At 38.0% G+C, this 72,089-nt stretch overlaps 1 protein-coding gene across 1 annotated transcript; it reads right to left on the bottom strand.

Moving 5' to 3' along the window:
* Positions 1-36,514: 36,514 nt before the first annotated feature.
* Positions 36,515-57,501, bottom strand: LOC103272020 (estrogen sulfotransferase). Its single transcript, XM_008069507.2, has 8 exons — positions 57,394-57,501; positions 54,339-54,500; positions 51,086-51,211; positions 49,951-50,048; positions 44,686-44,812; positions 42,954-43,048; positions 38,228-38,408; positions 36,515-36,673 (listed from the first exon to the last, which is right to left on the bottom strand). Exons 2-8 carry the CDS (start codon positions 54,484-54,486, stop codon positions 36,561-36,563), a joined length of 888 nt encoding a protein of 295 aa, XP_008067698.1. The 5' UTR covers positions 54,487-54,500; positions 57,394-57,501; the 3' UTR covers positions 36,515-36,560.
* Between the last annotated feature and the right edge of the window lie 14,588 nt (positions 57,502-72,089).

Raw genomic sequence — 72,089 nt, 5'->3', positions numbered from 1 at the left:
CTCATGAAAAGAGGGTTGAAGCCCAGGTACTAGAGTGGGACCCCAGTAACACAGAGCACCACCCCCATTGAAGCTACAAGGTATAATGAAGGTGGGGCCCACAGAATAGTCACTCATCATTTGGATGGAGCCCAGTGCTCACCTGACGGATGACAGTTTTCAAACCTGGCCCTGATCACAGGCCTAAGGAAATAGCCAAGACACAGAGGATGTGCAAGCCTCCTCCATAAATTTGAGACCACACATTGAGCTTATTATATACTGGACCCTCCAAAATATGCAAAGAGTAATAGTTTTGGTGAACACTGGAGTTGAATGCACCCAGAGGTATGGTAACGCAAGTAAATTTGAACGACCTCTAACTACTCTAGATAGGTATGGTAGTAAATCATTCAAGGTTTGGAGGGTGACGCTAGCCCTGCAGATTGCCCTTGAGACCCTAAGCTGTGTACTTATCTCCTGTCAAGAAGTACATGTTAGGAATTGATGGGCTGCAAGAGTTGTGTTTAGAAAATAGCACTGGAGAATTTTGCCTGCGTGTAAGGGTCATTAAAACTGTGCCAAACATCCACCCATGATCCTGCCAGCATCATGGTGGGTGGTTGCTACCAAACAGTATCACTTACCTGGAGGGCACAAAGAAATTGGAGAAACCATACAGGAATTGGCAAAGGTTAATCTGACCTGTACTCCTCATGATATCTATACATTTCTGATAATGACTGGTAAGAAAACCGGATGGTACCTGAAGAAGGATGGTAGACTACTGGAAAATAAAGTTATACCTCTTGTGCATGCTGCTCTACCTAATATTGTGGATATCTTTGGTCAATTAGAGACACAGTTGGGCACATACCATTTTGTATTGGATTTGGCTAATACTTTCTTTAATATTGATATTCGTGCAGATTGTCAAGACCGGTTCACATTTACCTAGGAAGGAAGACAACGGATGTTTGTGATGCTGCTGATGGGGTATTTGCACAGTCCTGTGGTATGTCATGGCATGATCACTCAAGATTTGGAAAGTTGGAGGCGACCTGCATCAGTGTCTTTATTTGATTATATAGATGCTATCATGCTAACCACTGATTCTCTTACAGACCTAGAGCAGGCTGCACCCCAGCTGATTGAACTTTTATAGGGAATGGGTGTGAATCGAGACAAACTGTAAGTACCTGGTTTATCTGCCGTGTTTTGGGGGGTTATCTGATCTGGTAAGACAAAATAATGCCATCAGCACTTATTGATAAGATCCAGGTTTTTCCCTTCCCAACATTGCCCAAGCAGCTGTAAGAATTTTGCAGCTTGTTGGGGTATTAGAGGACATTTATCCCATATTTAGTGCAAGAGAGTATAAATCTTATGTAAATTAACCAAAAACGAATCCAAGTGAGACTGGACAGAGGAGTGCCAATAGACATTTAGTGCTGCTGAAAGCACGGTGGTTGCTGTCCAGGGATTGAGCATTCTAAACCAATCCCTTTCCTGTGAATTGGATGTGAATGTCACCCAGTAAGGATATGATTGGGGGCTTCGGCAACAGCAGGGAAAAGTTCAACTTTCCACTGCTTTTTGGTCACAGACCTGGAAAGGTGACAAAACCCATTACAGCCCCAGTGAACAGCAGATCCACACAGTATATCAAGCTCTCTTGGCAATGGAGTTGATCACCAGACAAACCCCAGTAACTGTGCTCATCACCCCGCCCATAGCGGGATGGATACATGACACCGTTCACAGGCCCTGCAGCTCAAGTGCACAAGCAACGACCCTCACCAAATCATGAGCATATCTACAGCAGCGTAGCATCCTTTCCACAAGTCCTCTAGGCCAGGAACCGCAGCAGCTCCTAGGGCCAATAATGTGGTTTGACGATCTGATTGCATGAAACAATTCATGTATTCAACGAGAGAACCTGTGCTGGCCATGGTATTCCAGGCCAAGGAGACCTCCCAAAGTGTCAGTGTCGTCGCAGGACAAGAATGTTTCTTGTCTTTTGCCAAATAATTGGGATGTACCTTTGCTTGTTCCTCTCAAACATCTATCTTATCACCCTTAGGCTGAGATCTCTTGTCCAAAAAGTTTGGATCACTCAACTTTTTCTTTTGGGGAAAAGGTCATCTTAGGTGTTGTAATCACTGTAGCAGTTTTGCTGTTCGGATCCTGTACCTTTATGTGAGATATGGATGTCATGTTTGACTTGTGTTTTCACCTCAGGGAACTTGTGAAAGATCCATGTAACACAAATTGTAAGGGCAGAAAAGGTCAATGTAGGAGTAGAGTGTAAGGTATTATTCAGACATAGATTCTCTTCTTCCTATATCTGACTTTTTACTTCCCCTTTCTTCAGGGAGTGGCCTCTGCCAAGGATGGTATCTGAAAATATGCACATTTCCAGTCACGAATCATGGGATGCAGGTGATCAAGCTAAAGGATATGCATATTCCCAGAAATAAGTCATGGGGTACAGGTGGTCGAGTAATGCTGAAAGCAATGCAGGCATTACTCCTAATTAATGTGATTGTAAATACCATATAGCAATTTGAATAATTAATTTTCTTGTTTATAAAACTGCTTGCTTACTCTCCCAAAGTACAGATTTTTCACCAACTGGCCGCCATCAGTGCCTTCTGTGAGTTCTAGTAAACCGATGTCTTTTCCTACTAAACCTCTAGGCAACTTCTTTGGAATAGCTAAACATTATGCACAAACCCTCTCAGATTGGGAGTTACTGCTCTGCACAGACCTATATAGCCAATCTATATACTATTGCTGTCTTCTGTCATATATTTTTAAGGCATTTCTAATTCAGTTATACAAATTTAACTCATTAGTCCTTTTCTTCACTGAATCCCTTCTTGTACTGGATTTCTGTGTACTTCCTATTTTAATGATATTGCATTCACCCTGTCACTCAAGTCACACATCTGGAAATTATTTCAGAATCTGTCTTCTCCTTGACTCTCCCCCATCTAATCGACTCACAAATCTGGTTATTTTTATCTTCTAAGTATCCCTGGGAATAGCAGCTTCTTTTCATGAACTGACTTAGTGCTTAAGAATATAAGGTCTCTAGATTCAGAGTTCCTGTGTTAGGTCTTCCATTTACTACCAATGTGATTCTGCCAAAACATGAAACTAGATTTTATTGTTCTAATTTTAGAATGGAGGTATGATGTACCTATTGTACAGAGCTGCTAAAATGGAGAAATAAGATAATAAGTGCAGTGTGTATGTTGACAAAACATGACACATGGTAGTCATTATTAGTATTATCATTATTGTTATTGCCAAAAACAATCTTCTTCAATCTATATCCTTCATTATTTATCCCGTACTATGGCAATGATCTGAAAATTAGTCCTACCTACTTTAGCCAAGCTTAGTTTCTCCCCTTCATCTGCCAACCATCAACACCATGATCTAAATGATAAAGTTTCAAGATCTTTATCATGGGATTTACATTTAAACTTCTCTGACTCTTCTGTTTACTTTTAGCACTCTTAGACTTTATCCTCCAACAACAAGAGAATTTTTTTTTTTTTAAACATAGATTCATTCCTTTCCCATCAAGCTGTTGGTTTTGCATGTCTGTTTGTCTTTGAGCTGAAACCCAAACTTCTCTTGTCTATCTAGAAAACTATTGATTCCTCACAATCTTGTACGAAAATAACATCCTCTATTTCTCCATTTCTATAACTTGCTTTATAAATTCTACTGTGTTGTTATTATCTATTTATATCTGTTTCTCTGATGAGAATCTTAGATTTCTTATCCTAAGATTGGGACATATATTTGACTCAGTAATTCTAAGACCTGTACTTAAGGCAAGTAAATGTATATTGAAATAAAATGAAACTTCTCTATAATATCAGATGAAACAATCAGGAATTGAATGATCATATTTACCTTCACAATTATAGTCTTGACCGTCAAACTACTACTTTAGAATATACTGGGAAGTATTAATAGGTGCAGTGAATTCTTATAATATTGTGTTGCCCTTGCATATATTTTAAATATAAACCAGACTTTCTCATACCAGAAGCAGACCTTAGGCACCCTTGACACAGTTTTAGTTCTCTGCCTTCTCCCAGTTCCTCAGTGTGGTCCATCAGATCTGCCTTATCCAACCACCTCCTGGTGACCACCTCCCTAAGGGGCAGCTAAAGACAAATTACATGACTCACCCCACTGATGCCCGCGCTCCATATAAACTGCATAGATAGGCCACAGATAACACCTGTCAGTCACAGTGTGCATATGGAACTCACACACTAAATCCACCAATGAAAACTTCTTAGAGGAAACCTTCTTGAGTAAACCCCTGGACCCCAGTAAAGATGTCAGCCCTCAGGTCTCTCTCTTTCCTTCTTTTTCTTCTCACCTGCAGGTTAAATATGAATGTCCTAGACAGCTTCCCCCTTCGTATTGCCCCTGTGAAGCATACTTCTCTTTTCTCTCTGAATCTGTAAATAATAAGTTGTGTCAGTTATTTTATGTGTTTTGTGAAGTTGCCTCCTTTGTGTCTGACTAGTGCATCCAAACCTAACTTCTTTCCCAATCAGAGAATGGTTATCTTGGTAGAAATTAATTACACACATACCAGATAAGAGCTACAGGGTATCTGTCAGTATAAACAAGTTTCCCTGTGAAAGAGACACCTGGTCACAGGCCAGATGCTTAAATATTAGGTTGTACATCAGGATAAAGAAGTGTCCTGTGCCAGGCATGGTGTCTCATGCCTGTAATTCCAGCACTTTGGGAGGCAGACGAGAAAGGATTGCCTGAGTCCAAGGGTTCAAGACCAGACTGGGCAACTTGGTGAGATCTCATCTCTACAATAAATCAAAAAATTAGCTGGGCGTGGTGGTGCAAGCCTGCAGTCCACCCTAGGTGACAGAGTGAGATTCCAACTAAAAAAAAATAGATAAATAAAAATAAAAAAATTAGCCAGTGTGGTGGTATGCACCTGTAATTTTAGCTACTTGGAAGACTGAGGAGGAAGGATCACCTGAACCCAGCAGGTTAAGGCTGCGGTGGTCAGAAGTGTGCCACTGCACTCCAGCCTGGGTGACAGAGTGAGACTCCAACTCAAACATTTAAAATTAGAAAATTAAAAATAAAAAAATTAGCCGATGCGGTGGTATGCACCTGTGATTCCAACTACTTGGAAGGCTGAGGCGGAAGGATCACCTGAGCCCAGGAAGTCAAGGCTACAGTGGCCTTTAGCATGCCACTGCACTCCAACCTAGGTAACAGAGTGAGACTCCTACTCAAAAAGAAAAAAAGAAAAAAAGAAAAAAAAATTATTCTGTGACAAGCACATTGTAAACATCTACATGCAAATACCCTGGAGCCCGATCAGGACATGGCTAAAGTTTACAGCCACTCTCCTAGGAGAGACCTACAGACCAAGAAAAAAAAAAAGTAAACAGTAGTCCCACTCAACAAGAAGTTTATATTTTAAATGATTATGTAAAACACACACATACACACAGAACGCTGCTTTCGGAACATGTATTTATATTTTTAATCTTTGTTTAAAAATCTACTAGGTTTAATGTTATAATCTCATTTTACTAAGGAGGAGATTAACTAAAGAAAGTTTAAGTCACTTGCCCCAGACTACTGTGACAAGTGGCAGGACTGAATTTGAACCCAGGAAGTTTGACTTCAAGACCTGTTATAGAAATCACTATTCTATGTTTATAAATATAAACATTAAAAAGATGAATAATATTAGAAGTTGACATCGAAGAAGTGTCACATTATGACAGTGCTCAACAGAGGTATAGTACAGGTTTTTGACCATGAAGTTTGGTTAACCATACAGAAGAATATTCTGGATTGAAAAGATAGACACAATATTACATTTTGCTCAGTGCTTCACACACCAAAGTGCTTTATAAATATACAGCAATGGTATTTACCAGAGAGAATATGAAGTGACTTTTAGAAAAACTAAATTAGTAAAAATCTGTTTTAGTTAACAATTGTCTTCCTTCAATACTCACATATTTTACCTGGTCATATAAAATTTAAAGTTTTGCTTGTAATTATTTCTAAAGGAAGTAATTGTACATTTTGAACCTTGGTACATGTGTGAGGATTATATGATAAAATGTGTTTAAATTTGACTTGTATATACTTCTTTGTAAATTCTGAAATATTTATGTTTTTGTCAATATCTGGTTATTATTGAGCATACAATTAAGGGGAACAAGTCACATCAGTATGTTTTAATATTTCCTGGATCTAATCTTAATTTTGTGTATGAATTCAATATTTTAGATGAACATTATGACTTCTAAAAAACCCACAACCAAAGTATTCATGGAAGAAATGCATCAAATTTAACTTACCTTTAAACTCCTGAGAGCTTTAAATTAATATCCTCTCCAGATGAAGAATCAGAGCTAAAATGTATTTAAATTATGATGCCCTTGAGTGGTGTATAACTTAATATGTGAAAGAAATTGAGTTGTTGAAAGCTCAGGAAATGTTGGGAGATAAGAACTGTTTCCCTTAGGCCTCTTCTCTGTTTATGTCTTGGAAAATGTCCCTTGAAACATAACTTCCTCTGGAGGATAATTATAAGACCTTAGAAACAATTTAATGTGTTTCATGTTGGTAACAGTAAATGTTAGTCTATGTTAACCTGAGCAAAACTATTGACTCTCACACCTAAGTAAGTTAAAATAAGCAAATATTGAACCTAAAGATATTATGTGTCCTAACCATATAAAAGTGAATATTAAACTGATAAAAAAATCAATTCATTATTCTACTAGAAAGTGATATTTTTATATGAAACAGATTTTTGACATGGACAGAACAGATATCATTAACTTCTTTTTATATACGTCAAAAATAAAATCTTTTAATAACAGGGATGCTGTGGTTGTTATATCTTCTAGGCATGATGCTGGAAGCCTGAAGAGAGACATTTGGGTCCAATTCTTCCACACACTAGCAGTTTTGAGGGAGGGTAGTTTAGTATTATTAGAAATAGATATATTTCTTTTTTTTATGCAGGTCTATATTTGTAAAAAATATATACAACTAAAGATAATTTGATTTTTAAAATCAAAGTTCATTTAGTGATAGTGTACATTTTATGATAAAATTGTAGTAAAATACTGACATTTGATAGTTTAAACAAAGTATCATTCATGTAAAAATCATGTATAGCATATAAAATTTAATCAGAAAATTCATAGTTCACAAAATACATATATTTTTTGATAGTGCAAGGACATTGTCATAAACTTCCTTAAGATACAGAACAACATTCACAGTTAGGCTTGACATTTAGTACTATAAATTTTACACTGGATTCACTGATATTTTTGTTAATAAGGTGCACTTGAAATAACTGATTCAGAATACCAACACACTGATATTTTATTGTATAACCAAGATCTGCTGGTTTTACAATGTGTCTAGTAATCAATTATTTTACCAAATAATTTAAGTAACAGAGATCTAAATGGAATACATCATTGACATATACCCTTAACAGGATAAGTAAAATAAAAAACACTAGCAATTCTGATTTCCATTTCCGTGAATGCTTACAAGATAAATCAGCATTTTACAGTTAAAATTCATACAAAAAGTCAAGTCCTGAAGTAGTTTTTCCCCCCAAGAGAAAAGTTCATAGATACATTTCTTGTAGGCAGTGTTTAGTTAAAAAGAGGGATGCATCCAGACATCTTTTCTGCAGGCCAGACTACCCTGGGGGTTAGAATGTGGACTTGCCAGACAAGTCTGCCCCACCCCCTCAGCTCATCAAAGAAAACCCCATAAAGGTGTAGAAAAGGTGCAGCCCAATATTTCAGTTCATGATTTAGCATAATAATTCCTAAAAATCTATCTAGTTCCCTGTTGAAGGTAAAGAGTCAACCCCACCCCCTCAGCTCATCAAAGAAAAGCCCATTAAAGTGTGGAAATGATCATCAGACCACATTTTAGCTAATGAATTAACATAAGCACAAAGTCTATAAAGTCTCCTGTCAAAGGCAAAATGCATATTCACAGAAAAAGCCACCCCCTTGACAGTCAAAGGCGGAGAGATAGAGCAAATACCTGTAGCCCACCCTATTTTGCATGAAAATTATTGTGACAATAATTATTTGCTCTTTTTGTCAAGAGCAAAAGCACAATCTTTCTTTCAAGACACCTGCCCATGCCAGCTTTCTGGCACATCTCCCTTTCTTTTTCTCTCTTTCTTGTCCTAATTAATTCTGTTTTAAAATTATTCTGGCTGCTCTGAAATTCTTTTCAGTGGTGAGTCAAAGAACTCACAATCCCACCCAGCAATGACATGACCTTGAGCTATTTACCTCCTATTTATGAGACATATTTTGCTGTCTAGAAATGTACAAAACAGAAATGTACAAATGTACAAATTACTAAGAAATGTACAAAACAGCTACTCTAGTTTTTTTTATTTCTAACATTATACAATTCTAAGTAAAATTAATGTTCTTTGATTACTAAATCACATGCTTTAATAAGTCACAACAGCAAAAACAGAACACTTTTTTATTGCTGGAAAATTCCAATGGTAAAAAAGCTAGTAAAAAAGCTGTTTCACTTTTATAAAAACTCTAAGTTCACATTTATAAAAGCTAATTTATAAAAATTTTTAAGTAATACAAATACTATCTTGCATTGTTTATACAAACTTTGATCATTTATCATTATAATAAGTGGTCCAACTGCATGGTTTATGATTGTTGGTTTGTTTGCTGTATACCTAAGAAAAAGGCTGTATTATTTTTCCCACACACTGTCTTATAATTAATCTTAGTTCATATTAATATTAGCAAATTAGATAGGTATAAATTACCATGGAGTAATCTTAGGACATAGACTGGAAATGAAAGTGGATTTTTCCTCCCTCAGGCAGCCAAATCATTTATCCTTTGGCTACCCTTCACCTTTCTTCACTTTTCCTCTGTCAGCTATCTTTGAAGACAATTCTATTTGTGAAGCTCTGTGACCATCGCTCCTAGATCATTCCACCCTGACAAATACTTTTATTTGTGTGTTTCTAACCTCCAAGCCTCAACATAAAGTGCCACTTCCTAGCATAGGAACTTCAGGCTACCCAGTGGCCCTGGCTAATTTCAAGGGGGTGTTGAACAATTTAGCCACAAATATATAGAACTATGAGAGTAAAGTAGAATCTCTTGGTTTCCATTTTCTATTTTCTGTCATATCAAAGAAACATAATTTAAAGTTTTAGTAGGTTAAAAAAATGTAAAAATATATAACCTTTACATTGAGATTTGATGAATCCTCATAACTATACCTTACATGCCAACATCATAGAGTTTTAATAATTGTTGTTAATTCATTTATGCTTGATCACTCACTAACTATCCAGATTGAATAAGTTGGCAATGCCAGACTAGTCAGTCCCTGCTTTGGATCTATATTAATTTAGTCATAACAATAAAAATAAAATCTAGCATTTACATATCACTTTTCATTAAACTCAATGTGGTCTCATATAATTACTGTGATGTAATTAATCCCCTCAACAGCTCTGTTGTGAGTAGATCAATTAACTATCATGGTAACTGATTTCATTTAATCTACCACACGAACTTTTAAGGTAGTTACTATTGGTATTACCATTTCACAGATAAAGACACCAAGCCTTCAAGATATCAAATTATTTGGTTTGCAGGGACAGCAAATAAAGGAGCCAAGAATTATTCTAGGCCCTGTGCTGCAGACTTTTTAACAACTGTGCTATATTGCTTATGATAACTTTTGTTCATCTCCATTTTGTTTTACAGTTATTTAATTACATGGTTTGTCTTCTTCCTAGACTCTATTTTATTTGATTATAAGATCAACTTCTAATTATTTTTCCCCATCAGGATATTGAACATAGAGAAATGCTGTACATAGGAGATATTCAGAAGATGATATGCATATCTAAAGGCAAAAATGAAAAGAATGGTCCTGCAAAATTAGCATAAACACAGAGTAGAGAACAAGGTTTATTTGACTTTCTGAAAATAAAGTGACCCTGAGCAGCCATGCTGAGTATATCTATAATTCCTTGTGGAATTATGATGTGCTTTGAGGGAATAGAGTAGTGGCTTTGGGGCAATAGGTATCTAAAGTACAAATTGTGGTTCTGTAATTTATATAAACCATGGTCATAATCCTTGGTTTCCTCCTTGAAAAAATGTGAGATATGATATCCAATCAGCATTGTTGATATGAGGATTAAATGGGATAATGTGTAAAATGCCTAGGCCTCTGTTGTTCCATGGTTTATACAACAACTTACTCTAAAAATTGTTTTCAGGCCTAGACAGTGTCTCGAGTATTACAATAGAGTAACCAGGAAAAGCATGCTTTTAGAATACAATGTAATTTCCTAATAACAAACATATGACATGTTCAGATAGCTCAAGTAGAAGTCCTATGCATGACTGAAATTACTAAGAAACTTCGTGTCCTGTTCCTGCATAAACAATTGAATGCAAGATCAGTCTGAAATTCAGAGTAATTTATTATGCGATTTACAGAGTTCCAAGAGGTAAATCAAGAAGCTTTGCCAGCTTCAAAGTGACAGTGAGGAAAGTAAAAATAGATTAAAAGTTTAAATAGCACATGATTTTTCTTATCATTTTTCCACTAATCATGTATTACTATTATTATTATTGCTATTATTATTATTTCTATTATTTTTTAAGGACAGGATCACACTGTGTTGCCCAGGCTGGTCTCAAACTCGTAGACTCAAGCAATTCTCCTGCCTTGGCCTCCCAATGTGCTGGGATTACAGGCATGAGCCACCATGCCTGACCACTAATCATTCATTTAATATTAACCATAGGCAAAGTACTTTCCACTTCTTTACAATCAACCTACTTGTTGGAATGTATATAACTGTTGTCTCTATTGCCTGACTTCCCCTTGACTCCACTAATCCATGGAAACATGGATTCTTCTCCCACTATATCACTACTCCACTGTTATTGACAAATATTGCTACTTATAGTGGATTGCCTGAGCCCGCAGGTTCGAGACCCGCCTGGGCAACAAGACCTCATCTCTACAATAAATCAAAAAATCAGCCGGGCGTGGTAGCGCATGCCTGTAATTCGGCTACTCGGAAGGCTGAGGCGGAAGGATCGCCGGAGCCCAGCAGATGAGGCTGCGGTGGCCGGGAGTGGCCACTGCACTCCAGTCTGGGCGACCGAGTGAGACTCCAATTCAAAAAAAAAAAAAAACCATCAAAGAATCATCACATTATTGTTAAATTTAAAGGATAATTCTTTCATTGTAATTATATTTTAATTATATCCTATCCAACTTGATCATTTGCCCATTCCTTCCTTTGATACGTTCTCACCTTAGCTTCAGTTGTACTGTTTTTTTCAACCTTTTTGGGGGAAAGTTATCGGTGACCTCATTTTCCTCTGCCCATCCCCTAAATATTGCACTTATCTAGATCCCACTTCTCCCAAGCCCCAGGTTCTCTTTTCTGATAACATTGCCCCCTCTTCCCTGGGAAAGCTCCTATATCCAATAATATGGTTAAGAAGAAATTCGACAGGCACAGTGATTCACACCTGTAATCTCAGCACTTAGGGAAGCCGAGGCAAAAGGATTGCTTGATCCCAGGGATTCAAGACCAGCCTGGGCAATATAGTGAGACCTTGACTTTACCAAAAATTAAAAAAAACAAATTAGCTGGGCATGGTAGCACACGTCTATAGTCCCAGCTCCTTGGGAGGCTGAGGCAGAAGGATCGCCTGAGTCCACGCAGTCAACACAGTGGCGAGTCAAGATCATGCCACTGCATACCAGCCTAGGCAACAGAACTAGACCCTCACTCAAAGAAAAAAGAAGAAAAAGAAGAAGAAGAGGAAAGAGGAGAAGGAGGAGGAGGAAAAGAAGGAGAAGGAGAGGAGAAGAGGAAGGAGAAGAGGAGGAAGAAGGAGAAGAAGGAAGGGGAGGAGGATGAGGAAGAGGAAGAGGAGGAGAAGGAGGAGGAGGAGAGGATCAGTTTCCTGAGCTCTCGGTGTGTATAGTAAACTGCTCACTGGACATCTTCTTTGGCTATCTCATAGCATTTCAAATTTGACACATCCCCCCAAAAAATTCATCATTTTCCCCATACCCTGCCTCAAACAGGATATGTTGTGCTGTGTTTATCTATGACAACCAGGCTATAACATAAACTGTAACATTGTCTTTTCTGACTTCCTTCACATGCCTCATTTAGTTGCTATGACTTTTTTCTGATCTACCTGTATGATCATCTTTTTATATGTCCACTCTCAAACTCACTGTTCATCTCAAACTGCTATTTCCTTTCATTTGGGTAACAACAGCTTCTTAGCCACTTTATGTATCTCTAGTTTTGCCCCTTCTAATAAGTAGACCACTCTTAAGCCACAGTGATCTTGGTAAATCACCAGCTTGTGAGAATTCATGAGTTAATTCACCTAAAGTGCTTAGAACAGTGTCTAGCCCAATTGTAGTCACAGTAGCGTCTGGAGAAGGAAGCATAGAAGGAAAAAAAGGAGGAAAATATTCCTGTTACAAATAAAAACTAGTGGTAAGGTTAATAGTAGAATATCTGAACATTCATGTAAATTCCTCATTAAATATCTTTAAGTCACAGGAAAACAATCTTTGTTTTTATATCCTCCCATCTAGTTCATTCCTCATTACTTGGCAACATGATTTCTCTCCCTATACATATTCTAAAGAATCTGCTACTTACAAAATTATGAAGAATTGTTACTAAATCTAAAAGACAAAACATTTATATTTTTTATTAATGCTCTCAAGTTTCCTTATTGTCAGGCATATGCATGACACTAGCTTTACTTCTTCCTGTACCACATCACATATTCTGAACTACTTTGCCCTAAACTCCCTTATCTAGGTCTTCACATATATTTTTCCCCGTCTAGAACATCAGTCTGCATTTTTGCCCAGCTGATGGTCAATTGTCCTTCACCTTCCATGTCATTTCCTGTAAGAAGCCTTCCATGATTTGAGTATGAATCTTTTATGTTTTCAAAGGACACTGTTGCCATGCTAAAAGTAAACTTGTCTTAGAATTGCCTGTTTAATTTACGTGGCATTACATAATGTATTCCATAAAAGTGAACTGTTCTTATCTTGTAGCCTTTGTGTGCTCAACACATAAGGCTTTAATGCCACTGAGTCTTACTTAGGAAGAGCAGTTTGAAGTGCCATTACAGTATTAGGAACAGGAGAAGGTGGAGTTAATATTAAGTCAGAGAAAAGGAAGACACGTTTAATCTCTAGAAAAGATAGAAAGGTTATGGAATGTAAAGAAAATAAAAAGTAATAATTAAATAGGAATGGTGGCCAAGGTACAATATTTTAAAAAAAGAATCAAGAAGAAGATAATAATATTTAAGAACCCTTATAAATATTGTTAGATCAGTGGGCCAGGACCATGGGTAAGATGCAAAGAATTGCACAGAAATTAGGTTGGGAAATGTAGTTTATTTTTAAAGTAGAGTGAAGGCAGAGGGAGGAGTAAATCCATTTCTGAAGGGAGAGAAGGGGTGAGGCATCTGAAAATGTGGTGAGTGCTTGAGAATGAATGTGTCTTACTTTGGGGGTGGGTGGTGAGGTAGGCATTCTCAGGAGCTGATATCACAGTGATGGACAGTAGGTAGATGGGCGGGTCAGTCAGATAGATGGATAGATGAGAAGGGCAGGTAAGCACAGGAGCTGTTGCCATGGTGATGGGGTGGTTGTGTGTGTCACGTGGGTCATGAAGGGCTGATCACAATAGATTAGGTCAGCTTGGCTTTTTACGGCAGGAAGACAAATACTTCAGATAAAAGTATTTAGCTAGTACAATTAATGCTTTGGGGGTTATAAGACAATCATCATATGGCTACCTTCAGTAAACCAATTCTGTCCCCTGTTAATGATTAAGGGGCAAGTCAAAATAAAATGCTAATGAAGTGTGGCAAAGCTTAAAATGACTACTCTTTGGCTAAAGTTACTCCATTTTGGCATTTCACCCATTCAGGTATTATGATTTCCATGTCAAACACATGTAGCCTAATAATAATAGCTTTTAAATTCATATTATCATTAGAAATTTTCAGTTGCCAACTATGTATTTTGGGTAAATGAACTTTATTATTGTGTAGAATATGCTTCAGCTTAGCAAATTCTTCATAGAATTATTGCCATTGTATCATTGTCATTGTGGAAATTTTATAAGTAAAATAATTTTAAGTGTGTAAATAGGCAGTATGCTATCTTGCACGTACATTTTGCCCAATATTATTTAAGTAATACTAAAATTACTACCATGGTATCACAAATCCATGTGCTTTTTACTTTCAATTTAACACTGCCTCAAATCAAAGGAAAATACCTTCTCTTTCACTAGAAAACCATTGTCAGTTCTTCACCCCTTCCCATGCAAAAGAGATAATGAGTTTAAGTTTTTAATCTTTAAGCTCTTCCTTCTAATCAGTTTTGAGCAAGTCATTATTAACTCTATAAGTGTTTGGCAACTTTAGCTTTTAAGTGGAGATATTTGTACTTATCTCTTTCATCTCATAGAGACACTTTAAGATTAAATATACTCTGTTCTTTGATATCCTCAGGCAAATGCATGGTCAACAGGTAGGATGTCATTAAATAATGTTTTATTCTCAGTGTTTTCTAATGTAGCTATTTAATGGTGGAGAGCTAATTATACTCTTTTCCATTTGAGATCCTTGGGGCTTTATAATATTCAGTAAATAGTTCCCAATGGAAGAGATTGGTTAGATCATTATCTCAGTTCCTGAAAGAATAAACAACTCTGATTTGTAATAGATCTTCTTGCTTGCTTTTTGGTCTAAATGAAACACGTTATAATTAGGAAAACAAACATGTATCTGTATTTACAATTGTGTGTGTGTGTGTGTGTGTGTGTGTGTGAATTTATTTTGTCTTAGTTTATTTAGTAATGTTATATCCCTGTTATCATGCTTTTATCACATTGGAATGGTTTTATCTGAAATTTTAAGTAGGAGATTGAAATATAGACAATAATCTACAGGGTTGGTTATAAGAGAGTTGGCCAAAAGTTTACTAATTTTTAAGATTAAAAGAAGTCCAGGGTTAAGCAGGATGTGATGGCTTGTCTTGTGGTCCTGTTGAAATGGGAGGATTCCAGAAGTCCAGGAATTCAAGGCTGCAGTGAGCTATGATTGGACCACTACCCTCCAACCTGGAGACAAAACTAGACCTCATCTCTTAAAAAAAAACCAAAATGGATCAGGGTTAGATAGACGCAGAAATTTGTGAAGCCTGTTCTGTGTGTCTGGGGGCCATGTTTTTAAAAGGATCTTTCACATGTGATTTTAATAATCTGTGTAGATTGTGTAGATTTTCTTTGCCACAATGCCCATCTGTAAAATGGAATGATTTTATGTCCCATTTCACTGCGTAGTTGTGTAAGTGAAATGAGCAAAGCACTTAAAACACTCTTGACACATAGTAAAGTTCAATAAAATATTAACAATATTAATAATTATGATGATTATTCATCCTTACAGTAATTTTTGAGATAGATATTATGTATCCTTGTTTAATAGAAGGAGAAGCTAAGGCTTGAAGGAGTTATGAGCCTTTTCTAAAGCCGAATAGCCTATCAGTAGTGAAGTAAAAATCAAAACCAGTTTTACTGCACTCTGGAGATCATCTTGTTTTTTTCTTTTTTAGTTGAAAAATTAGGCCATTTAAAAAATTTTAATATGAAAGAATTTGCCTTTATAACAACTTTGGTTAAATCACAGAAATTTTAGCATATCCAGCTTTTATTGCTCACTAAATAATTTATATTTGATTATACAATGACCTTGCTGACCAAATAGACTGGCTTTTTACATTAGTTGTTAAAATATATTATTAAACATTTACACTTATACAATAAACAATGGCATCATCTGACACTTCATTTACCAGGTCATTTGTACTGGCATGACTTTTTGAAAATATTGCTTTGTTATTAACCTGAAGGCAAAGGAGAAACTGATGCATTAGAATACAATGAAGTAGTTATTGATCAAAGTGACAATAGGGAGGTGCGTGAGAAAATAATAACTTAAATCTTGTTTCAAAATCATTTAGAAAGAAATGAATTTCATTACATTTATGGTTTTACAAATGTTGAACCAGCCTTGCATCCCAGGTATGAAGCCTACTTGGTCATGATGGATGATTTTTGAGATGCATTATTGAATTCGGTTTGCTAGGATCTTGTTGAGAATTTTAGCATTTATGTTCATCAAAGATATTGGCCTGTAGTTCTCTTAACATCCAATGTAATACTATAAGAAAATGACTGACAGTGGTGGGAAACTATGGGGGGGGAGGGAGATGGGATTAACAGTAGTAAATATCTGTCTGGGGACGGGGAGACACCTCTTATCAATAAGGGTGTCTGAACACAGCATATTTGTATACCTTACCCTTAACTGTACCCCACAATATCATAATAAAAAATATTGATTATAAAAAAAGAAAGAAATGAATTTCCAGAAATTTGAAGAACATTTTACTGTAATTATTCTGATTTAATGATTACAAAATTGTGCATGTAATTTAGTGAAAAATATGTCAAAATACCTTAGAAAAGAACAATAAAGCAGTCAGCAATGCCAAAAGCATTTACCTAGTATCTTTGCAACACATTGTTTTGGGAATCTGGAGAAGTATGCAGAAATAGACGTGTTAAAATTGAATCCTTGCCTAGATCTGGTTTTTATATTCCCAAACATAGATTTAGAACTTAGAACTCAACCTGGCAGTTGTAAGTTCTAACTTACAAGAACAGTTCTTTAAAATAAACAAAAATACTGAGAAGATGGAAGAATAATAGCATTTAAAATTCCTTTTAGTGTTACAAATGTAAAAACTAGTAGAGCAGGCTACTTCAACAAAATTTTAAATAAAAAATAATAATCTTGCGTCTTCATCACACAAAATTTGGAGCTAAGAATTCCCATATATTTCCCTTTTATGGTGAAACATACATCCTTAAAGTTTTCATTTTTAATTCTCTAATTTTTCAATTATTGAATTTGGTATTACTCAAAATATGAACACTTTAAGGACAATGTTGAAAAATGACTTTCCAGCTTCCTATCTTGAGAAATGGAGGTCCAGATTTTGTTTCTCCAGCAATTCATTAATGGAAGGCCCACTCTGTGTGTTGTTTCAGTCAACTGAAATTAATTCAATTTGTGTAATTAGCAGGGCAAACTATTGAGTTGTATGAAGCTTTCGATTAAACTGTGCAAAGCCTGTTATTGTTTTAAGCACACCACCCTTAAAGAAAGGCTTTATGGTTGTTGGTGGTAGTGGCAGACAGAATGAAACAAGAAGCCCATGGAAATATACTAAGTTTAGCATCTGGAATTACAGCTATCAAATAACCGTATATAGTAAATGAAGACCCTTTTTTTTTTTTTCATTTTTTAAATTGTTTATTATAAAGATGTGGGGTACAATTCAGGATTAGGTACACAAATGTTGATTATGTAGGTACCCTTGTTGATGAGGTAGGCCCTTTATTTTTACTTTAATTGTTACTGATTTTAGTTGTGAAAGCCAAGCTAAACACATATTCTGTTTCACAGCTACGGTGCTCCTATTAGAAAACTACACTTAAAGGTGATTTATCTGTATGTTTAGAACTGCAAGCTGGGCTCGTTGGCTCAGCATGTAATCCCGTGCCTTGGGAGGCTGAGGTGAGTGGATTGCCTGAGCCTGCAGGTTCAAGACCCGCCTGGCAACTTGGTGAGACCTCATCTCTACAGTAAATCAAAAAATCAGCTGGGCGTGGTAGCACATGCCTGTAATTCCGGCTACTTGGAAGGCTGAGGTGGAAGAATCGCCGGAGCCCAGCAGATCGAGGTTGTGGTGGCCGGGAGCAGCCACTGCACTCCAGTCTGGGCAACAGAGTGAGACTCCAACTCAAAAAAAAAAAGAACTGCATGGGCAAGTTGGACAAGTGAGAGCATGCTACCTGTGAAGGAGAAAGAGAAAAGGAAGAGCAACCAAGAAAAGTTGGCCTAAATGCTGCTTAAATGGTGCCCTGGCATACAAAGGCAGGTCAGTTTATCTCTTACTTTACCTTTCTTAGCCACCTGGCAATGGTAATAATACCTGTTTCAAAATATTAGGTAGGCACAAATGTAATTGTAGTTTTTGCATTGTTGAAATTTGCCGATTAATATTGGAATAAATTCTTAAATAAATGTTGTTACATTATACATCATTCTAATGCCCATTCCTCACTTATTTTTGCTAATGACTTATTATTCACTGTTTATTTAATATTTATTTTACACTATGGACATGATGTTTGACAAAAAGCAAAGCTGAGCGATTTTCTTATTTGAGCTGAGAAAGGGTCATAAAGCAGCAGACACAACTCGCAACATCAACAAGGCATTTGGCCCAGGAACCGCTAACGAAATTACAGTGTAGTGGTGGTTCAAGAAGTTTTGTAAAGAAGACAAGAGTCTTGAAGATGAGGAGCTAGTGGCCAACCATCGGAAGTTAACAACGACCAATTGAAAGCAATCATCCTCATCCCTACAATAAATCAAAAAATCAGCCAGGTGTGGTAGTGTATACCTGTAATTCCGGCTACTCGGAAGTCTGAGGTGGAAGGATCACCGGAGCCCAGCAGCTCAAGGCTATGGTAGCCAGGAGCGGCCACTGCACTCCAGTCTGGGCGACAGTGAGACTCCAACTAAAAAAAAAAAAAAAAAAAAAAGAAAAGAAAGCAATCATCGAAGCTGATCCTCTTCCAACTACATGAGAAGCTGCCAAAGAACTCAATGTCCATTCTATGGTTGTTCAGCATTTGAATCAAATTGAAAAGGTGAAAAAACTTTATAAGGAGGTGCCTCATGAGCTGTTGGAAAATCAAAAAAATCATCGTTTTGAAGTGTCATCCTCTCTTATTCTATACAACAACAACGAACTGCTTCTAGATCGGATTGTGATATGAGACAAAAATGGATTTTATAGGACAACCAGCAACAACCAGCTCAGTGGCTGGACGTAGAAGCTCCAAAGCACTTCCTAAAACCAAACTTGCACCAAAAAGATGTTATGGTCCCTGTTTGGTGGTCTGCTGCCGGTGTCATCCACTCACTACAGCTTTCTGAATCCCAGATAAACCATGATATGTGAGAAGCATGCTCAGCAAATCTATGAGGGGCACTGAAAATGGCAACACCTGTGGCTGGCATTGGTTAATCAAAAGGGCCTAATTCTCCATGACGATACCTGAATGCATGGTGCACTTGCACAACCAATGCCTCAAAAGTTGAATGAGACTGGGCTCAGTGCCTCAGCCTGTAATCCCAGCACTTTGGGAGGCCGAGGCAAGTGGATTGCCTGAACCCACCGGTTCGAGACCAGCCTGGGGAAATTGGTGAGACCTCATCTCTATAATAAATTAAAAAATTAGCAGGACATGATAGTGCATACCTATAGTTCGGGCTACTTGGAAGGCTGAGGCGGAAAGATCGCCGGAGCCCAGCAGGTCAATACTGAGGTGGCCATGAGAGTGCCACTGTACTCCAACCTGGGTGACAAGAGTGAGACTCCAACTCAAAAAAAAAAAGTTGAATGAATTGGGCCACAAGTTTTTCTTCATCCTCTATATTCACCTGACCGCTCACCAACTGACTACCACTTCTTCTTCAAGCATCTCAACAACTTTTTGCAGGGAAAATACTTTCATAACCCGCAGGATGAAGAAAATGCTTTCCAAGAGTTTGTTGAATCCTGAAGCATGAATTTTTACACTACAGGACTAAAAAACGATTTCTCATTGACAGAAATGTATTGATTACAATGGTTCCTATTTTGATTAATAAAGATGTGTTTGAGCCTGGTTATAATGATTTAAACTTTACAGTCTGAAACCGCAATTACTTTTGCATCATCCTGATATAAATAACTGATTTGAGAGTCTTGTAATTATTCATACAATGAAAACATATGATGTGGATCCTTTGGGTTTCTAGGTCTTCAATCATGCTTTGACAAGAGGCAAGATTTTTAAATAAACAAGTCTATCAATCAGCACAATAATGGAACTTGAAGTAGAAGTTGAAATCTCTCATTTTACAAAATATGAAGATATTATTGTATCAACATCCCCTCTGAACATCCCAAACAAATATTTTCTTTGACTCTAGTAGAAAGACTTTAATATTTTTTCTCATAGCGTGCTTCAGGGAAAAAGCCAAGAGGCAGTCTGAATGTTATGCCGCTGTAGAGCTATTATAGAAAGGCAGAACAATTCGAGGCAGTTAGGTACTTTTATACATCAGTGTATAAAACAGTGAACAAAGATTTCTAGTTTATCTGTCCATATGCCTTGCAACCAGTAAGTAATGTTCAGTCTCTCACCATGACTTCACCTCTACCTCTTGCCGAAAGTTCAATCCGAGAGTAGTGGCCGAAAGTTCAATCCGAGAGACCACCAAGAGCCAATTCCGATGAAAGTTCAAGAGGGTCTTTATTTGCAAGCTCGAGCCCGGACCTCTGTTGACAACCGATGCAGCAGAGTACACCCAGAGGCCCTGACTTCCTTAAGCAGATATCTTTTTTGCTTTTACACAAAGGGAGGAGGAGTTTGGGAGGGACTTTCCAGTCTTGTTACCATTTAATTGGATAGTAACCTCTGGTTGTCAGCTCAGTCGTGGAGGATTGGCTAGCTTGACTCCGGCTGACCTTGGCCCACTAGCTGGGGAAGTTGCAGAGACATTTGGAAACGTTAGGTGATTTTCCCCTGGCACCTGATTGGTTGTTGCTAAGGGGAAAGTGGGTCAAGGGAAGGGGTTGAAGCTTGAACTAGAGCTTTGCAGTTTTTCCCATAACTGAAACTTTAAACAGCTACAGCTTATGTTTTAAAGCAGAAAACTAAAATGGTTGTGCTATTGTCCACAAGCCGATTACATATTTATTGGGTTATAGTATGCTCTTAACCTAAGTTTATGGTATACTCTATTACGGTTCTCTCATTCCCCCCTTCTCATGAGGGTAGAGTGAATCTAATCTTGGATTCCTTTAACATGCTGAGTTGTCCAGGGGCACCTGCTGGTATTGTTGTCTGAGGACCATAAGTTGCACAGTGTTTATTCTAGTTTTTATAAAAGTTATTAGCTTATTTAAAATACATGAACCGAAGGTTAGCAACAGCAAGAGTATGATCATGGGGCCTATTAAAGCAGACAATAGTGTGGTTAACCAAGGTGAGTAGTTAAACCAAAGTTCAAACCATCCCTGTCTCTGTTCCCGCTCTAATTTGTGCTTAGCCAAACCTTAGCCATGGATTCCTTTACTATCCCTGAATCTGACAGGGCCCCTTCTTATAACCTGGGTTTTTTTTTTTATACAGTGATTAAGTCATTGGTTTTGGCAGGGACCCAAGGTACAGTGCCTGTGGAGACACAGGCCCATGCTGGGCAATAATATTGGCCGGGGTCTGCACATGCCTCGTCCTGGTCATGGCCGGGGCATACATAAAACTGATACTGCTTGTTATAGCCTAGCTTTGAAATTACTTTGGTTACCGCGCCAGCCCAGTCAGAGTATTGGTACATTTCCTTTAGGTCACAGGTGAGGGTTGGGAACCAAGTGTTGAGGGGAACGAGGCTGGAAGTTTGAAAAATTATTTTGTTGATCCCTTACCTGAGGGTTAACAACTGCCATGTTAAGTTTAGAGGTTGGTGAGGATTAGGGACTGCCCAAAGGGATCCCATCTCCATCACGAAGAAGCAGAAGGAGAAGAAGAGTGACACAGTCTTAGCTTTAGAGGATTGTCCTTGTCCAGTTGGCTGCTCCATTCGGGTGTGTAGTCTTTGAATACAGCAGGGGTGTCAGCAAGTTTGACGTGGGTGTGGTGTATCCAAGATGCAATACCTTCCACCTTCAAGGCAGTGGGGGTGGACAGGATCACGACGTACGGTCCTTTCCACCGCAGCTGCAGAGTCTTGTGTTGATGTCACCAGACGAACACCCAGTCCCCCGGTTGGAAGTTGTGGGGAGTCAGCGGTGGTCCGGTCTCATAAAGGCTTTCAGTCTGGGCCACACCTGCTCGTGGACCCTTTGAAGAGTTTGGAGGGAAAAAAGGAGGTTTTGATCATCTAGGTCTATTAATAGTTCTGTTCTTAGGTTAGGTATGATCGGTGGAGGCACGCCAAACATGATTTCAAAAGGAGTAAACCCTAGCTTATAGGATGAGTTGCACACCCTATATAGTGCAAAGGGAAGGAGAGTCACCCAGTCCCCGCCAGTCTCCTGGACTAATTTAGTTAAGGTCTCTTTTAGGGTTCTATTCATTCTTTCTACCTGTCCTGAGCTCTGGGGCCTGTATGCACAATGTAATTTCCAATCCGCCCCCAGGGCCTGAGCCACTCCCTGTATTACCTTAGAGATGAAGCTGGGGCCGTTGTCCAATCCAATCTGGACCGGGAAGCCATACCTGGGCATCAGATCTTCCAAGAGTTTCATTCTTGGTGTGGAATGCCTCCGTCCACCCTGAAAAGGTGTCTATAAACACTAGTAAGTACTTGTATCCGTACTTTCCTGGTCTCACCTCAGTGAAGTCCACTTCCCAGTACGCTCCTGGCCGGTTTCCTCAAAGTCTGGTCCCTGGGTTTTGTTTGGGATTGGTTGTGTAGACAACCTGACAAGCCTGACATTGATTTACAATTTGTCCGATCATTTGTCGACCGTTGGGCATAACCATGTTTGCATGGCGTATTAATTCTTCCATTTTTCTGGTTCCCATGTGGGTACTTCTGTGCATTTTTATAAGCAGTTGCTGACCCAACTGTTCTGGAAGGATGACATTCCATTTGCTGGTGGTCATATCCCAGTGTTGGATCCACCACCAGCCATTTGAGAACATAACTCCAGGCTGCCCATTTATCCATTTTAAATCCTCATCTGTATAATTCGGGCTTTCAGGCAGATCCGGTGGCCCAGGGTCTGGCAGTGTGGACACTAGGACATGGTTCACAGAAAGGGCCGCCATTTTGGCCTCAGCATCTGCCAAACGGTTTCCCTGTGCCAGTGGCGTGTCCTCCTTCTGGTATCCTGGACAATGTATTATGGCCAGTACTTTGCGTAGCCAGAGTGACTGTAACAACTCAAGGATCTCAGTTTTATTTTTGATAGCCTTCCCTTCTGCTGTTAAGAGCCCCCTCTCCTTATAGATGGCTCCATGAATGTGCGCAGTTGCAAAAGCATACCTGCTGTCAGTATAAACATTTATTCTTTGCCCTTTTCCCATGACTAGGGCCTTAGTGAGGGCAATGAGCTCGGCTCGCTGCGCTGAGGTCCTGGCCGCAAGGGCGCTGCCCATAAGGTCTCAGTCTCTGTAGTCACCGCTGCCCCAGCATACCTGGTTCCACCCCGCACAAAGCTGCTGCCATCTGTGTACCAAGTTTCTCTGGCGTCGGTTAGGGGCCAGTCCTGGAGGTCTTCCCGTATTCCGTGGACCTGTGCCAGGATGTCCTGGCAGTCGTGCAGGGGGCCTTCCCCGTCCGGGTCAGGTAGCAGGGTGGCTGGATTCAGAGTAGCCGGAGCCTGAAACAAGATTCTGACTGGGTTTAAAAGGAGACTTTGATAATGAGTTAGCCGGGCATTACTTATCCATCTGTTGGGTGGTTGTTTTAGAACTCCCTCCACAGCACGAGGGTCGGTGACATGTAGTTCCGTTCCCATGGCGATTTTGTCAGCATCCTTGACCATAGTGGTAACTGCCGCAATGATCTGTAGGCATGGGGGCCACCAGGCAGCCACGGAGTCTAACTTCTTTGACAGGTATGCCACTGACCTCTTCCATGGCCCTATTTGCTGCAACAGCACTCCTTTGGCTATTATATTCCCTTAGACTCATCAACAAACAAGAAAAAGGGTTTAGTCAGATCTGGCAGTCCCAAAGCTGACACTAGGACTTGTTTAAGAGTTTTGAAAGATCTGTTCATGTCCTCCATCCATGTGAGGTCGGACTTATTTTTGGTGGCCTCATCTAATGACCTGGTGAGCTCAGCAAACCCAGGAATACATAGGCGGCAGAAGCCAGCTGATCCTAAGAACTCATGTACCTGTCGTACATTCTATGGTTGTGGAATTCTCAGTACCGTCTCCTTCCGGGCGTCCGATAGCCATCTCTGCCTGTCTTTCAGTTTGTAGCCCAGGTAACCTACTTCAGTTTTGCAGATCTGAGCCTTTTTGGCCGAGGCTCGATAGCCCAGAGCACCTAGTGTTTGTAGCAAATCTCTGGTGCCTTGCAAGCACGTGTCCTGATTTTCTGCAGCTAGCAGAATATCATCCATGTACTGCAATAGGGTTAGGGTGGGGTGTGTGTTATGGAACTCACCCAGGTCTTCATGTAAGGCTTCATGGAAGATGGTGGGAGAGTTTTTAAATCCTTGGGGAAGCCGGGTCCAGGTGAGTTGCCCACTGATTCCTCTTTCCGGGTTCAGTCACTCAAAGGTGAAGATGTCCTGACTCCGTGGGGCCAACGGTAAGCTGAAAAAGGCATCTTTTAAATCTAATACCATATACCAAACCTTGCCTGGGGCCAGGGCGGTGAGGAGGGTATAGGGGTTAGGGACTGTGGGGTGTATGTCCATCAGCCGGCAGTTTACTTCCTGTAAGTCCTGAACAGGCCGGTAGTCACTTGAATTAGGCTTTCACACTGGCAGCAAGGGTGTGTTCCAGGCAGACTGACAAGGCCGCAATATCCCCTCATCCAGCAGCTACTGTATGTGGGGGATTATCCCATTTCATGCTGCCACAGGGATTGGATACTGCTGGACCCAGGCTGGGTCCGCTCCGGGCTTTAGTTCCACAGACACTGCTGGCCTGTGTTTAGCCAACCCTATTCCTCCAGTTTCTGCCCAGGCTAGGGGAATTTCCTGAAGCCAGTCCTGAGTGTCTAATTCCATCTCCAGGTCAGGGGCCTGACACAGCCTGTATTCATCTTCTAATTTTACAGTTAGAATCTGCAGGGGGCGCCCAACTGAATCTGTTACTGTCACCCCGTCTGGCCGAAAGCTGAGATTTGCTTCCACTTTGGTCAATAGATCTCTCCCAAACAAAGGGTACGGGCAATCAGGAAGAACTAAGGACTCATGGGCGACCGTACCAGTGCTTAAATTCACTGTTCTCTTAGTAGTCCAGTGTGCCGGTCTTATCTCATTAGCTCCTTGAACCCATGAGATTTTGTCTGAGAGAGAGCCTTGTGGTTTTAATAATACGGATCGCTCCGCTCCTGAATCCACATGAAAAGTCACGGCTTTCCCCCCTACCTCCAAGGTTACCCGGGGCTCAGGGGGGGACTCTGAGCCCTGACCTTCCTATTCAGTTATAAGTACAGTAACTTTGTCCAGGATGGAGAGGGTGCTTAGGGCAGTTCTTTATGTAGTGCCCTTCCTCCTTACAGTAGAAGCACTGATTTTTCCCTAACTTGGGGCGGTCCGACTGAGGATTCCCCGGTTTGTTGCCTGACTCAGAAGCCAATTTTTTTAGCCGCTTCTGTTTTTCCTTGGGGTCGTGGGTAGTGGCGGCTAAGAGAATTTTTGCTAATCCCTTGGTCTGCTGCTCGCTACGACTGTCCTGACGTTCTTCCGGACTCTTTCTATTGTTAAAGGCTTTCTCAGTCACTCCCAGCAGATCCTGTAAACTTTTCTCTCCTAATCTCTCTACTTTCTGCAGCTTCCTTTTGATATCTGGTGCTGCCTGATTAACAAATGCTGTGATTACAGCCGCTTTGGTTTCTGGTGCCTCTGGATTCATTGGGGTGTATTGACAGAAGGCTTCCATAATATGCTCCAAAAATGCAGCTGGGCTCTCATTCCCATCCTGCCTTATGTTATATACCTTAGCCAAATTAGTGGGCTTATGAGCAGCTGCCTGGAGATCTGCCATCAGAGCCTGGCGGTAGACCCAGAGTTTCTCCTTACCCTCTGCTGTGTTAAAATCCCATCCAGGTCGGGAAAGGGGAAAGGCTGCATTTAAGATCAGGGTTGGTGGTGGGCTGTCCATCAACTCCCGGAACCAGCTTCCGGGCCTCCATCTGGATTCTTTCTTTCTCTTCAGTGGTGAATAATACCTGTAGAAGCATCTGGCAATCATCCCAGGTAGGCTGGTGGATAAAGAGAATGCTTTCCAGCAAATTAATCAGCCCTCTAGGATTCTCAGAGAAAGTAGCAGTTTGCTTTTTCCAATTGTATAAATCACTAGTGGAAAACAGCCAATAATGCATGGGTTGGTCCCCGGCCTCATCTGGGGGCCCAGCCACTCTCAGTGGCAAGATCACCATGGAATCAGCCCGGGGCCACTCCAGGACCAGCCACCCTGGTGACTCTCCCTCAAGTCCCCACAGCTGGTCCATCTATTTCTCCTTTCTGCCTCCCCTCCCCGGCCGCTCCTGGCTCTGCCTCTGCAGCAGCGGCAGTGGCGGTAGCTGTGGCCGCAGGGCACAATCACCAGCTTGCTCAGGAAGCCCCGGCAGCCCAGGCAGCTGAGGATGCTGCCGGCACCCGCGCCCGCAGCCGCAGCGGGGGCTGCACTCCAGCCCAGCCCATGGCGGAGCCAGTAGTTGAACACCAGGCAGTCCACCAAGGTGCTGGGACCCCGCGGCGCAGCGCCGCTGCATACACCTCCAGCGCTGCCTTCAGGTGGCCACCCAGTGCCAGCAGCTTGCCGCGGTGGAGCAGCAGCTCCCAGTGCTCTGACTCTGTGGCTGTGCACTTCAGCTGGTCGCTGCCGCTGCCCACTTCCCAGAACCGGCCTCGGCTCCATGGCGTGGGCACCGTCTCCTGGCTCCCTCCAGGGGAGGTCCTCGCCACAGCTGGAGATGACATGGCCCGTGGAGGGCTGCTCTGCCGCCACCACCTGCCTGCCACCACAGTCCTGGAGCCTCCGGGGCACACGGCTCCACATGTGGCCCACGAGCAGGGTGGTGTGGCGCTGGTGGGGCTGAAGGTTTAGAGGGAGCTGACTGGTATGGGGGGGAAATTATCTCTTCCAAGTTAAAATCAGGGAGAACAGGATAAAAGGGGTTCTTTGGGGACTTATGGAAGGGATTCTGCTTCTCCCGAGACTGTGACGACACACTCTCTGGCAGCTCCAAAGGTTCCGCCCCCTTCTCCTGCATTGTGAGCACTCTCAATGCCTTTAACAGGGTAGGAAGATAGGGTTTCACCCAAGAGGGAGGGGATTCCACTATATCTTGCCAGAACAGTATATAAGGTAGTTGGTCTGGGTGTCCCTGGGAGCCTCTTTGGAGGATGACACTCTTGACCTGCAAGAGAACACTTGTTAGAAAGGTCCCTTCTCGTGGTCAGCCTACATTGAAGGCGGGCCACTCAGTGGCGCACAAATCCCAGAATTTCTTTTTGTGAATTTCAACACTCAAATTGTGCGCCCTTTCCTTTAATTCTGAAAAGTGATCAGTCATGAGAGTTAATGACGTTGTCTGTGCCTGTCCCATCTCATTCATCAGTACTGTCATTACAACAAACACAACCAAGACGAAAGGGAAAACGACAACAGACAGACAGTAGCGGCTGTGAAAACAAATCTGAAAGTACAATAGGGGAGGGACAGACCGTTGACGAGTCTGACCTTCCCCACGGATGAAGACCTCGTCTTCTGGATGGGGCCATGGGATGTCTCCCACAAGCCCCGGCCGGCGGCTTTCCAGTACATCTGCCTAGCCTGATGCCGACCTCAGAACAAAGTGTGGAGCTCCACCTGCGATATAGGACACAGATGCGCTAACCCGGGAGCGACTTACTGAATGCCGGCCTGAGAACCCTCCAGACTGGGGTCTCGGGGGGTCTCTGGGATCTCGGACGAGCCCCCAAATGTAGTGGCTGAAAGTTCAATCTGAGAGACCACCAAGAGCCAATTCCGATGAAAGTTCAAGAGGGTCTTTATTTGCAAGCTCGAGCCTGGACCTCTGTCGACAACCGACGCAGCGGAGTACACCCAGAGGCCCTGACTTCCTTAAGCAGACATCTTTTATGCTTTTACACAAAGGGAGGAGGAGTTTGGGAGGGACTTTCCAGTCTTGTTACCATTTAATTGGATAGTAACCTCTGGTTGTCAGCTCAATCGTGGAGGATTGGCTAGCTTGACTCGGGCTGACCTTGGCCCACTAGCTGGGGAAGTTGCAGAGACATTTGGAAACGTTAGGTGATTTTCCCCTGGCACCTGATTGGTTGTTGCTAAGGGGAAAGTGGGTCAAGGGAAGGGGTTGAAGCTTAAACTGGAGCTTTGCAGTTTTTCCCATAACTGAAACTTCAAACAGCTACAGCTTATGTTTTAAAGCTGAAAATTAAAATGGCTGTGCTATTGTCCACAAGCCAATTACATATTTATTGGGTTATAGCATGCTCTTAACCTAAGTTTATGGTATACCCTATTATGGTTCTCTCAGCAGGAGATTGAAGATGTATGTTCTGAAATAATTGCAAATAGGGATTCCGGATTTAGAGTCACTAGATATCACTGAAGGAAAAGTTTCATAATGAAAACAAGGGAATTAAGTGATAAGAGCCTTCCAGTTAATTTGACTGAGGGATGTAGCCCACTTGATTTGACCTCATGAGAAAGAGCCAGGAAAATATCAACTTGACTTCATTCTCCTCTCTCCTTCAGATCTCCTGCCAAATAAAAACTGGAGGACTCAGAATTCTGGTGATGAGATCTATACATATCAAGGCAGAGAAGACAATGAAAGAAAGTGAAGAGTGTGTCCTGAGGGGTAAACTAAAGATATTCATACAGTACATTGAACAATTTTTTTAGATAGTCCACTTTCTCAGTCCCTAATTGTTATTATTATTATTTTAAAAGAATTGCCTATTTGATTTGTGAAACACAAGATTTTGAAAACTTTTCTATAGGAATATATATTTATAAAATACTTATCTTGTACATAAATTTTACAAATTTTGCAGAACCTATGTGTGTGTATAATTTATATATGTGTGTACATATAAACATATGTTTAAAAAATTACTATACACCCAGTATATGAAGACATAAAACAAGATTGAAATAGATGGAAAAACATCCAATAGTTTAAAATTGGATTGTACATGGAACAAAACTATGGATTTTTGAGAGAAGAGTATTATAGTGGATTTTATCAACACTACCCTGGCTCTGACAAGACTGAATTTTCTCAGGGCTTGTTTCCTAGTTTTTTCTAACTATACAAGCTTGGGCAGTATGTCTGTACTATGGATGAGCTTTAAAACTTTTTTAATGTTTTTTGTCATGGGCAAAAGTATCACATGATTCTGACACTTTTAACCAAACATTGGGAATGTCAGAAGCCTTCGTGTGAGTGTCATGTGATGAATTCAGCATCTCCATAGAAGAAAATGAATGACAGACTGGGCTTTAGGTGTGACAGGAGGTTAAGAGTGAAACTAGGAAGTACTTGAACTCTTGATCCTCCAGTTCTTTCTGCAGGGTATCAAATAGATGCCCACAGTTCTGATTATTAAGAAGCTCTAAAAAGGTAAGAGAAGACAAGACTAACTGATTATATTAACGTTGATAAATAATCACTGCCCTGTATTTTATCTATATTTTCTTTGACTCTAGTAGAAAGACTTTGGTTAAGATTTTTTCTCATAGTCTGCTTCAGGAAAAAAACCAAGGAACAATCTGAATGTTATGCTGCTGTAGTTATAGAAAGGCAAAACAATTCAAGGCAATTAAATACTTTTGTAGATCAGTCTGTAAAACAGAGAATAAAGATTTCTAGTTTGCCTGCCCACATGCCCTGCAGTCAGCAAATAATGCTCATGCTTTCCCCATGCCTTCACCTCTGCCTCTTGTGGGAGATTGAAGATGTATGTTCTGGAAAAATTGCAATTAGGGATTTAGGCTTTAGAGTCACTAGATATCGCTGAAGAAAAAGAAGTGTCATGTTTTTACCTCACTGACTTCGGAGTTGGTCATATTTTTAGCCAAGAAATGAGAGCAGAAGTAAGACTGTGCTAATAAAGCTTTAAGAGACAGTGCATTTTAAAATACCTTATTCTTTCCTCTGCATTGAGAATGAGCATGCCCCACAAAGGGGCTCCTCTTTCAGTCTGAATACCAGAAGGAAAAAGACATGTATCAGAGTCACAGCCTGTCTAAATCTGGAACCATGTGGCAACTTAAAAAGAACATGAATAAATAACCCTTAGGTGTTGTAGATAATGAGAAATTTGAGATTGTTTTGTTTCTTCTGGAAAGCTGAGTAATACAATCACTTGTCACAGATCTTTTCTAAAATAATTGTTACGTTGGAGACTAGTTTAAATTTAATGTTTTAGCAATTAATAGTTATTCTAAAATATTTATAATACATTTTTCCTCTTATAGAAAGTTTTGACCTTAGCATTCAGAGATTTGGAAAAAAGTACTGAATAATTCAGTTAAAATTAATATTTAATTGTTTCAAGAATTAATATAAGTTAGAATAACATATTCTTTGATAAATAACTAAGGAATTTCTATAGGTCATGCAAATAACAGAAGTGTACATATGCGTCTGAGTAGCCATTGATTCATCCATTCATTAATGTGTTGAGTATTTATGAGTACCTACTGTGTACAAGTTTCCTTTCTATGTACTTGGCTTCTATTAATCAATAAACACAAATTATCTGCCTTTGTGAGGCTCAATTTTATCTGGGTTGGAGAGAGATCGAAAATAAATATGTTATCTTTGGTCACCTGGTCAAACTAGAGTCTGATACTCTGACATCCAGGCTGGACTGCAGCAGCACGCTCACGGCCACTGCAGCCTTGATATGCTGGGCTCAGGTCATCCTTCCGCCCTAGCTTTTGAAGGAGGTGGAACAAGGCATGCATCACCATGCCTGGCTAATTTTTGATTTGTTGTAGAGACAAGGTCTTGCCATGCTGCTCAGGCTGGTCTCGAACCCCAGAGTTCAGGTTCAGGCAATCCCTTCACCTCTGCCTCCCAAAATGCTGGGATTATAGGAGTGAGCCACCATGCCCAGCCCTACTTTTATATCTTAAGGTCATCATTTCACTCATTGTAATTGATTAGTATTTTTCAGAGAGATACACTTAGTTTCTGCATATATCCTGTTTCATGTCGGATTAGTTACATATAGTGTAACAAATACCATAACATGTAGCCACTTAAAGCAGCAGATATTAATTATTTCACACAGTTTCTGAGAGTTAGGAGTCTGGGAATGACTTAGCATGATAGTTCTGGCTCAGGGTCTTTCATGAGGTTGTAGTCCAATGATTGGTTGGGACCTCAGACATATGAAGGTTTGATTAGGACTGGAGGATTTGCTTTCCAGATGTCTCACTAACGTGGCTATTGGAAGGAGGCCTCAGCTCTATGATAGCTCTATGATAGTTTCCAGATAACCTTATCTCCTTGCCTCAAGGGTTTTTTCCACAGGGCCACTGAGTATCTGCATGACAAGGCAGCATTATTCCTTATTTTTCAAAAATTATTTTAGAATCTTGGGGTATATGTGAGGATTTGCTACAAAAATACATCGCATGAAGGTGAGGTCTGGGTTTCTGACAAGAAGCCACTGGTGGGTGTAAGGCAGGTGTGGAGAAAAATAGAAATTGCTGAGTAATCAGGGAAAGAAAGGGAAATTTATTAAAGGGAAACGTAGGGAGACTGGTCCTAGAGAAGAACCAGCCTCTTGTTCTTTTGGCGGGTCTCTCTTATACCCTATAGCTGGAGTTTAGTTCCTGAGAAAGCAGGTGCTGGTGGTCAAGTAGCCCAAGATGCAACCTTGAGGAAGCAGACTGGTGCTGGTGGTCGCAAAGCCTTGAGATGTGACCTTGAGAAAGCATGTGCCAGTAACAAAAAAAAAAATGTCACTTAAATGGTGTGAGGTTAGCACAATGAATCATTTCAACAATGGCCCCCCACCCCCAAGCCCTATCAGTGGGAAAGACGTACAATGGCAGTTCGGAGTCCCTCATTCCCCCTCCCTCTGTCCCTCCTTTAGCAGTGCCCAGTGCCTGTAGTGCCCATCCTTGTGCCCAGGATTTATTGCCCGTTAATGAATGAGAACGTGGAGTCTTCAATTTTTTGTTTCTGTTGATAGTTCACTTTGTTTCTTTCTTTACAATATGTGCCTTTCATTTCTTCTTTCCTTATTGCAGTGACTACAACATCTGGGACTGAGTTAAATAAAAGTAATGAGGTTAGACACTCTTGCCTTGATCCTAATATTCACGGTAAAGAATTTAGTCTTTAACAATTAAGTATAATGTTAGCTATAGGTCTTTGTAGATCCTCTTTATTGAGTTGACATAGTTCCCCTTTATTCTCAATTTGTTGAGAGTTTTTATCATTAATGAGTGTTGGATTTTATTAAATCCTTTTTCTAAATCAATTAATGCTACCATATGATTATTCTCCTTTATCCTGGTTATAAGGTAGATTACACGGATCAATTCTGAAATTTTGAAACAGCCTTATGTAGGTAAAATAAATTCCAATTGTTCATAGTCTATACTTATTTGTTTTATAATGTTTGCTTTAGTTTGCTAATATTTCTCTTGAGAATTTTTGTGTCTAGGTTCATGACAAGTATTGATTTGTGGTTTTTATTATTTGTACTATCTTTGCCTGATTTTGGTTTTATTTATTCCGTCTGTTGTTTTCCTGTATTCAGTTTATTTCTCTTTTTATTTTTATTGTTTACTTCTTTCTACTTATTTTGTTCTTGTAAATGTATAAGAAAATTTAAAAACATTGGGCCAAAATCCAGACAAAGTGATAATCTAGAGAGCTGAAACTTACTATCCCCTTGAAGATATTTTTTGATGTCCCAAGTTACCTGAGAAATGAAGCATAGTGTTTGAGAAAGTTGTGAGTTCAGGGGGATAAAAATAGAATTTCAGGTCCCAGCAAAGGGTAGGGTGGGAGTGAGAGGTGGTCTTTTGTAACTCCTGAGACATTAGACCTCAAAAATAAGTGCATGTTTATCTTTTTTTTTTTTTTCTTCCTTTCCCTTTTTCTCTTTGAAAGTGGTAACATGATAGGGAGCTAAGGAGTTTCGGTAGTCTAGCTGGCACAAGCATGATGGAAGGAAGTGAATATGGTAATGAGTCCAGAAGTCAAATAGGTGGCAGATCAGAAAGGTGGCCAACATGACCAGGAAAGTAATTTCATACAAAGGTGGAATTAAGCAAAAAAGTAAATGTATTAAGGACAATGGAAACCAAATATACAAACTATAAAACCCCTGAAGTCTTGTATTGAGTAATTTTGTAGGTGTTGCTATAAATCGTTACAGTATATGTAAATGTATAGAGAAACTCAAAAAGTATGTATTTGTGTATATATGCACATATATACAGAGACAGAGAGAATGAGAGATAGAAACAGAGAAACAAATAAAAAGGCAGAGTGAGACAGTGTTAGAAAGAGATGAAGAAAGAGGTAGTTGTCTATTGTCTATTTGTCTATTAACAAAATAGAAGCCATGACACACAAAATACTCAGGTCTTGATTTCTAAATGTTATACATCACTAAAATGAACTCTAGTTTTTTTCTTTTCTTTCTTTCCTTCTTTCCTTCTTTCTTTCTTTCTTTCCTTCCTTCCTTCCTTCCTTCCTTCCTTCTTCCTTTTCTTTCTTTCTTTCTTTCTTTCTTTCTTTCTTTCTTTCTTTCTTTTTTTTTTTAACTGCAGGTTTCAGGGTTAAGACAACAAATACATGACAAACCTGAAAACAAGGAAGCTCTCAAAATCTGATAGGGAAATGTCAAAAAGACAAAAAGTCAGTTTGCAGAGACTCCTGCTGGCCAAGTCTGGAATAATTTGAGTATAAAAAAACTTATGTTCATCAATGGTCATAGGTTTGGGGGAGGAAGAAAAATTTACTTCTGAAGTAAAGTGTCATTTTTACCGCATATCAAGAGTACCTGCTATCCACATATCTTATCACTGATGTTAACCTGGACCACCTGTCTGAAGCAGGGTTTTTCAGGTTTCCCCACTCTAAAGTTACTCTTCCTTCCACATCACATTCTTTGCCTTTTCCATACTCTTTACGAGTCACTATATGAATCTCACACTTAAGGATTAGGATGAGGAACTATATATAAGTAGCTGGAATTCTTCCGTATGGAATGTTTATTTTCCCCATTTAAGTATTTAATCATTTATTTATATCAACATAGATTTATGCATACTTATTTTATGCTGTGGGTTATAGTCCAGTACTACTTTATTTGTTGTTCAAATTGCATTTACAGATATTTTAATCACATAAAAGAGCTCCTTGGTATGGCTCCAATTATGAGCAACTACCACCCTCATAAATTCTTCCCAAGGACTTCCTCATCTTAAAATAATGTGTCTATTTTCTGTTGCCAAAAAGAATATCACAAACTGGGGCTTACAAAAACAAACAAACAGAAACTCACAGAAGTTTATTTGGATGACAGTTTGGAAACTGGGAAGTCCAAGTACATGGGGCTGGTATCTTGCAAGGGCCTTCTTGCAGTATCATTACCAAGCAGAAGGCATTATATAGTGAGAACAAGAGCCAAAGAGAATTTATTTTTATAATAAAGCCACTTTGACAATAATGAACTCACTCCTGTGATCGCAGCATCAATCCATTTATGAGGGCAGAGCTCTCAGTCATCCATTAATCCATTCATGAAGGCAGAGGAATTGTTTCCAATGCATACATTTTTGAGGGACACAATCAAACCATAGCAAGTGGCATAATCATCCAGTCAGATAATCAACATTTAGAAAGTGTTTCTATGTATCTAAGATTGAAGGAATTATTCTAGAGATGTAATTATTGGGAAATATTCAACACCGAAGTACCAAAAATCTGTAACTACATTGGCCACCCCTGTACCCATCACTACATGATGCTGTTCAAGGTCCTCCTTGTCCCTAATCCACACAGACTCTAAGGCCAGCCCAGTAAAGATGTCAAAAAATAAATAAATAAATAAATAAGGGAGTTGAAGTTCCTATTTGACAATGAAATTAGATCCCAGACCCTTTCTTTTCCCAACTAAGTTACAGCAATATCTGGACAAGCTATGGGAAGATATAATTGATCAAAATTTCAATCAGGCTACCTTGAAATATGTTGCTCCACTAGGGAATGCTGTCAGAAATATACATAAGGTTTTCATGCATCGACTATGATGTGGGCAGTATCAACTATGAATTTTACAAAGTACACAACAAAAAAACTTGTTATTATACACTATAATGTCAAATTTTAAAAATCATGACAAAATAGAAATATAAAAATAATAATTGTTCTCAGCAATTGATTCTGATCCACTCCCTCACTGTCCTCAACAAAATCTTAATATTTTTCAAGACTCTAATTTTTGCATAATGCATAAATATGGTACACTTAAAAAAATGATTTTTATTCTGAAAAGCCATAAGTATTGAACAAGTTGCTGAGAACCCTTGAACTTTTCTCCACAAAGTAAAAAAGTAAATAATATAGATTTCTATTTAATTTTGCCCTTTTGGCCTAGAAATTAAGAAAGTAAGTTTTCTGCTAAAGACTCATAGTAAGTTTGTCAGGATCTTGTGATTTCTCTGTGTTACTGAGGAAGTAGTAGTACACACAAAATATAATTTTAAAAATAGAAGACATGAATAATATTAAAAGTATAGTACAGAAAATGAATAGAATTTTTAAAACTGAAGACATAAACAACATTTAAAAATTAGTTATTCTTTTCCATCTGCTTTTGTACTACTTTATTGCAAATATCACAATCTTCAAAGTTTTACTTTACAGCACTTACATTCTTTGCATTGTAAATAGAGCAGAAGAAACTCTAAAGGATAAACATTTAAAATTAGTTGAAAGCATTCAAGCATATATAACACTCACTGGAATTATTAATAGACTTCTGGAAATTAGTTCTTTATGTTTAAAAATTTACACTAAGGTGTCAATTTCCAGATTAAGTTTTTCGTGGAAAGGAAAATAAAATCATAGCTATAGTTATACCCCTAACATTTATATTTTTTAAATTTTTTTCTTCTAGGTTCTCCCAATTTCATGTAATACACATGTATGCCTATATATATATTAAAAGTCCTACTAAATTTAAAAAATCAAAAAAGTTTGAAATGCTTATTTATTTTTAATGAATCTCTAACAAAATGAACTGCGTTCCTACAGGATTCCCATAGATTATAGCTTTGTATAGTATTTGTAAAAAAAAAAAAGATATGAAGAAGAGGAAGCAAAAGAAAAGGAAAACACAATTTAAAAGACTACAGCAGAGGAAAATATCCTTATGTATCCTTAATATGAACAACTAAATAAACATGGGAACCTGACTCATGGTCCTTCACATGGCTCCTCTACGAATCTAAAATAAAAAAAAGTGAAGAATGCTGACAAGAAATCTTTAATCTTTTGTGTTAAGAAAAGAAAGTCCTTCTTAGATCTCCGTTCGAAACTTCAGTGTAGATTCCTTCATTTGTTGCTCATAGTGTGTATCAAATCTTTCATTTAGGGCTACTGTAAAGTGATTCTTCCAGTCCCCTGTAATCCCTGAAACAAAAGAGAAAGAAGAATAAATTTTAAGTCTCCAAGAAAGAATCATGAGGTTTTCTTCAACACTCAAACAAATACAGTTCTCGTGATTCTGTTTTAGGAATAATGCGTATGTCATAAATAATATACTTATTTGAGTTTACAAAGATGGGTTCATCCTAACTGGTTAAAAAATAGCAAATTCAATTCTCTGATTTTTTTCTCTCTTATGCTACTTAATTTTATTTTTCTTCTCACAAATCTCCCAGGATGAGACCCATATTTTATCCACTTCCAAGATGTTAAATGACAACTTAACAACGGCCTACATGACATTGACACCTGGATGTTTTCCAAGTATTCCAAACTCATTAGTTCAAAAATAAACTCATTTTATTACCTATCATATTGTTATCTGTATGTACATCTAAATAACCTGTTTAGTGGAAACACCAGGTATCCAAGGCATAAATTTGGACTTTATTCCCTTAACCACAACACCTAAGTCATTATTTATATTCAGGATTTCTTTATATTCATTACCTTCTCTCCACTTCTCTTGCTACTGCCAGTTAGATAGTGTTTTCCATCTGGGTAATTATAATAGCAGGCTCTTCTTTTTCACACTTCCAACATGGCCCTAGCAGAAGGACATCACCCTTCATTTTAACCCAGTCTGTTTACTTGCTCTGATCCCAAGGAGTTCTAAACTTTCCACTGAAATAACCTAAGAAACAGAAGATAGAAAGTGTGTACCCTAAAAATCAGTGGAGTCTGAGGGTATAGCAGTAAATTATCCTCTGTAAGCATGACAATTACTTTAAGGCCTCTGCTTTACTTTGAATGTGTATGTAGACATTTTGGAAAAGGAAATATAATGTAAAGAGAAGATAATTAAAATATAATTTGAGAGTTGAGAGTTGAGTCTCTTTTTAGTGGTTCTGTTTTTGTCCAGTGGCAGGAATGTTATTCTTGTTATTTAAAAAAATTCCCTGACTCTCTGACTGATAACAAGATTCAAAGAGCAAGACTTTTTCTATTCTCTTTCTACTTCCTCATATATTGGTAAGACAGATGTCCCAATACTCAATATTTTACATGATCTAAGACATGTAAACTGACTATATCTCATCAGGTCATTCCTCTTTCCAAATAAAATTTTGCCCCCTTTTATGTTGATATTTTGCTAAACAGAGCTGTATTTGAATTCCTAACTGCCACTTACTCTTGAAAAGTTTTTGCCACTTTTTCAAAAAAAAAAATTGACTAATTATTCTAAGCTTATTTCCTCATCTCAAAATGAGAATAATAGAGCCTTTCTCCTGAGTTGCTGATTAGAACTTAAGGAAACTATACAAAAACAGCAAGTAATCATAATTTAGTGGTAGTCGTGGTGTTTTATGCCTCTGCAAAATGGACAACCAAATAAAGAAGGTGCTCAAAATGTGAGAGAATACTGAGGAAAACATGAATGGGTTCATATGCATGAATAGACCTCGCTAGATTTTTGCCAATAACCATGTCAGCTTGTGACATCTCATGATGTAGCGGCAAATCACATGATGTTCTCACCTTTTCTCATGAAGGGTGACACTTTATGGTTCATGATATCCTCTGGTAATGTTGTATAATTGGTACATGGATTGTTCTTCATCTCCTGGAATGAAGTATGTTGTATAATCTTGTCCACAAGCTCCTTTGATGGCTTCCTATCCAGGAATTGTATCAGTTTCACTACCTCTTTTCTGATATCCTAGGGGGAAAGCATGCTTTGAGGACTTAAGTACTAAAATTGAATACATTGCTATTTGGATAAATAATGAGAAAGAATAACACTCTTTTTCCCACTAATATCTTAATTAAACTTCCAGTGAGTAAAAACACTTTTGGGGGAAGTTTGTTTCATTTTTAATAATTTTTAAAAATAATTCTCCTTATCCATAAAATGCAAAGATCATGAGAACAACTAAATTAGATGTTTGTAAATGCTTATTGTAGACCTGGATGCATAGTCACACTGACTAGATGTTATGTATGGATATGAATATTCATACTTAAAGACTACATACAGTACCCTTAGAAAGACCAAGTTTGGATGATGAATGTATGCAGTCAACTTTCTTCTTTCTCTTCATTTATTGGTGTAATTAGTGAGAAACAAAGGAATCAAAAAGATTAAGAAAAAGTGTAAAAGTCAAATACTCAACATGAAACATCAGATGTATATATACACACACAATAGCTACAAACAGCCCTGTCTCTAGACCTCTCCTATAGTACACCCATTATTCAGCCATATCACTCAATGCAACTATTTGCAGTACTAACTGCAATGCCTATTCTAGTGCACATTTCTCTTTATGCAGAATGCTATTCCCAAATTCTCTGTCCAACAAATCATAGCTTGTCTTTCAAACTTTGTTTACCATTTTCTTTATGATGATATCCTTAACTACTCCAATTTTAGTTAGACAAACCTATTTTTGCTCCCAAAATTTTCATATAAATCTACTGTACTATATGTATGTTGTTATAATATTTTATTACTTATCTATCTTACTGAAACAATTGTGTCTATATATAGACACAATTGTTTTATATATATATAATGTTAATATGCCTAGTTTTCTTTGTACTCAATACATGGTAGAAACAATAAAAAATTTGTTTGTTCTTAGGCTTTTATTGATTCAAATATAGAGGAAATCTAAACATGGCCATTATTGGCCAAAATAAGAGTAAGTAGACATAGACACTTTGGAGTGAGACAGAGAGTTGGATTAACTATTAAATTTTGTTTGTGTGCATTTCAAATTCACTGTCTTCAGCATTCTAGTTACAGAATACAATATTAGATTAGCTAATATAATAAACTACAGATTCTGGCAGATTTTCTTATTCAAATTTGTTCTAGTATTAACTTATATAAAAGAACTAATTTAATTTTTTAAAGAATTAAATATGATTTTATTTTAAATATAAAATCCATCAAAGTAACTCTAAAAGCACTGCAAAACTATAAAGGATTTTAAAGATTATTCAAATATGTGAACACTACATGAAAATCAATTGCTCTTCTTGGTGTTAGTAAAGGATGAGAAAATAGAATAAATTTATCACCTTTCAATAAAGAGACCCAGTAATTTTTTCCATCTTTTAAAAAATTCTGAGATATGTGAGATATTCTTCTTTAAAGAATAAAGTTATATACAGCACGTATTTCCTATTAACAACTTGTAAAATAGAACATTTACAAGTTTGCTTAGTTTTTTTTGTTTTTTTTACTCTTCACTCCTATTACACACACACACACGCACGCGTGCGTGCACACACACACACACACACACACACACACACACACACACACATAACCAAAAATAAAAAGTCCAGTTCCTATCCCCAAATTACCTAATGAATCCTCTGCATTACTTTATAGCTTTCAAACTTAGGCATATATCCCTAGACAGCATATAGTTTGGTTTTACCCAATTAATGTGTGTATTTTAAGTTTATTTCCTTTCATTAGAGGACAATAAAATACATTATGTGTCGATTCTGGCTATACAGGCGGAACCCCAAAAAAAACCCCAAATTACCTTTTGGAGGGCGGGTCCCTTGTAGTACACTTGTAATTTGTTCTAGATCAAACAGTCAATCAATGTTTTTAACTGGAAGCTTTGAGAAGGTTGTGTCACTATTTGCAGAAGAAACGTCCTGAGTTGTGGCAAACAGATGACTGTTTCTTTCACACTGACAACACGCCTGCCCACACTGGGCTGAAAGTTCAGAAGTTTTTGACCCGAAAAGACATGACTCCCCGTGCCCCATTCTCTGTATTTACTGGATCTCTTCCCAAGCAACATTTTTTTGTTTGTTTCCCTGGACAAAAAAAGTCCTCAAAGGGAAACATTTTTGTGGAAGAGGTGAAACAAAAAATGACAGAACTACTCAAAGGCATCAAAATCGATGAGTTCATAAAGTGTTTTGAGCAGTGGAAAGAGTGTCTCAATAGGTGTATTACATCAAATGGTGAGTACCTTAAAAGTGACTGAAGTTTAAACATGTAAGAATAAATACATAATTTTTTATAAATAAATTCTGAGTTTTGGGGGGATCCCCCCATAGTATACTTGAGTTGTTTTCCATTTTTATAACTATGAAGAATGCTATTATGATGACTGTTATACATATAACCTAATGTACACAAGTCAGAGTTTTTCTCAGGAATATATCTAAGAGCCGAATTTCTGGGTCTTACATTATGGGCAAGCTTGCCTTTGCTAGATAATGACAAATTGTTTTCACAGTGTTTGTTTTTTTCACACTCCTATCATCAGTGTTACTTTTCACTGATTCATATCCAGACTAATATTTGTTATTGTTAGACTTTTAAACTGATGTCATTCTTGTGGTTGTGAAATGGGTATCCCACAGTGATTTTTATTTGGAATTACCCTGATTAGCAATGAAGTTAAAGAAAAATTAGATTATAAGAACATTTGAAGGCCATCATATTTTTTTTTTCTCTGAGTTGGAGTCTCACTCTGTTGCCCAGGCTGAAGTGCAGTAGCACACTCATGACCACTACAGCCTCAACCTACTGGGCTCAGGCAAGTACACAACACCATGCTTGGCTAATTATTATTATTATTATTATTTTATTGTACAGATGATGTCCAAGTTGCCCAGGTTAGCCTTGAACCCCTGGGCTCAGGTAATCCAGTTGCCTCCACTTCCCAAAGTTCTCGGATTACAGGCATGAGCCACTGAGCTAGGCTCACCATATTTTTCATATTGCTGTTTCAACATTCTCTTTACTCTCTCCTTCCGGAAGTTTGAATTGAAATATGTGAGAACTTATCATTCTATCCTATATACCCATTTAAAAAAATGCCAACACTTAGTAAGAACCATTACTCTTTTTCAAGTATTCTGTTTATCTCACTGTGATACACTCTGGATTTTTTTCAGCTTCATCTTCACTGATTTACTTTTGTTGTTGTTCTGAATTAGAATATATGTATTTTTAAATTTTTAGAATCATGGGATACATGTGAGGATTTGCTACAGAAGTCTATTGCATGAAGGCAAGGTTTGGGCTTCTGACAAACCCTATTATCCTCACAGAGGCGGGAATGGTACCTACTTGGTGGATTGGAGTCCCTTATCCCCCCTCCCTGCCTCTTTCCTTTAGCAGTGCCCAATATCTCCTTAATACTGATTATGATAATATAATCCCATCATTCTTCCTGTGTGATCATGTTTAGTGCCCACTTATGAGTGAGAAATAGTGGAATTCAGATTTTTGTTTCTCAGATAGTTCACTTAGAATGATGATCTCCAGCTGCATCCATGTTGCTTCAAGGGACATAATTTTGTTTTCCTTTGACTGCGTAGTATTTCATTGGGTTTATGTACCACATTTTCTTTATCCAGGCAACTTTCAATGGTCATCCGGATGTTTTTGCTGTTCTGGATAGTGCTGCAACACTTCACTAGTTTACTATTTATAACATGTAATTTGTTATTTAACACATCTGTTAATTTTCCATACTTAATTTAAAAAATATTTTTAGAAATTCTATTTGGCTATGTTTTTCAAATCTGCTCTGTCATTTAGCATCTTATTTCTTTGCAATAAAAAATATATTTTTTAAACATATTAGGCGTAGTTCTTTTATAATCCCTATCTAATACTTGCAACATATGCAAATTTTAATTTTAATTTTAAAAAAACCAGTTGATTTTCTTTGCTGTTGGTGATTTCTTGTGTGTTTATGTGTATGTGTCTCTCTCTGTGTGTGTTGCAATTTTATGAATTCAAGTTCTTTCAAATTTTATCTTTGAAAGTTTTTGAAGCTTAGGTTTAAAACATATTCACTTTCAGAATATTTTTATTTGCTAGCTTCAAATTTATATTAAAGTGTCTATGCTGCTATAACCTTTTTCTTTTAAAATATTTGGAGATGGCAGCCTAGGCAACATGGCAAGACCTAGTCTCTGCAAAAAAATAAAAAAGCTAGCGTAGTGTGCTGGCTCATACCTGTAGTCCCAACTACTCAGAAGGCTGAGGCAGGAGGACGGCTTGAGTCCAGGTGTTTGAGGCTTGTGGTGAGCTGTGATCATGTCACTGCATTCCAGTCTGGGACACAGAGTGAGATCTCGATTTTAAAAAGAATTTTTTTTTTTTGGAGATGGCTGCCATCATTTATTTAAAGGAAGATTGTTGTATCCAGAGTGTCTTCAAATGCTAACATCTTAGAAATTACCAATTTGCTATGTATTTTAAGTTTCTCACCTCTTTCATGTCTTCATAGAAAAGAAACAGCACCTGCGGATTATTTGTCTTTTCCCACCAAGATTTGACATGTTTATACCAGGAACCGTAAGGAACTAAAGTTCAAGAGAAAAACAGTGGAGCCATATAAGATCATCTCTATACAACTTGAAAACAAATGATCAAACAATAGCAACAAATAAATATGAATACGTTATCATGAAATGAGAACCAATAGATCACCTGCACATCTTAAACAAAGTTCTCCAGAGCAAGAGAAGCAAACTATGTTGAATAATCCATGTGCAGAAAAATATTGTGAACTTTTAACATATGACATGGTTTATGTTAGAAAAAAATGGAAAAATTTCTCTCACCAATTTGGTTGAGAGCATTTTTGAAACGTGTGTGTGCGTACATGTGTGTGTAAAATTAAGTTGTTAGAAAAGGGAGTTAAGTTAATGATACCATCAATGGTTTTATAGTCAGAAGAGTTCAGTTTGGGTTTCAAATTCATCATTTACAAACTAGCATTGGCAACTGAAGCTAGTAACTATATGAGTACTTATTACACTTACTAGTTTAGATGGCTAGGACTGTTCTCTTAGGGACTCTAAGTGTCATTCTTACTCCAGAAAACATTTTTTTTTAAATGGAGGATGATGTGATATAATCAAATGCTGTCTCTTCCTTTTTCATTCTCTCTCTCTTCCCTCATCTATATTAAAATATTTCATCCAATTTAGAATTGACAAAAGAATGTAATAAGGTGTGAATCAAAGTCTGTTTTGCATTGTCATCATATACATCCATAGATCTTAGAATGTATTAGGCAATTTTTATTTACAGAAAAAGTTCTACAGTGATATTTATAATGATCTTATGTATTATTTGGTAGACATGCAACATTGTTTTTCTCTGCCCTATAATGTGGGTCTTGTCAGTCTTGAGGCATATGTTTTACTCATGATGCTTCAGCATAATTTTTCCCTAAAATGTAGCAACAAACACAAAGCACATATGCCCACTACTATTGATTCAATATTATCATCTATGGATATAAAATGGCATTATTATTTTTCCTTACAATAATTACTACAGGATCAGAATGGCCTTCTGTAGTGAATACTAGATTATACTGAACCTTTTTTTTTTCAAATCTAATTGCTTTAGTCTGTTTTATGAAAAGGCAAGACTTTACAAAATATCTGCTCAAGTAACTCTTTACAAATTTCTGAGAAATCTGGTTAAGATATTTTAATTGAACATCAGGTAAAATGAGCAAAGGTTTTGCAGATATTCAGACTTCTTAGTGAATTATGGCTTCATCTAGAACCTTGAATTATTATTGGAAACAAATGGATGTTCTCTCTTTTCTATTCTTTTCCCCTTTCCTGCTTATTCAATAGAGTTGTAATAACATGTTGTAAAACACTGTTCTAAAAAAAAGAGATAAGACTGAAAATTAGACACTGAGTCTCAATCTTAGAGAGGAAAATTGCTATCGTGAACCTCCAAATATACTTCTATTTATTTTCAGATGTTGTACAGAGTATTGAGATTCAGCGATTTGCCATCCACATCTGGAAACCTTATGCTCGCCTGAACCTCAAGGGCTTATAGAAGTTCTGTGTTTTGACTGTAATCAGGGAAGATGAACGTTCTAGAACAAATAAAAGTTTTTGCTCAGAGATTACATTTGTCTTGTATCACTTACCTTGAAAAAAATTCAGAGAAATAAAGCTGTTCCTACCTTGTCCATGCATAAATCTCTCCACAAACTCTGGAAAGGACCCAGGATCTGGATGACCAGCTACCATCAGAAAGAAATAATAGAAAGAAACAGCCACATCCTTCGCATTCCGGCAAAGATAGATCATCTAAGGGGATGAAAGTGTATACTAAACCACTTAGTATATGTTCAAGATTTAAAAGAAAATATCTATGTTTTCAACTATAAACATAACAGATATTCATTTTATAAAATGCACAAAAATATAAAATTATAAAGAAAACTCCATAATCTGGTGACAACAGCTTTTGTAGTCCTTTCAATGTTCAAGTGTATAGATACACTTTTTTTTGTTTGAGTCAAAGTTTCACTCTGCCTCCCAGGTTGAAGTTTAGTGGTACGCTCATGACCACCACAACCTTGACCTGCTGGGCTCAGACGATCCTTCTGCCTCAGTCTTCTAAGTTGCTGGAACCAAAGGTGTGTGTCACCACTCCCAGTTACTTTTTTTTATTTTATTGTAGAGAAGAGGTTTTGCCAAGTTGCCTATGCTGATCTTGAACCCCTGGGTTCAGGCAATTCTCTCACCTCCAACTCCCACATTTCTGCAATTACAGGTGTGAGCCACCATGCCCAGCCTGTTCTTACTTTATATTCTTGTCATTTTTCACATACAATGCCTCATTTGAGTGTCACAAATTTGCTAATATATATTGAGTTTGATGATTTATTTTTATTCCCAATGTATAAGTGAAGAGACTAAGTTGATGTTTAGTGAGTCTACATCATTGACAGTAAATCAATGAGAGTAAACAATCTGATAAATTACTCAGTCAACTATTCAGTCCTCAGGTCTTTATACTATATCACCATTCTGCATAATAAAAAGAAATTAGTTTTGCTGTTCCCTCACTATTAGTATTGGAGGAAAAACAAACATTATGAAGTTCTATTTAAATGACACATTGATCACAGAGAAAATATAATTTCTACCAACACCTTGTTGAGTTTCCATTTACAAACAGCAGAAACACCAATGAATTAGTAATCAGAAAGCTTTGATTTTAGTTGCTAGATGTGGCATTAAACAATTCTATCATTTTGTTCAAAGTAACTAAATTTCCTCTTCACTAAATGAGTTGGATCAAATATCTATAGTTGATCTATATCAACTCTAGCTCTGATACTCAAGACTGCAGGAAAAGATCTGCAAAAGTAAACTTCGGTATACTTCCGGTCTTCTCCTTAGGCCCTCGGGCACCTAAGTTGTGCCTTCAAAGAAGGCAGGTCTTCATTCTCTGCTGTTCAGTGAATGTGATGAGACCCACTAATTTGTCTTAATGAACTCTCTCCACTTTTTGGCATTTAAAATAAATCTTCTATTTTATTCTTAAAGGTATGGCTTTAAGTTTTAAGGTCCTACTGTAAAAATCTCCAATGAATACAGAATATGAGTGATTTTTTTAATATACAAGCTATCATGAGGTTTATTGAACTTTTTCAATCTAATTTCCAACTCTATTTCTTTTCCTCTATTAGTTGAATGAAATCTCTTGCCACTATATCTATGAATTTATTTCAGAGATTTATTTATGTTATTCTCTCTTGCTTGAATGCTCTGTGCATATCAGAATGCTATCCATACTTTATTTCTTGACTCCAAGTTCTCCATGAGGTTTTTTATTCTTGCAGATGGGAAAAATAAGTGATCTCTTTTCCACTAAATTCCCATTCATTTATATTCTTTTTCTTTTGACAGGTCTTATTCAATACCAAAACTTTTCACTGTACACACTGTTCTTCTTTCTGCCTTCAAGAAAAATCTAGCTTTTTCCTGAAGATATGACGTTCCCTGAAGCTCTCTCCAATCAAACTTGCTAGCTGCGCACAGTTCACTTGGGATCATAATCCAACTTTAAAATCTTACACTTGAAAGACCCTATTCCTATGACACCTAGCTAATCCATACTTCTTCTAACTAATGCCATTTCTAAGTTTGTGGTCATCCCCTTGCTTGCTTTATTTATTTATGTATTTATGTGTGTATGCATTATGTATGTATGTATGTATTTATGTTTGTTTTAGAGTTGGAATCTCATCGTTGCCCAGGCTGGAGTTCAGTGGCATGTTCATGGTCATTGCAGCCTTGACCTGCTGGGTTCAGGCGATCATCCCACTTCAGCCTTCCAATTAGCTGGAACCACATATGTAGGTCACCACAACTGGCTAATGTTTTTTTTTTTTTGTACAGATGAGGTCCCACCAAATTGTCCAGGCTGGTCTTGAATTTGTGGACTTGAATTTTGCCTCCGCCTCCCAAAGTGTGGAAATCCAGGTCATCCATTCTCCTTGCTTTAACTGAAGATTTGAATACATGCCTCATGGTATTGTTCTCTATACAAACATTTTAAAAAATCATTCTGTGTAAATTTAGCATCTAAGATTGAGCCTCAAACTTAGAGAGGAAAATTACCACCTCCAATGTATGCATGATTCATCTACTTCATGCATTCATACCATTAATTTTCTATTTTACTTAAGCAAATAACTTTTATAAACAAATCCTTAATTTTGCATTCACCATAAAGGTTTCACTTTGGAGAACTTATTCTGGGCCATAATATTTCTTCCAAGAAAGTTCTACTTTTCCCTTCCTCTTCATCAGTTATTCAATGTATTTCCTACAATCATACTAAAGCCTCAAATCCAAAGTCCTCGATTATTTATCTTATCTATTAGCCTGCTTCTTCTTGCCACTTTTTTCTCTTTATCCCATGCAGTCCAGCACTCCAAACACATTTGTACAAATATCCTCAGTCTATTTTCTTGCTTTCCCATTAACCATTCTGTAACTACTTTGAACATGAATTCATCCAAATCTCTTCTACTCTTTGATGACCTCTGAAATACAAGCAATTTTGTCAAGACTTAGACTATTATAAATGTATGGTACCTATTTCCATTCAAGAAATAAAGAGTTAGCTGCAAGCCCACAAGCCGTTCTCTAAAGAAAAGAAGAAAATTGACTTGGTCAAATATCTTGGGAAAAAAATCGTAATGACACATCTCCTGGACAAGTACCTAACTGGTATTTACTAATGAAAGAGCTCCTATGTACAAAATGACTTCAGCAGTGTATACATCATCTCTGTAGGATTACTCATGATAAAAACAAACAGATAGACATTGGAATATTTGAAATTTTGGTTATGCATCTCTAAAAAATGTCAAACATGCCATGGAACATCACAGTGCAAAATGGAAATGGTAGATTATTAGTGATGACTGGATATAGTACTTCAAGATCTTGGCGAACAGCACTGGTGGTAGAAAGGTCTTGAAGAACAACTTTGGTGCTCTCAGACTTCATGTTTTGCCTGTACTTCAGGGTGATATGTAACATTCTTTCTACAGAGCAATATTGATCGTGTATATCATTAGATTAATGTGTCTATAAGGCCTCATTACCATTGAAGTGGAATCCAAACTTTGTAACTTAGCATCTGATGTTTCCTATAATCAGTCCCTGACTTATCTTCCTTTACTTATCTAGCCAATATGTATACTTAATCTTCCAGCCAAGCAGAATTGATTTCAGATGTTCCCTCAGATTATCTCTGAGTTTGCATAGAATAACTCTTACACCTCTTTCAAATATAAGCTGAGATGTCACCTGCTCCTGAATGCCTTCCTGCCCCCATGTCTAGGTTTGAATTCTTTCTCTTAACCTATTGAGAGATGAGATAGTCAGAAGCTAGTTAGGCAGACAGAGATCAAGGAGACTTAACTCCTGCGGGAACGCCCCCTGCACCACCCCCACTATATAATTGTTGACTGAAAATGTGGTTAATGTGGTTTAGAACATCCTCTCAATACAGGATGTACTGCTCAAAGGGCTTTTTTGCTGCTTAAACACAGGTGCAGTAGCTTAATTAAATGTCCTAACTTGATCTTGGCTTATTATAATATCATTAACATAGGATTAGCATTGAGGTTTACCTCCCTCTTCCCTCCAGTGGCCTTTCTGTGGTACTTATGGGTAATATTCAAGATGGAGTAACTTTGGTCAAAGACCCACAGGCACAATAAGAATTGAGCCTCAGGAAGTAAAGGGCAGATGAGATGTAAATAAGAGCAATACTCTCAGGAAAGATAAGATAAAAACCACAAAAATACTCCTGGGACCAGGTTAGCCATTTTGGGCAACCTCTCTTTTTCTAGAGAGCTTTGTTGCTTAATAAACTCCTTCTTTCACTCATTGTTTTTGTGTCTGCGTTCCTTAATCTTCTTGGTCGTGGGACAAGAACCGAGTTTGCTGGCTTAAGCTAACAGTGAAGTTCAAAACTCCTGCAACACTATGATGACCTGTGGTACCTCCTCCATTGTCTATTCACTTGTCCTTTTACTCCAGTGGACTATGTGTCCTTGAAGACAAGGGTCACACGTGTCATCTTATGTCCCTAGAATATGATAGGCACTCAATCAATAATTATGTTATTATACTTGTCTGAATTATCCTTTTCTGATTCATTTACATGCCTCAAAATGCCAAGCACAGTATTTTGTAAAAGGACATTCAATGCAATCAGTAATAACAACAGATATAAAGTACAATTTCTTGTTTAAAATGTCCTAGAACTATGTCAAGCACTTTACAAGAATTATCATGTAATCCTTATTACAACTCTTTGAGGAATATATTAGTATTATTTTTCTTTCACAGATGTGAAACGGAAGCTTACAGAGTTTAACTGATTTTTTCAGGACTACGTCTGGCAGAATTAAAATCTAAACTCTCTAACTTTATCTCTATAATCCACATTTATTAAAGGTCTATAGATTAAGTGAATGAGTAAATAAACAAGTGGTTATATTATAAAGTTAGGATGATAACTGATGAGATAATTATAAAATTTCTTGGGACGAGCAGGGGACGGTGGCTCACACCAGTAATCCCAGCACTTTGGGAGGCTGAGGCGAGAGGACTGCCTGAGCCCAGGAGTTTGAGACCAGCCTGAACAACATGGTGAGACCTTGTCTCTACAGTAATTCAAAAAATTAGCCAGGCATGGTGGCGTGCACCTGTAGTTTCAGCTATTTGGAAGGCTGAGGTGGAAGGATCACCTGCACCCAGCAGGTCGCGAGGCTGCGGTAGCTGTGATATCCCACTGCACTCCAGTCTGAGTGAAATTCTGACAAACATGAAAATGAAATAAAATAAATAATAAAATAAAGTAAAATTTATTGGAGTTGGATGAGGTTCTGAGAACACTTGACTCTGATTACCTTACAGTTCTTTTCCCAAAATGAGGCTGGAAGAAGTTCAGGTGGCAGATGAGTCTTTAGTATTCTAGGAGATTCCATTTCTTTTAATAATTTTATTCCTGATTTTTAAAAAAATAAAGATTAGGCCACTTCAAAAATTACAAATATTTATATTAATTTAAATGTTTATAAAACAGAAGTAACTAAGATTTTATATTGTGTTTATTAAAGTAATATAATGAAAGAACTATATAGGAAATTACAAAAATAAATAAATAAAATTTCACCACTTATTAACATTTTGATAAGCAACCTTCTGTATACATATATGCCTAAACTCACAGCAATCCTGATACCACACGCACAGATGAAATTTTAGATATGTTCTAATGTCTATTTTCCCAAACATACTCAAATTTCAGTCTCAAGAAACAAAAAGATTTGTAATGATTTCAAAATGTTATGTCACATTTAACTTTTTATTGTTTAACATTTAGGTTATTTCTAATTTTCCACAATATGAAAAGAATCTTGGATAAATATATTTTTGCATATGTTATTGAAAAATTTATGAATATTTTCCAAGTACTTAAAATATGATTACATTCAGCCTATAGAAAAATAAATGTTCTCATATTACTAGATTTTGCTGAAGGTTTATAAGGACTACCCTTATTCACTCTATTCCAGATACATGCTATGCTACAAACCTTGTCAAGATTTAAATTTAGGCTGGTCTCGGTGTCTCAGCCTGTAATCCTAGCACTTTGGGAGGCTGAGGCAAGTGGATTGCCTGAGCCCGCAGGTTCGAGACCTTCCCGGGCAACTTGGCAAAACCCCGTCTCTCCAATAAATCAAAAATTAGCTGGGCGTGGTAGCACGCGCCTGTAGTTCCGGAAGGCTGAAGCGGAAGGATCTCCAGAGCCCAGCAGGTCGAGGCTGCAGTGGCCGGGAGCGTGCCACTGCACTCCAGTCTGGGTGACAGTGAGATTCCTACTCAAAAAAAAAAAAGTTTAAATTTAAATGTGTACACTCTCCTATGTGGAAGACTCCTAATACTAATTGCCACTATTGCTTGCAATCTCTTGCTTTTATCATCTACATGTATATCTTAAAATATATGCATTATAGCTTTTAAAATCAATCTGAACGTTACCATTCATAAAGTCTCCTTTTCTGCATTCCAGGAAAGGTATTCGGTTAAAAATTGCATCTTCTTTGCACTTTTCCACATCACCCTCTTTATAGATCATGTATACAATTTCACTAACCCAGGTTGTACCTGTTAAAATTAAAGAAACATGAGTCTCCCACTGACCATGGACTACTGATGACAAGAGTGCTGGATTTATGGATGGATAAAGAAGTAAATTACCAATGCAATATTATTTAAAGGGTGTCTTAATAGCCACAAGATTCAAGAAATATAGTCTTTAATATTTCCTCTTTAAAAAGCCAAAGAAGCCAGGCTCGGTGGCTCAGCCTGTAATCCCATGCCTTGGGAGGCTGAGGTGAGTGGATTGCCTGAGCCCGCGGGTTCGAGACCCACCTGGGCAACTTGGTGAGACCTCATCTCTACAATAAATCAAAAATCAGCCGGGCATGGTAGCGTGTGTCTGTAGTTCCAGCCACTTGGAAGGCTGAAGCAGAAGGATGGCCAGAGCCCAGCAGGTCAAGGCTGCGGTGGCCAGGAGCGGCCACTGCACTCCAGTCTGGGTGACAGAGTGAGATTCCAACTCAAAAAAAAAAAAAAAAAAAAAAAAGCCTCAGTAAATAATAAATACTAGAGTAAGGAATGCCTGAGAAATGAGTTCAAATTTCCCCATTATGAATGGTGACATTGTGCAAGCTGATAGCAGCTTTGGGTTTTAGTTTTTAGATCTCAAAAGTAAGGAGGATTGAATAATAGGTTATGCATGCAAGAATGCGTTCAACCACAAATTTTATTGATAATATATTATGTCTCAGGATATGGTCTTCTCATTGAGAGAATACAGAAAAGAATAAATTAGGTTTCTGTCCTAGTATAGCCAAAGGTCCTTTGAAGAGTCAGTAACAATATTCAATAGTAACACTTTTTTTCCTTTATTTCTTTTACTTTTTTTTTTTTTTTGAGTTGGAGTCTCACTCTGTCACCCAAGCTGGAGGGCAGTGGCATGCTCTCAGCCACTGCAGCCTTGACCTGCTGGGCTCAGGAGATCCTTCTGTCTCAACCTTCCAAGTAGCTGGAACTACAGGCACGTGCCACCATGTTCGGCTAATTTTTTGATTTATTGTAGAGATGAGGTCTCACCAAGTTGCCCAGGTGGGTCTCGAAATTGTGGGCTTAGGCAATTCACTCACCTCAGCCTCCCAAGGCGCGGGATTACAGGTTGAGCCACCAAGCCCAGCTCACTTTTTGTTTTCTTAAGATGCTATTATACAGGTTGGCATAGGGGTTTAAATGACTGCAAAGGAGGAACATATAACTCAGTGTGCTGCTATTGTTATTGCTATTTCTATTGCTATTGCTACTGCTGCTGCTGCCATGATTTTTGACAAAAGACACTTTCAAGTGAATGTGACCATTGAGCTTAGCCTTAGTAAATCGATAGCATAATTTCACCAGGTGTGGGCGATAAGGAAGGGTCCAACCCGTCAGAAAATCAGTCTCCTTCTTTTTAAAAATATAATATCGGATGCTTAATAATAGGGTAGTGGGCTGGGCTCAGTGGCTCAGCCTATAATCCCAGCACTTTGGGAGGCCAAGGCAAGTGGATTGCCTGAGTGCCGCGGGTTCGAGACCAGCCCAGGCAAATTGGTGAGACCTTATTTCTACAATAAATCAAAAAATTAGATGGTGTGGAAGTGCCCACCTGTAGTTCTGGCTACTTGGAAGGCTGAGGAGGAAGGATCATTGGAGACCAGCAGGTCGATGCTGGGGTGGCTGTGAACATGCCACTATACTCCAACCTGGTCGAGGAAGTGAGAATCCAACTCAAAAAGAAAAAAAAGGAAAAAAGAATGGTGTAAAGGTTAGAAAAATAGCTGGAAATAGACTTTAAAGCTTAAATTGAAGAATCTACCTGGAAAGACATGTGGGGCTGAGGCTATAGAAGCGAGCAGATCACAAGCATACAATGCTGTGTAGTTCATACCAAAGAATCTACATTGTTTGATAAAAGTTATGGAAAGGCATTGACGTATATTCAGCAGGAGAACAAATTTATCTGGATTGTGTTTTAGAATAATTTTTTTGGTGGCAGAATAAACACAGCAAAGAAGTGAGGGATCAATAAGAAGGGAGACAAGAGACTCTGTAAAAGGCTAACTGTGAGACTTGTCTGCCAGATTAAGCAGGCAAGACAGTTTAATTGATTGCAAGTTAGAAATGAAGATGCCAGAGAAATTGAAGTTAGAATAGCTCTAAGGTTTCCTTTTCAGATGGCTGGTACTGTGCTGCCATTGATCCCAACAGAGAAAGAGATTTAGAGTGAAAGCAGGCAAGACATATTTAGAGTTTGACATGCTTATTTTTAAGTGGTAAATAAAACAACCAGGTAGAAAAATCTGGATTTAGATTGTTCTAAAGGTATGTTCTTGTAAAATTTCAGAACTCTGCTAAAAGCTGGTGTTCTGTGGATTGACTTAAAGAACTGGTGAACTGAAAGGGAATTTTACACTATCTGTAAAAAGTGCTCATACTCTGTACATGCAGTGACATAAAGTAAACACAGTTGGTAATTACATTTTCATTATGAGATGAATATAAATGTATTCATCTATATTATATAAGTTTATAACTGTGGTCAACAATATTCATTTGTCAATGTGTTGTTCAAGTTATAGGTACAGATTGTGATCATGAAATAGAGCTATACTTTCTCCCCCAACAAGTTCTAAAAAGGCCCAATCCCACTTAGCTTCTGAGATAAAATGAGATTGGGTGCATTCAGGGTGGTATAGCTGTAGATATTTGTTTTGTCCATATCAAAACTGCTGTATCTGCTGGGTATGGTAGCTCATGCCTTAATCCCAGCACTTTGAGAGGCCAAGGTGGGAGGATTGCTTGAGTGCAGGAATTTGAAGTCTGCCTAGGCAACATAACAAGACCTTGCATCCACAAAAATTTTTAAAAAAGATTAGCTGGATGTGTGGTGATGCACACTGTAATCAAAGCTAGTTGGGAGGCTGAGGCAAGAGGATTGCCTCAGCCCAGGAGGTCAAGGCTATAGTGAGCTGTGATTGTGCCACTGCACTCTAGCCTGGGCAACAGAGCAAGATCTGATTCAAAAAAAGAAAAGAAAAGTAGAGAAAAAAAACATATCTGCCCTTATTTAATATAGAGAATGAATATATAAGAGTCATTTAGGGTGGGTTTATCATTTAAGGTGCAAAATGAACAACGTCAACATAACAAGGAGATTTACCAGATTTAGGATAGGTGGCAATGACAATATCATCTGGTCTTGCCTGGAATGCTTCCACATCATACCAATATTTGACAAAATCTTTATACATTAGAATACCGTGGATTTCTTCAAACATCGCATAATAGTCAGGGTCAGAGGAATTCATCACAGAATGGTACACTGAAAAAAAAAGTTCTGTTTTACACTTTGTATGTACTTTACAATGTCTGAACAATAACAACAACGATGTATACTGAAATCCTCTAGGAATTTAACACTTCTCAGTTGTTACACATATGAGGGGAAAACAAGCTAAAGTTGTATATGACACAACCTTGGTGCTTGAAGAGTTTCTAATCCTTTTAGGAAGATGTCCAACATATATAAGGAAAAGAAAATACAAGGGATTATAAAGTAAAATGCTTAAAACTAAGTAAAACTAGCCGGGCTCAGTGGCTCAGCCTGTAATCCCGCGCCTTTGGGAGACTGAGGTGAGTGGATTGCCTGAGCCCACCCGCGGGTTCGAGACCTGCCTGGGCAGGAGAGACCTCATCTCTACAATAAATCAAAAAACTAGCCGGGCATGGTAGCGCGCACCTGTAATGCTGGCTACTCGGAAGGCTGAGGCGGAAGGATCGCCGGAGCCCAGCAGGTCGAGGCTGCGGTTGCCAGGAGCGGCCACTGCACTCCAGTCTGGGCGACAGAGTGAGACTCCAACTCAAAAAAATAAAAAAATAAAGTAAGTAAAACTGTGGCACATTCAACACATTCAATAATAAATGAAAACAGCAGGGTTTTCAATTTCTGCCAAAATTGGTGGCACATATAAAAAGAGTAAGAGGTCCTAGGCTGGGTGTTATTGCTCACATCTACAATTCCAGTATTTTGGGCAACATAGCAGGAGAGCTCATCTCTTTAAAAAAAAAAAAAAAAAAAAGAGGGAGAAAGAAAGAAAAAGAGGTCCAGAAGTACAATGTTTTGACAAAAGATTCAGTTTTTACACATTAACTAACAATAATCACATTTGATTATTATTGCCAAAGTCAGAGCTTTTATTTGTTTCTGAATATGTATCATTTAATGAAAAGAGTCTAAATGCTAGGTGAACATATTCAAAGGAAGACTAATTTAATGACACTGTGATGGCTGTATCCAGAACATGGAATCTTGATGGTACAGAGGATTCCTTTGTGACTTTTAAGATTATCTTTACTTTTTCCTTTCATTTGATCAATAAGGTAGTAAGTACTCTCACTGAATGTCTTGACTGAAAATTATAAGGGTAAGCAATATGGTTATCATTTGCTAATTCACTTCCTTATTTCATGACAATCCATATCATGTTCAGTCATAGAATTTCTAATTCAGCAAAGTTTCCTTCATGTGTTTTCAATTTCTTTTTGTACCTTTATTTCAAATTCCAAATTTACTCTAATTTGAATTTATCACATAGCATCTCAACAAATTTTATATTTCCTTGACATTAACCTTTCTCCCTCTTATTCACCTTTGCTCATAAAGCTGCTTGGTTTAGCCTTTCTACCTCTTATTCACCTTTGCTCATAAAGCTGCTTGGTAAATTGTTTTATATGCATACATTGCCTCAGCCCTAAGAGCAATTTCACCTCCTTCAAATCCTTCCTTTCAGACATATCAGATGCAGTCTCACCAATACTGTGAGATTTCAATTTCTGAAATAGAAAGCATTCTTGTCAAGAAATCTCTTGTTCCCTAAACTTTCCCCTTGCTCTCAGAAAATAAAATTCTCATTAGAAGAAATGTATATAAAAGTCATCACTACTTAGTCTGTTTATTCACTCTTTTACTCATTAATTACTCTCTTGGTGTTCAGCCAAGTTTGTGAAAATTGGCTTGTAGTCAACTGGGAGTGGCAGACTTATCATGCAGTAGTTGGCTGACTTCTAGCTTCCCCTTCAGGGTAATTTTGGTCTCTGTGTTAAAGTTGGTGGTGTGTAATACAATCTCTTTCCTTGTTTCAGTTCTTTTGGTAAATTGTTTCATATCACAGAGTACAGATTCACTTTCTAGCTGTTCTCTCCTTTTCTCAAAAAATATATTTCAGTTCGAAATTATGTATTTCATATCCTGAGTATGTGAGTCAGTTGTTCAAAAACACCAACACAAAAATTGTTTAAAAACGTGACTCACAAATTCAAAAGGAGTCTTTCTCCTTTTTTCCCCCTCTTTATTTTTTTTCTTCTCTCTCTCTTCCTCCCTTTCTTTATCCTTCCCTCTCTCCTCTATCGTTCAAACTCCCTTTTATCCAGCAAATACTCCCTGTGTGCATGCTTATTCTGTTCCTAAACACAGTGATAAGTGCTGGAATACTATGGTAAGGATAGATACACAGAGTTCTCATAGCCCTCACTCTCTTGGATTCACCTGTATTGGGATTAAACTATAGAAGGCAAAGACAAGTATTTTGTGCATTCTTCTGTTCCAGACTCCATCACTGTGACACAAAGTAGATGCTGAGAAATTTTGTTAAATTTAATTATTATATCTAGTCTCTGTGGGCTCTGTAGCTTCTACTAAAAATTTCTAGATACAATTTTTTTTAAAAGGCAGTATCTTTCCATGACCTATATACCTGTCAATGATTTATCAGGGACTTTGGATTTCTACTGAATTTATCTGAAGTTTCTCATATGAAAGAAACAGCACTGTCTGCACATTTGTTAATCACAGGAACACAAGACCAAATGTCAGTCTCTATTCTACCTGTTTCTACCATGCTTACTTTGTTTTCTCATCAGTAGACTGGAGAACATGCCCAGTGTTCAAATTAAAAGGTGGTTAATTGTATTGCTATGATTTTATGTTAAAGCTCTTTAAACAACAAGATACAATATAAATGCAAATATTATTTTTTAATTGCACACATTTTAAACAGTTTTAAAAAGAGTTTAAATGTTCTACATTATTAATTAGCTAATTAATGAAAACTTCATGCTCTATTTTCTTTCTTAACAGCTTTATGATATACAATTAGCATTCTACATTTTCTATGCCTAAAATCTAAGAATTGATATCAATAATAAGAAAGTACAACCTGTCGAGATGATCCTGCGAAAGAACTTGAATGATCTAATTTAGTTCTCTTCAAATATCAAGGCAGGTTTTAAGCTGCAAAAAACAGATGAGAATCACTTGTGCATTTGAAATGCTTCTGGAGAGGTTTTATTCTGAGTGCCAGGGAAGGAGGCGGAGATTAATTTGTGGGGCTTGGCTTCGTGAAATGCATGATGCAATGATTAACACAAAAAGCTATAAACCTGCAGATGCAGTTAACCACATAGAATTTTGTTTATTCGTACAGAGATGTAGAAAGCCTGTTGTTCTCTCTATATATATAGATAAATAAATAAAATTTCTTCGGCTCATATTCAAATTCCTATGTTTGCCAACAGCCATCAAGGAGTTGGGAAGAGGGAGGGAGAAGTGAAGAGAAAGATGAGAGAGAAGAGTGCTGGAGCGAAACACAAGTGGAATTGGGAAGAGAGAATCTTCTATTCACTCACTGATGAATAATACCATGGGTGAGGTTGACCTTCCACAAGAATAAAAATAGATGAGTGCAGAAAATGACAGGAAAGAATTAAGAGGGCAACAAGGATCCTGATCACTTTACTGAGACCTTCCAAAGAGGGCTTTATAGTACTTGGTTGTGTCCCAACTGAAGCATCTATTTAAAATATTTTCCTTTAACTCTTAAGCAGCCTGGGGAAAAAAATGGCAGTTAAAGAAAGAATAGACACATCACTTATCTTTGGATGATGATGATGATTGTCTGAGTTTCACTCTGTTGCCCAGGCTGGAGGACAGTGACACAATCATCTCGTGCCTCAGCCTCCTGTGTAACCGGGACTCTAGCCGCCCACCACCACACTTGGCTATTTTTAAAAATTTTTTGTAAAGACAAGATCTCACTATTTTGCAGTGGGGCTCAAGCAATTCTCCTGGGCTCAAGCAATTCTCTTGCTTTGGCCTCCCAAAGTGCTGGGATTACCGGTGTGAGCCACTGCGCCCAGCCTGGATTATTATTTTATAACCCTCACTTCCCCCTGCTACCAATCACATAATAGTATAGTACAGAATTTCTAGGAAAAGGTAGACATGGATACTGTTAGAATTTAGACAGGAGACTGAGAAAAATAAATGTCTTAGGATTTGTGGAATCCATGAATCTTTCTCCTTTTCATTATTTGCACCTACTCTGTCTTCGGTTAAGGAAATTCTCCCTTGCTCCACTCCATCCAGTGAGTTCTCATTTCTCTTCCAATTATAATTATACTACATTTCCTTTGAGAGTCTTTGCCTGATTTTTATAAGACAAGTGTGTCTCTCATGTGACTTTTGAACCTTATGTTTTCTCCTAATTAGCACATATTTCACTTTTATAATTAATATTTACTTGTCCGTTTTCCTTGTTAGACTGTAAATAGCTTGAAAATAAGGTCTGACTCTGCAATTAGCCCACTGCCTGGCAACTAGTAGGCTAGGACTTGAATATGTATTTACTGAATAAAAATGGCTGATGTGTTCAAGAAAAAAAAGTTAAGGGGACTATAGTTATAAAAGGCAATAATATCCAGCCTTACCCAAAGTACAAAGAGTTAAGTGAGACTTTTCATGATAGAAAAGTAAAGTAAGATGGAGTAACCAGAGACCCAAATTTAACTTTTGAAATTACTTGATTTTATGCAGTTTATTATTTGATTAAAGTAAAAAGTGTTTAAAACAACTATTAAGTATACAAATTTAACATGGACCATAATTTTTAACCCTGTGACATACCTTCACCTTATTTTTTTTAATGATAAGGATCTATGAGGTTTCCTTTATTGGTAGTAAAAAAAGTTACTTAATCCAAAAAGGCAGGAATGGGCTCAGGCAAATCTGAACAGGTTTAATCTTCAAAACATTTGTCTTTCACTTGTAAACAATTGATTGCAGGGATGTTACAAATGTTTCTAACTCATGTGATATTGACAACCTCAAAGGTTCAATACACTATTAGTCTTAGAAAATCTTCAGAATGATAAAACTTCACTAGCTGATAAAAGCAAAACAATAGGTAAGATGGCCCTGAAACTTCATTCTTCTCCATTAATAACAGGTATAGAATGAGTTACAGAATGTTTGAGTCAATGGTCTAAAGTTTTCTCCTTTGGACATGCAATAATTAAAAAAATTCCAAATAAACATCAGTTTTTAAAATGTTTATCTTGACCCTCAGAATCTGAGCAGATACCCCAAAACTACATCTATGATGAATCAATAAAAATGTCAACAACAACAAAACAAGAATTTGGGCAGGCATGCCATCATACTGCTGTCATACTCCAAAACACTGAAAACAAATGTGGAACTGGCATGTCTGTGTGACAAAATGTTCCCCAGACAATGACTGTTCCTTATTTGTGACTATTGGGCTTTTTCTTTTCCTTCTCTATCACACACTTTCTTCGAGTTAGGTTTAAGGATCCTATAAAGTCTTGACCTACAAAGTCATTTATTAGTAACAAGATTTTAATAGTGTAAAAACAAGTGGCATTATAACTGAGTTTTTAAAAATATCAATTATCAACATTTTAAAAAAATAGTTTTAGGTTTACAAAACAATGAGACAAGAGTACAGAAAGCCCTTTTATATCCCTTCTCCCTCATACAGTTTCCCGTTTATTATTAAAACCTTGCATTAGTGTAGTAAATTGGAAAAGATTGAAGAACCAATGTTCATACATTAACATTAACTAAAGTCCATAGTTTACATTAGCATTCCCTCCTTTTTTTCTCTTCACACATTAAAATATTTTTATTTTTCATTCAATTCTGCTGATTTTTTTTTAAATGTTTTGAAATCAAGGGATACATATAAGGATTTGTCATACAGGTATATTGCATGAAGATGAGGAGATTTGAGCTTATGACAAGTCCCATCCCCCACATCCCTCATGATAAGCATGGTATCCAATGTTTGGTTTTGTATCCCTTATTCCCCTCCTTCTTCTACCCTTTAGGAGTGCCCAGTGTCTGTTGTTTGCATCCTTGTGCCTCTTGTGTGTTCCCAGTGTTTAGTACCCACTTATGAGTGAGAACAGGTATTCAGTGTTCTGTTTCTGTGGTAATTTGCTTAGAATGATGGCTTCAAGCTGCATCCAAGTTGCTGCAAGTGCCATGGTTTCATCCTTTTGTATGGCTACAGAGTATTCCATATTGTGTATGTACCATGTTTTCTTTAGACCACTGTCAACAGGCACCTGGGTTGGTTCCGTGTTTTTGCTATTGTGAATAGTGCAGCAATAAGCATACAAATGCAGGTGTTTTTTTTGTAAAATGACTTATGCTCCTTTGGGCATATTCCCAGAAGTGAGATTGCTGAGTCAGGTTGATCTGTTTTTTAGAGAAACCTCTAAACTGTTTTTCACAGGGTTGAACTAACTTACTTTCCCACCATGTGTACAAGCATTCCATTTTCTTTGCTTCTTCATCAATATCTGTTGACTTTTGACTTTTTAATAATAACCATTCTGATTGGTATGAGATGATCTCTCACTATGGTTTTGATTTGCATTTCTCTAATGACTAGCGAAGCTAAGCATTGTTTCATGTGTTTATTAGCCACTTGTATGTCTTCTTTGAGAAGTGTCTGTTCATGTTCTTTGCCCACTTTTTATGGGGATATTTGGGTGTTCCTTTTTTTTTCCTGTCTATTTGTTTGGGTTTCTAAGAGATTCTGGGTATTAGGCCCTTGTTGGATGGGATGCATAGTTTGAAAATACTTTCTCCTATTCTGTGGGTTGGCTCTTTACTTTTTGATGACTTCTTTTGCTGTGCAGAATATTTTTCTCTTGATAAGTTTCCACCTTATAAAATTTAATTTTCTCTGCATTTGCTTTTGAGGACTTGGTCATAAACTCATTGCCTATGTCAATGTCCAGGACCATATTCCTTAGGTTTTCTTCTAAAATTTTTATACTTTGAGGCCTTACATTTAAGTCCTTGATCTTTTTTGAGTTGATTTTTGTATATGGTGATGGGTATGAGTCCAGTTTCATTCTTCTGCATATGCTTATCCAGTTTTCACAGCACCATTTGTTTACTAGGGTGTCCTTTACCCAGTGTTTGTGTTCAGCAAGAACAATAAAGCCAGAGGCACCATGTTTCTGGACTTCAAACTTTACTACAAGCTACAGTAACCAAAGCAGCATGGTAGTATTACAAAAATAGACACATGGGCCAATGGAACAAGATAGAGAAGCCAGAAATAAAACCACTAACCTACAACCAACTCATCTTTGACAAAACCAACAGAATTTATTCTTTGTTAAATAAAGTGGGATGGGTATTGATAAATGTGTAATATCACACATTTGCCATTACAGTGTCATACAGAATAGTTTCACTGACCTAAAAATCCCTTGTGTTCAACCTATTCAACCTGCCTCCTTCTTCCCTAATCCTTAGTAACTACTAATCTTTATATTGCTTATAGTTTTGACATTTTCATGTAATTGGAGTCAAACCATATGCAGCTCTTTCAGACTGTCTTCTTTGATTTAACAATGTACATTCAAGATTCCTCCATGTTTTTTGGTGACTTGATAACTCATTTCATTTTGTTGCTGAGTAATATGCTTTTCTGTGGATAAACCACATTTTGTTTATCCATTCAACTACTAGAGAACATTTTGATTACCTCCACATTTTGGCAAATAGTAATAAAATGGCTGTAAACATGTACATGCAGGTTTTTGCGTGGATATAAGTCTCCACCGCATTTGGGAAAATACCTAAGTGTGTGATTGGTGGATGGTGCGAAAAGTGGTTGTACCATTTTGCATTCCCACTAGCTATGAACAAGGGTTCTTATTGCTCCATATCCTTGCCAGTACTTGGCGTTGTCAGATTTTCAGATATTATCTGTCTTTTGGGCTGTGTTTAATTTTTGTTATAGCTGTGGTGTCACAGTCGTCAAGTTTCTTTAGTGTCTTTGTTTTTGTCACCTCTGTTGTCTTCAGATTTTCCTAAAAAAAAACATTCTTCAATAAAGGCTAATTCTTGTAGTTCTTTCAAGCTGTAATCCACTGTTATTATACAGGAAACTTGTTAATATACTGACCAAGAACTGCAGGGTAGACATTCTCTAATCCTGTGATTAGGGGTCCATCTTTTCATAGACTTGTGTTCCTGGGCTGTGACCTTCATAAGTGCTTTTCAGCTCCCCACCACCACCTTATATGAGACAAGCAGTCTAGTTGGGTGTTTGTCTTGCACCAGGCATTCAAGTCTCCAGGAAAATCTTTTATTTATTTATTTATGTATGTATTTATTTATTACATAGACCTTTGTTATGGACAACACTCTAGGTTGATTCCAAAATGGTTATTTTTCCTCCTTTTTTCTGTTCTTTGCTGTGATAAGTTGGTGAGAACTGAAAATAAAGACTAGACCCCAGGAGTTTTTAACTCTCAAGCTAACTCAGACTTAGCCTCTAGTGTTCCTGCCAGTTACTGGCCCCAGTGGCTTTTGCTCTTGTTTGCTCTCATTCTATGTATTTGACTGTCTCTACAGTTTTGGAGGCTGTAGTTCAACCTGTCACCTCAATTATCTGATGAATCCTAAGAAGCCTTGTTAGTTTTCAGTTTGTTCAGCTTTTTTCTTATAGTAAAGATGAAAGTGACAACTTACATTCTCTTTACATGTCAGGCGTGAAACTGGAAGTCTCATTGCATGTTAATTCATCTGCCTGGCTTCAGATTTTAATAATTCTTGAGCCTAAAAAAATAAAAAAGTGACTACATGGTCTTCTCTCACTCATAGAGTCCCTTAAAGTCTTATCAGGGAAGAAACACTCCTGAATGCTTTTTGTAGCATTTATTAAAAGATACAGATGTTAGGAAATGCCAGATATTTTAAATTTCAAGTTTTTGAAGATAATTTGCAAAACCCAGAAACTTTGTTTTATCTTGGTAAAGGAAAATTCAGATTTTACCAATTACAAACTTAGTAGTTTATCTTTTTATTGTCCTTCCTATCAGAGATATTTCTGCCATCCAATTGCTAGAGATAAATTTAAAGCTCAAAACAGCAGTCATTGGCATGTAAATTGTGTCATTAATGCCAAATTAGGTTTATCCAAACATCTTAACAAGCTCGTATACTTGAAAGTAATAAGCTAAAATGGACTATAATTCATTTTTTCTACACAAGTTATCACAAAATTAGTGCAGTATTTCTATTCTTTGAACAAAGGTCAATGATAGTTTTGTAAATGCTTTTGAAAATCCTCATACTGTGGTTCTCTATTTTTGTAGAATTATTTACTTTGTGAATTTTTCCCTTGAATTCAAACTATTATCAGTTGGTGAGAAGATTATGAAATCATATTTTTCTCTTGTTGTTTTGATTCCCTTCCTTTTTTGTGACAGCTAATTTTATTCATCAACTTAATTGTGTTAAGGGATATCCAGATAATTAGTAAAGTCTGAGCATCCCAAATGCAAAAATCCAAAACCCAAAACGTTTTGAGCATCAATATAACTCACAAATGCCCATCGGAACATTTCAGATTGTTGCTTTTTGGATTTGGTATGCTCAATCCATAAGTATAACGTATATTTTCTAAACTTTGAAAAAGATGTGAAATCTGAAACACTTCTGGTTCCAAGCATTTTGAATAAATCACACCCAAACATGTAAAACAGTATTTCAGAGTGTGTTGGTGTGGGTATTTTGGGGAGAGATTAGCAATTAAATAAGTAAATTGAGTAAATAATATCTGCCCTCACTAATGTGGGTAGGCATCATTTAATCTACTGAGGGTTTGAATAGAATGAAAAGGGGGGTGAGGGCAAATTCTCTTTTTCTTCTTCACCTAGGATATCCATTTTATTTTGCTAGTGGACACTGGAACTTTGTGTTCTCTGATTTACACCAGCAACCACCCTCCCACAGCCCTTTGGTTCTCAGTTCTTCATATTGGGATTGACTTACTCACCAACTTTTTTGACCCTCACACTTGCGGACAGCAGATGGTGAGACTTCCCAACCTCTATAATCATGTGTGCCAAATCCCACATCATGTCTATTCTTTCATTTACATATATATCCTACTGTTTCTGCTACTCTGTAGAACTCTCATGTAGTTTAGATATTTGTTTCTTCCAAATTTCATGTTGATTTTGACCCCCAATGTTGAAGATAGAGAATGGTGGAAAGTGTTTGGGTCTTGGGACCAATACCTCGTGAAAGGCTTGGTGCTGTCTTTATGGTAATGAGTGACTTATTGTCCTGTTAGTTCCTGTAAGATCTGATTGTTATAAAGAACCCGATACCTCCTTCATCTCTCTTTCCTCCTGTCTTGCCACGCTATGACGCCTAACCAGAAGGCTCACCAGAAGCAAATGGTATGCCATGTACAGCCTTGTACAGCCTGTAGAACTGTTAGCCTGATAAACCTCTTTTCTTTATAAATTACTCAGCTTCAGGTATTCCTTTATAACAACACAAATGAACTAAGACGAACTTCATCTAATGCACTATTTGATACTGAGACTGGTTCTAGACAAACAGAATTTTAATAATATATTTCTTTGAATTGGTTTTGGAGTTTCTAAAATTGACTTTCTTGTCTGATTAGATTTAAGGACACTAATGACTTTATTTTCAGTAGTAAAGACAACACTGATGGCATAAACAGTTCATAGAGATATGCAAAATATCTTTATTGGATGTTTACTCTTAATCAACCAATTATAAGCAGCAAGAAGCTAAGTGACTGTATTTGATACTTTTGAACATTTTTGAAAAACTAAAGGATTAAATAATACTAGGTGGTTACTTCTAATGTCACTTGTCAAAATGGTGAAAAGAAAATTATAAGGTCAGAGATTTGAATTTCTATTTCAAGTGCAGAATAAATGACTTAAGAACTCCAAGTGTGCCCTAAGGGAAAGTTTTATCTCCCATGACCACAGGGCTGAAATTGCTGAGAATCAAATGCAGGACCTCCCTCATCTTTTAATTGACTGAATTATAACGCAAGTTGAACTCACAGCCTTGCAAGGTATCTGCTGTTAAAGTGAAGGCATTGATTAGAAAAGAATAGGATCAGCCGGGCTCGGTGGCTCAGCCTGTAATTCCGCAACTTTGGGAGACTGAGGTGAGGGGATTGCCTGAGACCACTGGTTCGAGACCCACCTGGGCAATTGGTGAGACCTCATCTCTACAATAAAACAAAAATTAGCCGGGTGTGGTAGCCCGCACCTGTAGTTCCAGCTACTCGGAAGGCTGAGGTGGAAGGATCGCTGGAGCCCAGCAGGTCGAAGCTGCGGTGGCCCGGAGCGGCTGCTGCACTCCAGTCTCTGCAACAGAGTGAGACTCCAACTCAAAAAAACAACAACAAAAAAAACTGTATTCTGCATTCAACATTGCAGCTCCAGAAAACAGAGGGAGTTTAATTGTTTCTTTGGTTAGCTGAAATATGAATCAAAAGATGGCCCACTGTGAACGAATTGGAAATTCCCAATCTCTGTTCATACAATGTAGAGAAAGAAATTTAAAGTCTTATGGAGATTGGAATGTTAGAGTGAATTTATCATCTAAGACATAATCCCCCATACCAAGAGGATCTAGAATATAAAATTTTTACCAATACTTTGAGAAATAAATTTTTGTGGGGAGGTCCAGCATCCCTGAAGGGCTCTGTGATTTCTCTTCTCTGTATTTCAAACCTCATAGTGGGATCCACAGTCACTCTACTGAGAAATCTAAATGCAATGAGTGTAACTGGATCCCAGGTAGCAGTGGTTAAGTGGTTGTACTCAACCACCAGAGGAAAAGTTGCCGTAATGGACAGCAGAACCAAACAAGAAGTCAGAATTGTCACCATCTCTCAGATATGTACTGGGGGCTGGTTGATCATGATATTTCTAGAGGTGAAGTATATAGTGAAAAGAGGGACCCTGAGAAAATTAGAATAAACTTAGTTCACATTTTGCCTCAGCATAGCCATTTTTGCTTAGAATCTAGTACAGGTTAGACATAGATACATTTCTAATAGGCAAGTTTTAGGAAGCATTCAGGCATTTTACTGCAGGTCAAGCTGACAGCCTTTCTCACAGCTTCAGCAAACTCCATCAGATGCAAGAATAGGACAGCCCAACCTTTCAATTCAAGGTTTAGCATAATAATATCTAAGAAACTTTCAAGTTCCTTGTTGAAGGTGGAAGGTCAAAGATCACCTCTTAGCTGGTTGAAGCCAAAGAAATGATAATGAGACCACCTTTTAGCTAAGGAGTTTGTGGATTGGAGACATTTGGAAGGTCTCTTGTAGGAAAAATCCCCCCCATCTCCTCCCATCTAGCCCACTATTATGGCAGCAATTTCGTGGAGCAGACCACCACCCAAATCACCCTAATGACCTTCCCTCATCAAAGGGAAGGATGAAAGATACTCAACCACGAGTGGCTATTGCCTTGCTAAGCAATGGTGTGACCATGTGCTCTTTGAGCTATGGCCAGACTATGTTTTCTTTAAGCTTTGCCCCCCCCCCCAACCTTGGGAGGTGAATCTCCTCTTTAGCTCTCTAATTTGCTTTCTTAAAAACTATGTTCTCCAATCTAACTTCTGTGCAGTTCTTTGCATCTTTCTTGCCGATTGCACACCAGATACCCACACCAGTGGGCCTGACCTAACTTTTTGGAGGCCCTACTGGGAGTGTGACCTAACATTTTTGCAATTCCCACTGAGATTGGGTCCTAACAGATAGGATGCCTACTAAATTCTTAATTATTTGTAAAAGCAGAAAAGTTCTAGGTCAGGTAAACAAAAACCATGATAACAGAGAACTGCTAGTTGGAGTGGTGCCCAGAGCAAGAGAAGGCTCTGCAACAGATCCTGGCTGTTGGCAAGCTACTTTGCCATTTAGACCCTATGTCTCAGCAGATTCATGGTGCCTGAAGTGTTAGTGAGGACAGGGATGTTGTTTGTAGCCTTTGGCTGGCTTTCATAAGTGAACTACTGCAGAAGCCTTTGAGATTTCGGAATTTGGCCCTGCCATCATCTGCAGTTAACTACTTTCCTTTTGAGAGACAGCTCTTGACCTGATCCTGGGTCTTAATAGAAACTGAATGTATGGCCACAGGCCACCAACTTGCCAATAATGAGCTACCCATCATTACCTAACTGGCTGTTACTTAACCTACAAAACCATACATTTAGGCATGCACAGTGACACTCCATCACCAAATAGAAGTCGTAAATGTAATTTAGCCGGAGGAGGCCCTGTAGGGGCCCTATCCCCACTGGCACCTTTATATATTACACAAAGTGACACAAATGCCCAGGGCCCTCACTCTTACACTGCCTTATCTCTCCCAGCCTACACTTAATGGCCTCATGGGAGTTCCCTACAAAGAAAGAGAAGACTCTAGCCTGGTTTATCTGCTTAATATATAGGCACTGAAAGGCCCCAGCTGCAAGTGGACAGCTGCAGCACTACAGCTCCTTTATGGGACATCCTTGTGAAGATAAATCCTCTCCATGGGCAGAATTTGGATAGTGAACTTTGCTTTGCACTACCTGAAAAGAGAAATGGGTATATGGAGGTACCAACTCCTAGGCTGTAGTCCATGGTTTGGCTAGAAGATCAGGCAATCAGAAGGAATATACATGAAAAATTGGGGAGAAATAAATATGGGAAAGAGGTATGTGTACAGACCTCTTTGAATGGGCAAAAGGTATGAAGATGTTTGTGGCCCATAGGATGACCTCAGCAAAGGGAAGTTTTAATAATCAAGTGAAGAGGATGACCAGTTCTGTGGATACCAGTTATCCTCTTTCCCTAGCCACTCTGTCGTCAGCCAAAGGGCTCATGAACAACTTGCCAACCTGAGCTGCCCTGTCAAGGTGACAGGGATGGCGGTTATGCATGGGCTCAGCAACATGAAATTCCACTCACTAAAGTCAACCTGGCTATGGCCACCCCAATAGGCCATTAGCAGAGACCAGTACTGAGTCCCCAGTATGGCACCATTCCCAAAAGTGTTCTGCCAGCTATTTGGTGCCAGATTGATTATATTGGATCACTTCCATTATGGAAGGGGCAGCATTTTGTCTTTACTAAAATAGAAAATTACTCTGGATACAGATTTGCCTTTCCTGCATGAGATAATTCTGCCAAAACTACCATCCATGGAATTATAGAATGGTTTATCTCCTGTCATGGTATCCCATATGGAGATTAGTGCAGTTTTTGTTGTTTGCAGTATAGTTGTATCATCCTGCAGAATTATGACCTTATTGTTGCTGTATAAGGAGGTTAAATATGGTTTAAGGAGATATATATGGAAATCAAGTTGACAAAGAGTGAAGTTGTGATAGTTAATTTTTTTTTCCTAAACAAAATTTATTTCTCTCCAATCAAGGACCAAGCAGTCAATATTAAACTAAGACTATTTTCCATAGAGGAGGAGAAAAGACACCTTGTTGCTATTTTTAATAACCATATTTAAAGAAGTGTAGTAAAAGGAGTTTATGGCCTAATAAGAGCTTTATTTTTCACTTTGCCTTTCAGCATTTCTTAGCACTGGTAATTGAGAGTGAAAAGAATAATTTGTTTTCCATAGTGTGGGATATTCCTGGAAAAAAGCATTTCTCTTTCCCATGGTACCTCTCAAAAGTAGTTAGGTGAAAACCAGGAGGCAATAATGAAAATGTTCTGCATCCTTATGTTCTATTTTGTCATCATCTTCACATCAAAAACATTTAGAGTATCAATTTTGTTCAACACAAAATTGCATTGAGAGTTGAAGAGAGGATGGTGCTACTTGCCATAACTTCAGCTGGGATCTGAACTACCCCGGATGTCTTCATTGGCAAACTCTCCTGACACTGGGGCCTCCCAGAGAGCACAAGACAAACGGTTGTGCATGTCAAATAGAAAGATGTGTAAACACATCCTCTCTCTGCTACAAATAAAGTGTACACAGAAAGCACACTGACAGCAACATTCTGATTACTGAGCCAATACTCCAAAAACTTCTGCACTGAAGGCAAGGGGTAAGCAGAGAAAAGGCAACAACACTTGGGAGTGAGGGAGAATGAGAGAGTTTGTACACATATGCATATAGACACACATACACACACACACACACACACACACACACACACGGCTGCCTCTAAAGGCTGCCTGCTGACTGTGAGCTCTTAGTCCAATCTGAATGAGTCTTTCTGAGAAGATGATATGAAGCTATGAGGGAAGAATGTCATGTGGAGCTGAAGGTAGACTAGAATTATGTAACTTCCAATCTACAACCTAAGGAATGTCAAAAACTGACCGTCACCACCAAAATCTTGGAAGAGGCAAAGCATCCTGTGGGAAGATTTTGCCGACGCTGATTTTGGACTCCAGAACTGTAAGAGAATATACTTCTGTTGTCTTAAGCCTCCTAGCTTACAATATTTAATTTTGATAGCGCTAGGAAATTAATATGCTGGCATTGGTAAATGTAAATAGAGTATAATGCCTTATTCCAGTCATTTTTACACTAGATTATGTAACTTTCTTTGTCCAATATAATGTGAGCACACGTGACATAGGCAGTGTCTGAAGAAAAGCTCAGAATGTCTTTGAATAATCTGGCCCTGTCACTCTTGTTCTTGTCCTCCACCTGGAAAACAGAATGTCCCAGATAACAGCTACTTCTTCACTTTTGGTTCTTGAATAAGAAGACACATAAAGTTCAGCAGATCCTAACTGAGACATAGTGTGGTGAGCAAGAAATAAATTGTTGCTCACTGTGAGTCACAGATGTTTCGCAATTCTGTTCTTTCAGTAAATGCTGACTAAAACAGAAGGAGTCCTGGAAAATAAGACTATATCTCTCCAAACTAACCTACTCTATTTGCAAATTACAACTAACTCAGAACCCCTGCAGAGTTCCAAGAGTCTAGATAGATCTCTTGATACAGATGATTCCCTGATCTGTGTCTAATCTTGGCTAGGTAGTTGGTCCTTCTGCCGTGATAATTTGAATAGATTGTTATTAGGCCAGTTTACCTTGCCCCAGGTGGCTAGTCTTATTACTTGTTTTTGTTTCAGGTGATGAGCTTACTGACTTTTCCCCATATGATTTCAGAGGGCATCATGTGGGGAAAAAAGGACAAAATTTAGAAGCATGTAGGTTGCATTTTAATACTTCCTAAAATATTAATTAATGTGTAGTTATCAGAAGACCATAACATTGGCTGGCAATGATGACATCCTCCATTTTGGTTGTCAATCTAATAAACATTTTTCAGAATAAAGCAAGAATTATTTTACTGTGCACAATTTTTGAGGATTGGTAATGCATTCTTTGTAGAATAGAGATGAGGTGTACCTATGATGTCTAAGGTCACTGCCAGGGTGGCTCAAATGGCTGAAAATGCCTGGGACAGTGCTTGATGGGGTCAATGATATGGGACCTTATTTCTTCTTATGTCTGCTGGAGTTGGGAAACACAAAATCCTCATTTACTCTCAGTCTTGGTTTAAGATGGTTGAAACAGCTGAGAGAGAGCTAGCATCACTCTTTTTTAATGTGTCTTCTTTGTGTGGCTCGTTTTGAGTTTCCCCAGAGTATGATGGACACAGGTAGCCAAATTTCATATATAAAAATTGACTTCCCCTGCTTTAAAAGGTTCAAGAGACCCAGACAGATGCTGCTATATTTGCTGTGACAAATATAGAAGGTATAAGTGTCATTTCTCTAACCTCAGAAGGTATAAAGTGTCATTTCTCTAACCTATTTTTTCAAAATGAGTCACAGACCATCCTGACTACCTAAGGGTGTGTTTATTTTGGAGTCATTTTTTGAGATTATCTACCATACTTTCTTTCTTTTTTTTTTGTTTTTTGGGGTTTTTGTTTGTTTGTTTGTTTGTTTTGAGTTGGAGTCTCACTCTGTCGCCCAGACTGGAGTGCATTGGCCGCTCCCGGCCACCGCAGCCTCGACCTGCTAGGCTCTGGCGATCCTTCCGCCTCAGCCTTCCGAGTAGCTGGAACTACAGGCATGCGCTACCACACCTGGCTGATTTTTTGATTAATTGTAGAGATGAGGTCTCGCTGCCCAGGCGGGTCTCAAACCCGCGGGCTCAGGCAATCCACTCACCTCAGCCTCCCAAAGGCGCGGGATTACAGGTTGAGCCACTGAGCCCGGCAACCATACTTTCTTAGACAGAATATCAAACTAGATGACTTTCTAGGATATTTACAAGTCTAATATTTTGTGATCTTCCTAGTACTACTGTACAAGTCAAGTACAGGAATTTGACAGGGTATCATTCTTATCATACATAAAGTGGATTTGTATATTTACTATATAATTTGCTACACCAAGTTTGTGAATCAGTAAAATATCTTGTTATTTTTAAAAGTCAGCACATTGTTGAAGATTTCCAAGAGATAGAAGTAACTTGTCTTGAGTACAAGGTGCCTTTTTTTCTTCCTCTAATCTGCACCAAGGTACCATATGTATCAGTGGTGGCCTTGGTTTTCTATAGGATCTCTGACCAGAATAATGTATCTCTTTTCAACAGATCCACAAAAATTCAGACTATTGAAGTAAATATGTGTTCTTGTTTCATGGTGATCAACTGTCTGTTTTATAAAGAGAAATAAGAGAAGATGTCCAAGAAGTAGTATTGCTGGATGAAATACAAGACACCTGATTACATTTGAGTTTTATAAAATAATAACTTT

This window comes from Carlito syrichta, unplaced genomic scaffold (genome assembly GCF_000164805.1).
Source record: "Carlito syrichta isolate Samal-C Ts95f unplaced genomic scaffold, Tarsius_syrichta-2.0.1 Scaffold312077, whole genome shotgun sequence".
Lineage (NCBI taxonomy): Eukaryota > Metazoa > Chordata > Mammalia > Primates > Tarsiidae > Carlito > Carlito syrichta.
Note: the sequence above shows the minus strand (reverse complement) of the source record. Positions and strands in the feature narration are given on the sequence as shown.

Coding starts and splice junctions, on each gene's coding strand:
- LOC103272020 (XM_008069507.2), bottom strand. CDS start 54,486: ATGAATTCCTCTGACCCTGACTATTATGCGATGTTTGAAGAAATCCAC. Junction 50,049..51,085: donor AAAAGGAGACTTTATGAATG/GTAACGTTCAGA, acceptor TTTAAAAATCAG/GAATAAAATTATTAAAAGAA. Junction 38,409..42,953: donor TCTATGAAGACATGAAAGAG/GTGAGAAACTTA, acceptor CTTTCCCCCTAG/GATATCAGAAAAGAGGTAGT.